The sequence below is a fragment of the Suricata suricatta genome, chromosome 1 (genome assembly GCF_006229205.1).
Source record: "Suricata suricatta isolate VVHF042 chromosome 1, meerkat_22Aug2017_6uvM2_HiC, whole genome shotgun sequence".
In the NCBI taxonomy this organism is placed as follows: domain Eukaryota; kingdom Metazoa; phylum Chordata; class Mammalia; order Carnivora; family Herpestidae; genus Suricata; species Suricata suricatta.
The window spans coordinates 76,693,699-76,765,787 of NC_043700.1; the positions used below are offsets into that span (position 1 = coordinate 76,693,699).

The 72,089-nt window shown below is 39.6% G+C and overlaps 1 protein-coding gene and 3 long non-coding RNA genes across 11 annotated transcripts; 2 read left to right on the top strand and 2 right to left on the bottom strand.

Annotated features, from left to right (window-relative positions):
- Positions 1–5,822: 5,822 nt before the first annotated feature.
- On the bottom strand, positions 5,823–9,095 carry LOC115305594. Of its 3 annotated transcripts, none has more exons than XR_003914926.1 (4): positions 8,917–9,095; positions 7,603–7,787; positions 7,365–7,408; positions 5,823–5,917 (listed from the first exon to the last, which is right to left on the bottom strand). It is a non-coding gene; the product is annotated as an uncharacterized LOC115305594 (long non-coding RNA). The 3 variants fall into 3 exon arrangements; XR_003914916.1 differs by lacking the exon at positions 8,917–9,095 and adding an exon at positions 7,931–8,220; XR_003914895.1 differs by lacking the exon at positions 8,917–9,095 and having other exon boundaries at positions 7,603–7,924.
- A 1,479-nt stretch (positions 9,096–10,574) lies between these two features.
- Positions 10,575–17,839, top strand: LOC115292504. Its single transcript, XR_003909023.1, has 5 exons — positions 10,575–10,650; positions 13,762–13,861; positions 15,674–15,727; positions 15,865–15,960; positions 17,035–17,839. It is a non-coding gene; the product is annotated as an uncharacterized LOC115292504 (long non-coding RNA).
- A 5,613-nt stretch (positions 17,840–23,452) lies between these two features.
- MMAA (metabolism of cobalamin associated A) lies at positions 23,453–42,666 on the bottom strand. Of its 5 annotated transcripts, none has more exons than XM_029940568.1 (7): positions 42,643–42,666; positions 31,437–31,946; positions 29,969–30,091; positions 28,263–28,433; positions 25,820–25,905; positions 24,843–24,992; positions 23,453–23,818 (listed from the first exon to the last, which is right to left on the bottom strand). In XM_029940568.1, exons 2-7 carry the CDS (start codon positions 31,885–31,887, stop codon positions 23,528–23,530), a joined length of 1,272 nt encoding a protein of 423 aa, XP_029796428.1. In that variant the 5' UTR covers positions 31,888–31,946; positions 42,643–42,666; the 3' UTR covers positions 23,453–23,527. The 5 variants fall into 5 exon arrangements, with proteins under 5 accessions (XP_029796428.1, XP_029796402.1, XP_029796420.1 ...); XM_029940542.1 differs by lacking the exon at positions 42,643–42,666 and adding an exon at positions 37,555–37,713; XM_029940560.1 differs by lacking the exon at positions 42,643–42,666 and adding an exon at positions 36,904–36,999.
- On the top strand, positions 25,496–27,995 carry LOC115292512. 2 transcript variants are annotated; one of them, XR_003909024.1, is made up of 3 exons: positions 25,496–25,913; positions 26,512–26,589; positions 27,276–27,995. It is a non-coding gene; the product is annotated as an uncharacterized LOC115292512 (long non-coding RNA). The 2 variants fall into 2 exon arrangements; XR_003909025.1 differs by lacking the exon at positions 25,496–25,913 and adding an exon at positions 26,245–26,416.
- Positions 42,667–72,089: the final 29,423 nt, after the last annotated feature.

The following is a 72,089-nucleotide window of genomic DNA, read 5'->3' on the forward strand; positions in this document are numbered from 1 at the left end:
TTTTTCTGCCTTTAGTGGTGTATTGTGTTACCAGAACTCAAAAGTATTGAGTGGTTTGAGTATAATACTCAAAACAACCCAAACGTCCATTAACAAACAATGGATGAACAAAAGGTGGTGTATACATACAATGGAATATTATTCAGTCTTAAAATGGAAATGAAATTCTGATACCTGCCGTAACTTGGATGAACCTTGAAAACCTTATGCTAAGTGAAAGAAACCAGACACAAAGAAACCAGAAAGAAATCAGACTAAGTGTATGATTCTACTTATCTGAGGGACATAGAATAGGAAAATTCATAAAGACAGAGTAGAACAGAGGTTACTAAAGTCTAGGGGCAGGGGGAAAATGAGGAATTATTGTTTAATAGGCAGGCATAGAGTTTCTATCTAAGATGACAACAAAGTTCTGGAAATGGATAGAAGCACAGTGGTTGTACACCATTGCAATGTACTTAATACACACTGATCTGTACACTTAAAAATGGCTGCAATGGTGAATTTTATGTTATGTACATTTTATAATAATAGCAACAACAGCAGCAGCAATAATAATAACTTTGGAAGGTCAGGACTTCCAGAATGCAGAGGGAGGATATATGTCTATCTACTCCTCTATAAAACAGCAAAAATCCTGGAAGAACTGTCAAAATCAACTTTTCAAAACTCTGAAAGTTAGCCACAGGTGTGCAACAATCTGACGAGTGTGTTTTCAGGAACATCTGCGGAACTTTGGTAAGAACGTCAGGAACTGGAACCATCTGTTGATAGTTCTTGAGAGCATTGGTTCCTACACTTGTCCAATCATGAGAGTGATCCGTTTTGTTAAAAACAATCATTCTCAAGCCACTCGCCTTAAAAATTCTGATGGAGGCATGAGTGAATCTGTATGTTTAACATGTGCTGCACATGATTCTGATGATCAGAAAACAATGGGAAATGCCACTTTGTGAGAGGATGAAAAATCGGTTCTAGCAACATGGCCACCAGATGGGAAGCTTAATGTCGCCTCAGGGGCTTTTGAGCAGTTGATCTTTCAGGAGACACTGGATGTCGTGGGGGTTTAACCACTCTCCTTTACAGGCTAAGCAGTGCTCACTTCTCCAGGTCAACCTTGTTGCTCAGGAGGAGTACAAACCCAGAAAAGATGAAAGCTATGATAACTCTCACTGCGCCTTGCAGAACAGTCTCGAAGTATTTGAAAAGCAATGATTTTCCTTTCTGACTTGGTACTTATAGAGACAAATCCCTTTATGAAAAAGCAGCAGCACATTGGACCATGCTTCTGAAGTGAAAAGAAACTGTGCCAGGCCTTACTGAGCATTAGTTTGATACCGCAGCAATAGAAAAGTAATACAAGGAGACCAAAGAGCAGAAACGTTTTTATGATGAAGGAATGTATAAATGAATTTTTATAATAAAGGAAAGGACAGCATATACAAAGTTTTCATGAATGTTGAAATTTTAAAGAGGAAATCTAAAAGAAAATTAGTCCTTACCAGTATGCTAAAATATGTCAAAGAGCTAGGAATAAATGTAATCAAAGGTGTGCAAGATCTCCACACAGAAAACTATAAAGCATTAGTGAGAAAAAACAAAGATGACCTAAGTAAATGGAGAGATAAACCATGTTCTTGGATTGGAAGATTAAACATTGTAAAAATATCAGTTCTTTGCATATTGATTTATACATTCAGTGAAATTCCAGTAGGTGTTTTTATGGAATTTGACAAGATGATTCAAGGTGAGGAAATAGCCAGGACACTCTCAGAAGAGAACAAGGTTAGAGGGATTGCTGTACAGATAACAAAACGAACTATAAAGCCTCAATTATGAAGATGCTATTATGGCATACGGATAGACAAATAGACCAGTGGAACAGAATAAAGAGCCCAGAAACAGACTTGTGTATATATGGACACTCATATATGAAAAAGGTGGCAGAGCGGTGGATAAAGACCATTCTAGGTAGCTTCATTCCAGATGAATTAAAGATCTAAGTCTGAAAGGCAAAACAATAAAACCATTAGATTACAGAATAGGTTGATGATCTTGTGGTTGGCAAAGATTTCTTAAACAGAATACATAAAGCCCTAAGCACAAAGAAGAAGTTATATAAATTGAACTACCTTTTTGAACTAAAATTAAGAAGTTCTGGTAACACAATATACCACTAAAGTTAGGAAAATGTGAGCCGCAGAGAGGATGAAGATACTTTCAACTCAGTGACAGGCAAAGGGCTCATAACTATAATATAGTATAAAGAGTGTTTATAAGCTAGTAGGAAAAAGACAACCACTAGAAACATGGGAAAGAGACTTTTAAAAATGAAATTCATAAACCAAGGTATGCAGTGATGAATAAACTTATCAAAAGGTACTTAATTGCATCAATAATCCAGAAATACAATTTAAAACCACCCAATACAATACCACCAATACCCAATACTTTTGAGTATTGCTTTCATGGTTTTTATATATCATATTTTATCACTTCATTCAAAATATGTTCTAATTTTCATTGTGATTTTATTTTAACCCATGGGCTATAAGAAATATACTGTTATAATTTCTAAATATTTAGACATTTTTTTGGTTTTCTTTTTGTCATCAATTTCTAGTTTGATAACATTTGTTAGAGTACATACTCCATATGATTAGATTCCTTTGAAATTTGGTGCATTTTAATGGCCCAACATATGACCAGTTTTTGAAAATATCCCACATGCTCTTGAAAATAATGTATATTCTTGAGTTGGTGGGTCCACTACTCTAGATATGTTACTCAAGACAAGTGTCTTAATCATGTTGTTCAAATTGGTGTGTTCTTAATGGTTATTTGCTTGTTCTACCAGTTACAGAGAGAAGTATGTTAAAATGTTCAATTGTGATAGTGTATTTGCTCATTTCTCTTGTAGCATCTCCAGTGCTTTTTAAAATTTAACTTTTAAACAATTTTAGATTAACAGAATTATTGTTAAAATAGTGCAGAGAATTCTCATATACTCTACACCCAGTTATATCTATTATTAGTCATTGTGTCTTCTTAGGTTCCTCCTAGCAGTGACAGTTTCTCAGACTTTCTTGTTTTGATGACCTTGACAATGTTGAGGATTACGAGTCAAACATTTTGTAGAATTCCCTCATTGGGAGTTACCTGATGGTTTGCTTATGATTATATGAGGGTAATGTATTTTGAGGAAGAAAACCACAGAGTTAAAGTACCATTCTCATACCAAGGGTAAAGACTATTAGTATGGCTTATTATTATTGGTATTTACCTTGTTCAGCCAGCTTGAAGTAGTATTTGTCAGGTTTCCTCACTATAAAGTTACTCTCTTTTTCCCTTCCTATAGTCAGTGGAAGAAAGTCACTCTGCACAGCTCACACTTAACTACCCTGAGTTATGCTCCCCCTCCTTGAGTACAACATAACTACATAAATGATGAAAATATCCTGCATAAGAGATGTGTCCTTTTTCCCTCACAAATGAATTAATTTAGTTATTCGTTTATCACAGTATGGACTTGTGCTAATTTTATACTTTGGGCTATAGTCCAATGCTGCTTAATTTTGTTGCTCAACTGTTCCCAGCTTTGGTCATTGGGAGTGCTTTCTGTTGGCTCCATCATTTTTGTTTTGTTTTGTTTTGTTTGACACTTTCTTATTATCTGGCACTCTAAACTCATCTTGTCTATTTCCTGCTCCAGTCTGAAAATCACCATTTGTCCAAGGAACTCTGGTTCCTTTACTGGAGAATAGTGTTAAAAACTAAAATCTGGGTATTTGGTGTGTTCACTGTTACAAGGTCTTGCACATGGGGACCAAGGAAGTACATGTGTGCACACTAGTCTGGGTATATACATATACCAACAAACGTTTCATTACATAACCATCTAGATTTATATTAAGCTAAACACATACTGTTTAGATGAACTTTAAATGTTCATACTGATGTACTCAATTCTAATCCATTACCTCTTCATTTCTCATGAAGTTCCCACTCCAACAGTCACTGTCCATCTACTTAATTGTTCAGCTCCAGTGTACATATAGTGGCTTCACAATTGTTGCCTGTCCCCCTCTGGGAAACAACTCTATCAACTAGAGCACAGTGGCTATTGTATTGTGCATTTAACCTATTAGTGTCGCAATCTCCATTCACTTCTAAAGTTACTTAGATCCGGGGCCTCTGGGTGGCTCAGTCAGTTAAGCATCCCACTCTTGATTTGGGCTCAGGTCATGATCCGAGGTCCTAGGCTTGAGCCCCACGTGGAGCTCTCTGCTGACAACACAGAGCCTGGGGATTCTCTCTCTCTCTCTCCCCCTCTCTCGCTGCCCCTCCCCCCCTTCAATATAAATAAATATACTTAAAAAATATTTCCACATGGCCTTCAGTGAGCCTGTTTTATACATTCATAATATACATTTATATTACTTTGTCACATTTTGTATGCCATCTTGGGAAGCCTTCTACTTCCTAAATAATTTCCTTAAATATATATATATATTAAATATTACTCTTTGTAAAGTACTGTGGGTTTTCACAAAAACTTAATGTCTTATATTCACCATCACTGTATCATATAGACTAGGTTCACTGACCTTAAAAGTCCTTGCTCTTCACCTACTCAGCCCTTTCCAATCCCCTGTCAATCATTGATCTATTTACTGTCTTAGTTTTGCTTTTCCAAAATATCATATAGTTGAATATGCAGTGTTGCCTGTCAGACCAGCTGCTCGCAGTTCGGGCTGTGGAGCTGAGTCCTCTGTGTCTTCTGTGGCTTTAATAAACACATTTCTTTTTGTTGCTGAATTATCACCCACCGTATGGATGTGACAGCTTCCTTCTTGATCGCCTATTGGAGGACACTTTGTTTCCTTCCACTCTGCGGCAGTTATGAATAAAGCTGCTATAAACATTCACCTGCAGATTTTTGTGTAGATTAAGTTTGAAAATCAGGTAAATATCTAGGAACACAGTTGCTAGATTATACAGTAAGACCGTGTTTAGTTTTGTAAGAACCTGCCGAGTCCCCTGTTTATTTCCTTCAAACACAAATAGCTGTTTCCCTGGTGATTGTTTCGCTCACCAGACTCTAAGCTCCGTGAAGACAAGAGCCACATATATGTTTTGAGCACTGCTGTGGCCCCAGCATCTCTCCTAGAAGACGTTACCTGTGGTAGTATCTTAATAAATATAATCATTTAATGAATGAATAAAAGAAATAATTTAATAAATTTAATTTAATAAATAAAACATCAAGACTTAAAATTGTTTATACTGAGCCATATCCTTGTCTTAGGAATTCCAAAGGGCCACTATTTTTTTTTAATTGAATTGTAGTTGACATGCAATGTTACATCAGCTTCAGATGTCAAAATGCAACTCCTATTTTAACTTCGGCAGACAAGTGGGATTGATAGCCTACTGTCTACACCACACGAATCTCCCTTCTCCCAGTGCAGGATTTTTCTTTTTGCATGTTTATGAATTTTACATATTTACTGTTAAAACTGATTCAGAACCAAATGATTGAGACTTCTACCAAGTCTCCTGTCTTGCTTTATATGGTTATTCAATGTATGTAATGAATAAGTAAGTGAAAAAAGGTCTTTTGTATACCTTAATAGTTCCCTGACTTAACACATTTTAAATAATCAGTCATTTTATATTTTATCCGAAAATCCCCCTTGGACCATTTTGATTGTACAGCAGTGTAAAAATGTCTGCTTAGAGCCTTACAAAATTTTAATCAAACAGCTTTTGCTCAGAACTTAAGACATTTGCCTTGGGGCTAAAATTAACCAAGAAAAAGATTAAAAACAAAAGCAAATTTAGAATTTAATCAGTGCTTTCAAAATGAGCTGAATCTGCCCTTCATCTTCATTTATCACACTCACTGCTTCTTGACCTGTAATAGAATAAGCTGTAGTTTATGCCATGGATATATTTACATTTCTGGGTCCCACAAAACAGATACACCTCACAAGGTTGGGGTCCGTCATGGTCTGCAGTGTCACAGGGGTGTTGGTTGGAATGATGCATGAGATGATCATCTCTGAAGAGGACACAGATTCGAAGGTCTGGAGATTTTCACCAGATGTCATATTTATGTACTTTTTGAGTTACTAAATATTTTTTCTGCTCTGGGGAGTGGATCTGTTTGGATACCAGATTTCAAACACTATTTTCAGAGAGGATGACCCCAGCCGTGCATAAAGATCCCTCTATCTGGCCAAAAGGTATTTCAAAATTCACAGAATTAGCAAAGGGATTTCCAAAATTAAATGAAGTGTCAACATACTGGAGAGCAATTAAAAATACAGAGACTAGAGGACACCTGGGTGGCTCAGTTGGTTAAGCGTCCAACTTTGGCTCGTGTCATGATCTCATGGTTCTTGAGGTTGAGCCCCACATCGGGCTCTATTGTGACAGCTCAGATCCTGGAGCCTGCTTCAGATTCTGTGTCTCCCCCTCTCTCTGCCTCTCCCCCACCTGCACTCTGTTTCTCTCTGTCTCTCAAAAATGAATAAACGTTAAAAAATCTTTTTACATAAAAATACAGAGACTAGAGCTTTTTGGAATAAACTAGACAAGGCATGCAATAGAAGAGTAATTCTGAGACAGTAGCTTCCAGCACTGTTCTGGTGATTTGAAAAGACCTGGAAGGCAATACAGTTAATAATAAGTAGGGCATTATTTGAGTTATTGCATCCCAAGTTGGGACCAATAATCCAATTGATTTTCAAATAAATTTCCAAAATTTGGATAGGATATTAGACAATTAATATACAGAGGGACATATTTCATAACAAGTCCTCAGAGTTTTCCACATTTCCATTTATGCTTTCTGTTTCAAACTCAATGAGCTATTTGTGGTTCTCTGATCATGCTTAAATTAAACACTTTTTTACCTTTGTGCATATTCTCTTCTCTATGAAATATGCTTTTTCTTTCCCCACCTCCTAAAATAGCTCAGAGGAAACCTACTTCACTAAGATCTTTCCAGAAACACAGTACCCCTTCCCCTACCACAGACACTGATAATCACTTTGTGATTACTTATTTCTATAGTTTCAGTAACCATATTAAGCAAATTCTCTTTTTCTGTGGGCCTCATGTAAAACTGAGCTTAAACACTCAGAAAGTGTCTTTCAGGCCCTCAACACCTGCATTTATTGACAGACAATACAAGATGGGGGAAAAGAGGAGGATTGAGTCAACTTTCTTCTTGCTCTGAGGGAATTTTTCAACTTCTAAAAGTGGAAAAACTAGACAAGAAACAAACTGAAATTCTCAGGAGCACCTCTTTGCTGAGCAGAGAATACAAAATACCTACAATTTAATCAAATACTCACATTTTTATCTCTTCACGAGGAGGTAGTTATACATAATGTTAGGACTAAAAGAGAACATAATCATAATTTCAGCTGGTTACTGACATTTAGCTCTTCTTCCTGCTGACATTTACACAGGAAAATACACAGAGTTAAAGTCTATGAAGGCTTGCAGGGTCTACAATACCTTCTTTCTCCTACTAGCATTCTTGTCTATTTATAGTGACAGATCCAGGTGCAAATTACAAAGAAATCTTACTGGTTACACTCAGGTCAACGCTGTCCTGCTTTAAGAGAAAATCCACGGCATTTGGACTCAGCCAGTTGTTTGCTCCGGTAACTGCCTGCACATGTCGTCACAGAAGAATCTGACCCCTTGCTTCATTCTGCCAAGATGAGCCCGCCTAGCATCTGATCAGATGGAACTCTTGGGAGGTGAGAGGGCTGAAGGGCAGAATAATTTGTGGAGTTAAGTAGAAGTGTGACATAGCCATGGATGGCCTGCTCTGAATGACAACTTGTCAAGCCCTCTGCATAATGGAGAACTAATTTCCTTTCAGTCTCAAGCAATAATTGACCGGGCTCACCAAACTTTGTAACTCTTGACGGTCACAGAATGTGGAGGCTTAACTCCCTTAAAGTTGCCAAGCAACAGATTGCAAAATTCCACACATTCTACCCCCAAACCCCCAATTTTAACTGGCAAATGTGTAAGGTATAGAACGTTCTGGCCTTTGCTCTGAGCAATATACAGCCGCAAATTATGTCAAGAAAGCAGGTGGCAACTGCTTTCCTAAATAAAACAGTGAATCCTAATCATGGTGGCGTAAGAGGTGGAAACAAGAGATTAAAGAGCAGCGCCAAGCTTTCGTTTTTTCTAAAGACTGGGCTCCAAGGATCTGGAAGCAAAATGAACTGTTTGTGATGTCAACAATAGCAGGTGACTCAGACAGCTTCTCCTACGTCATAGAGCAATGGTGCTTAAGCGGGCTGCACACTAAAGTCACACCAGGAGCTGTTAAAATAAGCAGCAACTCAGACCTCACCCACACCCCCGTCCCACCCCCATAGAGCCTGATTTAACTGGTCTGGAGTAGGGCCCAGGCACTGGTATATTTTAAAAGCTGACTCCTGGAGAATTCTAGAGAGCCAGGGTTAAGAATGAAGGTCATTGAAATATCACTGTGAGCCTTTTTTAGGTTGAGAGGTGATAGTATTCAATCTTCCACTCATGTAATTTCCTCCATCCCTCACTAATAAATACTCTAAACCTGCTTCATATATTTGCCTATGGCACATTAACAAACAATTCATTGGCCAATTAAAATAGATTTTTCAGTTTTCGTCCTTTTATCAACTCTTGGAGGGACGCCTGGGGTGGCTCAGTGGGTTAAGCTTCTGACTCTTAATTTCAGCTCAGCTCATGATCTCATGATTGGTGGGATCAAGCCAGGGGCGGGCTCTGCGTGGACAGCTTGGAGCCTGCTTGGGGATTCTCTGTCTCCCTCTCTGCCCCTCCCCCACTCATTCTCACTCCTTCTCTCTCAAAAAACCCAACCAAAGCAACACCTACCAGCTCTTGGAGCAGTTCTCCACCTCCAGTGCTCACTCCCATAACCTGCAGAGTTGTTTCTCGACACAGATGTCATGCCTCATCTGGAGGCAACCAGACAGGGGCAGCTCTGCCTGTTGACCCATCATCAGCATTAAGCAGCTAGGATCTCCATAGGTGTTTCGATGAGCAACCACGGGCCTGTTAAACATGCCGAGGCCTCAGCCCTGCCTTTGGGGACTACACAGGTCTGGAGAAGCCCAGGAATCAGCATACTCATTATTGTTACCTGATTCTGATGCAACTGGTCTTTGAATACTGGGATTGCTACTCCAGGAGCTGAATTCAAACAGCCCTTTATAGTGAAGCTGGGGTGCCTGGGTGGCTCAGTCTGTTAAGCATCTGACTTCGGCTCAGGTCATGATCTCATGGTTGTTGAGTTCAAGACCTACGTCAGGCTCTGTGCTGACAGCTCAGAGCCTGGAGCCTGCTTCAGAGTCTGTGCGTCCCTCTCTCTCTACCCCTTCTTTGCTTGCACTCTGTCTCTCTCTTTCTCTCTCTCAAAAATAAAATAAAACATTAAAAACATTTTTTATAGCGAGGCTAACATACTACAGGCCATGTTTCTTTGAGAATAAAATTATTGGCAAATAATGCCTAGTATTTAAAATTAAGAGTTTCTTTCCTTAAAACTGTAGTTGGGAATATAAACACCCTCAGAACACCTAGAAGATTAGGCAAAGGTTTCAGACCCAGCTGCTTTTTTCCCATGGAACTGGGGCTCCTTAGAGAAACCCAGATCGGATAGGGAGATGGAGACGCAGAGGGAGGGAAGGGGCCCGAAACCCGGCTGCCCAGCTCTTCAATCCACCTCGGGTCAAGTAATAACCTGAATGCATGTGCTTCAGCCATTCCAGCAAAAACGGTGGTTTTCAAGAAATCTCTGCTGGCAATATATATTATTTGGGGAGAGGAAAATATATAGAACAGATTGTGAAAGATTATTCGTAGAAAACATTTAAAAGTCTTCTTCTTTGGTTGTGTGGCAGTCTATAAACAAATCTGTGACAAAATAGCTCTTTAAAAAAATAGTGGCATACGTATCCATTATCATCACATTCCCATCCTTTATATTATTTTCATTTCTTCTTTCCAAATAAATTATGATATCACTTTAGCAACTATAGCCTCCAGAACCAAGAGTAGTGAAACTCTGCGAGTTAAGTGAAAACGACTCATATTGGGCTTAGGTGGAATTAGAGCTTAGTTCATGAGTCTGTTAGACGTTGAACAAGTCTGTTAAAAATAAGTTGAACGGGGCGCCAGGGTGGCTCAGTCGGTTAAGCATCCGGCTTTGGCTCAGGTCATGATCTCACAATTCGTGGGTTCAAGTCCCGCACTGTGCTGAGAGCTAGCTCAGAGCCTGGAGCCTGTTTCAGATTCTGTGCCTCCCGCTCTCTCTGACCCTCCCCTGCTCGTGCTGTCACTGTCTCTCAAAAATAAAAACTAAAAAACATAAAAAATTTTAAAAAAATACGTCAAACTTCAAATTAGAGAATAAATAAAACAGACTGACTGAATGTATTATCATAAATAATCTATAAAACCCTAGAACTCTAAAGGACTTTGCACTCATTCTTTGCTCTCATTTTATCAGATGGCTTCATTTCTCTTGGATACATCCAGTGCTGGTTTGTGGGGTCTGACTTCCAAGCTGAGAATCTGTATAAAAATCTCCTTTGCGACTGAATGACGGTAAGCTACCGTTCAGTCCCTGGTTTGTTAAATGTGAAGAAAACGCTGGTCAATGTCCCAGAGCCCTGGGGTGTGAGTGAGCTTTAGTGAAAACAAGCTCCCCGAGCCAGTGACCTCCTACCCGATAAAACCAGCAGGTGGCGTACTGGCAGGTGGCTAGGCCTTGACTAGGCTTCCAAACATAAGCTGATTATTCTAATGCGGTGTTAACAGGTATTAACTGAAAGCTTCTGGTTGAATAAGTTTGGGACAAGTTGGTATAAGTGTTTCTTTGCTGTAGGACTTAGAGCCTTTAATATTTCAATGTGCCTAATGAATCATTCAAAGGGGCCTGGATAGTGAAGCATTTTCTAAAGTTACTTGACCACAAAACTCGGTTAGTGGGGTGGAGAGCATCTCTGGAATTGCTATTTTATGGAATAGTCCAAGAGCTGAAAAGGCTAGTAGTCCCTATAGCTAAGATAATGGCTGGTCTGCAGTCTCTGGAATTTACTATTTAAAAAAATTTTTTTTTATGTTTATTTATTTTTGAGAGACAGAGGCCGAGTGTGAGTGGGGGAGGGACAGCGAGAGAGGAGGAAATGGAATCCAAAGGAGGATCCAGACTCTGAGCTGTTAGCACAGAGCCTGACGTGGGGCTCAAACTCATGAACCGTGAGACCCGAAGTCCGATGCTTCACCGACTGAGCCACCCAGGAGCCCCCACTAACTCCAGTCTAAACCTTGGACAGCCTCACAAGAGGCTGGATCAGACAGTACTTTTTAAAAATTGAGATATAATATCAAGAAGTAAAGGACACAGATATACTTTACAAATGTGTACATTCATGTAACTTCTTCCCAGATGCGTAAATCTTGCTCCTTTCCAGTCAAAACAGTATGTGCGCATGTGCGCATGCACACACACCACTATGTCTATCACCACAGACTAGATGTATCAAGGCTGCATTCTGTGGAGGCAGAAACTTACTGATGCCATTCCAAGAGAAACCGGGAGGAAAACAAGTAAAAGAAAGGCCAGAAAAAGCCGAAATTCCTTGAGAAAAAAGAACCCAGATGAAGCTGAAACTTCAATCTCAGCAAAAATCTGTCTCCTCCCCACAAGATGCCAAACTCTGATATTTGGGTAAATGTAGTCAGCAGCCAAATGAGCATGCATGTGTTATAGTTAATAACTGTTTGAATCTGTCAGTTATACTAATATCAATTCTCAGTCCTTGATCTTAGAATGCTTCCTTCATGTTTACCAATTCTGTCATTTGGAAATTTTGATTAACTTACTGATCAAAAATGTGGTCTGGAAGACACAGGAAACCAGTTGTGACAGGACTAGATGGAAATAAAAGAAGGGTAAAGTGCAAAGGAGCAGGAAAATAAAATTTAGTGAGGATAAAATTAGTGAGGAGAAACTTAAAAAGCTCTTTTGTCTTTCCTGAAATGTACTTTTGGTTATGTTTGCTATTTGAAAATCGATACTGATTACAAGCACTGTATACACTCTGATCCCAATTTTGTTTAATAAAAGGTATGTTTGCGTGTGGATGTGTTTGTAAGGAAAGACTTAAGGGGCTATGTATGAAAATGTTAATACTTATTATAGCTGAGTGGGAGGATTACATGTGGTTTTGTATTTTACATGGATTTCTTTATTGTCTAAACTTTTTACAATGAATGAGCTCAGGGCCAGGGTCTGATAGAAATTATGGAATACCAACAAGAGCAAGGAATTTACATGAGAGAAAGAAACACAGGGCATCACTGGTGTTCCTTTGGTTTTATGGGTTGTCAAGGGATCAAGGGAGGGTGGAATTGGAAGGTCAAAGAGTATATTCTTATTTGGGTGGAGAGGAGTGTAATAAAATGTTTGTAGGAGTTCCCTTTCTCTAGTTAGGCTCAGACAATTATATTAGTTTCCTAGGGCTTCCCTAACAAAGTACCACAAACTGGGTGGCTTAAAACAACAGAAATTTACTGTCTCATAGTTCTGGAGGCCAGAAATCTGAGACCAAGGGGTCTCACCTGAAACACGCGGCTGAGTCCTCCCTCACCTCTTCCTCGCCGCACGTGGTTTTCTGGCCATCTCTGGCGCCCGCTGGCTCACAGCTGCATCTCACTGGTCTCTGCCTCCATCACCACACGGTGTTCCCCCTGGGTGTCTTTGTCTTCACATGACTGTCTTCTTATAAGGACACCAGTCATATTGCACTGGGGCGCATCCAACTCTCACATGACTTCGTTCTAGTTGATCACAGCTGCGGCAGCCTTATTTCCAAGTAAGATCACATTCTGCGATCTTGGGGATTCGCACTTCAACATACCTTTTTAGGTGGCAAATTCAAACTAGAATAGTTATATTATATAAACAAAATAAACAAAATGTTCTGAGATTCACTGAGTAAAGCGGTCCTTATATCCTTTATTATTCCAAGAGCCCCAAATGACTAAAACTAGTGGAAAGAAAGTTTCTGGAACTAGCAACACCACTGGTTTGGGTTTTGTTGTTGTTGCTGTTGTTGTTGTTTGCATATTTGTTTTTTGTTTTCTGGTGGTTATTTATTTTGAGGGAGAGAGGGTGTGAGCAGGGGAGGGGAAGAGAGAGAGGGAAAGAGAGAATCCCAAGAGAATCCCATGACCCATGAGCTGAAATCAAGAGTAGGATGCTTAATCAACTGAGCCACCCAGGCGCCCCACAACATTACTGTTTTTTAAAAATGTGGTATGATTTCTAAAATTCTTATCCTAAGTAAAGATATAGTATATGTAGCAGACCTGATTGTAAACAATGACATTCCTAGAATTAAATAAACTGATTACTAGGGAAGAGAAGGAATAATTTAAAAGATTATTGTCAACAGGCGATATATTTTTCAAAACAACTTGTTTCTAATCCAGGTAAATAGATCGCCGAGTAAAGAGAAGTAGATTTGAGTTTGAGTCATACTAGCTGCTTAAGCAAATCGCTTCACCCTTCTGCAACTCATTTTCTACCCAATTTATCTACATAATTTGTTCTGTGGTAGAAGTGTACATCACTGCCCAGCCCCAAGAAACAGTGCCTTGATGAACAAAAAGGAACCACGTTCATACTTTATCCCACCTCCTGAAACACAGGTTGAAGTGGGCAACTGATTCCGGAAAACCCACCCAGAGATTTCCTTCCGTGAGCTCTACCGCCTTCAGAAGATGAACAGACTGATCACATTTCTATCAGGTATTTGAAATTGGGAACCAAGAAACTATGAAGTGTTAATGTGGGAACTAGAGCTATAAAATAATGAGATAAAACTGGAAACTTGAAAGGGCCTTGATGGTCTGTGTGAGAAAACCCGTTATGAAGATATAAAGTCTAGCATGGTACAGAAAAAAGAGAGAAGCAGAAGTGTCATGCCCTAAACCTTGTAGTTCATGTGTGAGAGTTGCCTCCATTGTGTCTTCGGTTTTCTGCTCTTTGGATACGATGCAGCTACATGTGGGTTTTTCTATTGGGGTATTTATCCTGTTCAGTGTTCTCTGAGTTTCCTGAATCTGTGTTTGGTGTCTGCCATTAATTTTGATTTTTTTAATGTTTATTTTATTTTTGAGAGAGAGATAGTGAGAGCGAGCGAGCACACAGGCAGGGGAGGGGCACAGAGAGAAGGGCACACAGGATCTGAAAATGGGCTCGTTGCTGACAGCAGAGAAGCCCGATGTGGGGCTCAAACTTGCAAACCACAAGATCATGACCTGAGCCACCATTAATTTTGGATAGTTCTTAGGTATTATTACTTGATATATTTCTTCTGTCTCTTCTCCTTCCAGCATTCCAATGGCTTGTATGTTTTATCTTTTGAAATGGTTCTTGAATGTTCTGGATTTTTCATCCTTTTTATCTTGCATTTCAATTTGGAAAGTTGTTAATGGCCTATTTTCAAGCTTAATGATCTTTTTTCTTGGCCATGTTGAGTCTACTGATGAACCCATTGAAGGCATTCTAAATTTCTTTTATTTTTTTTGCTAGCATATCCATTTGATACTTTCATAGTGTTTCCATTTCTCTGCTTACATTTACCCCTCTGTTCCTTTATGTTGTCTATTTTTCCCTTAGAGCTTTTAATATATTAATCAAAGTTATTTTTTTAAGTTTATTTATTTTAAGAGACAGAGAGAACATGTGCATGGGAGAAGGAGATAGAGAATCCCAAGCAAGCTCTTGCACTGGCAGTGCAGAGCCAGATGTGGGGCTCAAACTCACAAACCGTGAGCTCATGCCCTGAGCTGAAATCAAGAGTTGAATGCTTAACTGACTAAGCCACATAGACACCCCAGTTGTTTTAAATTCTCTGATAATTCCAATATCTGTGCATATCTGAGTCTGATTCTAATGACTGATTTGTCTCTTCAAACTATGTTTTTTTCTTGCCTTTGGCATGTCTTGCAATTGTTGAAATCCAGACATAATATATTGAATAACAGAAACTGAGGTAAATAGCCCTTTAGTGTGAGGATGTATGTTGATCTGGCTAAGTGTAGAGGACAGAAGCTACAAAATCCTCTAGTGTCCTTGTTTTTGCCCCCACTCTTGACTTTGGGATTCCTTACATCCTCCTCCTCAGAGTGTCTATATTTTGCAACTCCTTCAATGCTAATTGACTGGAATTATACTGAAGCCCTGTTGAGATGATGATAATGTGAGGAAAGGAGTGTTCTAGAAACTTATGATTAAACATCAGTCTTTTGAATTGTCACAGAGCTGTGATCTTTGCAAGAATTTCTCCTGTGGTATAGCTTCCCCTACTCCCACTCCCTACTCCATTCACTGGCCACAGAGTTTCCAGTCTATTCCTTGAAGCCATGACCCGTGTTGACCATGTTCCCCTTCCTACATTAGGTTAGGGAACAACAACAACAAAACCCACTAGGGGTTGGGAGGAAGGCCCTTATTCTAGCTGGGATAAGACCCCATCAAAGTCTTTCCTCCTGAAGATTAGGCCTTATGGAGAAGATCCTGGCTGACCCATGATTCCTCTTACCTTCCTCCTGCCAGAGCCATGAAGGTGATTTTTCCTGCATCTTCACTGTGACAGCACAGTTCCTACAGGTAAAGTCCATGGAAGTGTATGGGCCCTAGAAGACTGCAGCTCAGGAGTTTCTGACTCTCTCACTGGGTCCCACTCAGACTTCAGCAATTCTTCAGAGTGACCACAAAGCATTCCCACTAATTTATGGCTCCCACAGTCTCTGTTCCAGAGAAGCAGACCCTGGCTGTGACTCTCTGGAACTACCTGTATCTCCAGATTTCGAGGTGGTGGTTTCTCTATACGTCCAAGAAAGGTAACTAATTTTCAGTTTGAGCAGCCATTTCTTTTCTTTTTAATTTTTTAATGTTTTATTTATTTTTGATACATAAAGAGACAGAGCATGAGAAGGGGAGGGGCAGAGAGAGGGAGACACAGAATCAGAAGCAGGTTCCAGGCTCTAAGCTTATCAGCACAGAGCCCGATGTGGGGCTCAAACTCATGAATGTGAGATCGTGACCTGAACCAAAGTCAGAGGCTTAACCGACTGAACCACCCAGGCACCCCTGAGCAGCCATTTCTAAGTTAAGTTTCAAAGTCTTATCTAAGGATGAGAGTGAAGACTTCCAAATCCTTTACATGTATGAGTTTAAAATAGAGTCCTCATCATTGCCTCCTTTCCTGAAGGCTGAACTTTGATTCCTATCTTTGGATTTTCATGAGATCTCCATATTTAAAATAAGTCTGTTGTCTCCTGAGTTGTCTTGTGTAGGTCAACCATGCAATCAAAAGACACTTGGTTTATTGCCTGTCATGAGTCGCAGCTTCTCCAACTGTGTAAAGGAGGTAGTTAGGCTAAAATAACTCGAAACTCTTCAGTTGGACATAAAAGGGAAACAATACCTAAACTATACCACATTTTTTATACCATATTTTTTAAACCATTCCTCCTTAAGGTACTGACCCTTTCCTGTTTGGATGTATCTTCACTCTAAGGAAGGGTAAATAACCTCGTGTTGGGGGTGTGGAGATACTCTACTTGTAAAACTGGATTAGGGAAAGACACTTTCAATAAATAAGAGTGGTATATGGGCATCTGGGCGGCTCAGTCATTTGGGTGTCTGACTCCTGAGCTCAGGTTTTAATCTCAGAGTCACAAGTTCAAGCCCTGTCTTGGGCTCCGTGCTGGGTGTAAAGCCTACTTAAAACAAACAAACAAATAAATAAATGAGTGGTATAGCCACGTGAGTTTAAAAATAAGCAGCAGCTGACTACATGAAGGTCACTTGTGTGTTGTGGTGATATATTGCCAATAACTGGGTTAATAATCCTTTTCACAAAAATCAGACCTTTTAACATATCAATGACATTTATTTCTATCTCACCTTAGTCCAAATCCCAGAACAGACTAAATCACCTGTAGCAGACAGACGTCCTGTCTTCCTGGCGTCTTACCTGATTCTGTAGCTAGCACCCTGCTTATTCTGGAGTCCGTGTGTTCCAGCCAGTCCCAGTGCTTATACCACTGGCCCCGGAGATGAACCTCTGATCTTCCAGGCAGGCCAGTATGAGTGCTTCCCCAAGATTTTCCGAATTGGAGCTATGGAGAGAAGAGAAGTTCTCCCATGGACCCAAGTGCTGGGTCCCACATCTCCAGCTACGCAGAGGAAGCGGGAGAACGGAGTCATTACACAGAGGGAAAGAAATGAGGCATGGAGAATCCTTGTGTAGTTTATGTTCCTGAAAAGCTTCCTGAGCCCCTACTCTTCCTCACATATGAATGAATAAGCCAGTACATAGGCTTTTTGCCCAAACTAGTAGGTTTCTACTATTTCTGGCCGAGAATCCTGGCTAATATAAAAGCTGATATGAAGTTTCATTTTGGTTCAGTTTTTAATGTCTAAAATATTATCTTCAAACAAAAGCAGAAAAGTCTACTGGAAAAAAAATACCTCGAGGCACTAGTTTCCCAAAGAACAAAATCTAAGATAGTAAGTTACAGAAGAAAGGCCTTTAAGATCAAATACTGAGCAAGATCTTACCATCTGGATTTATGTACAAATCTACCCTATACCACGGAAGCATCTATAAGTTATGAAGATATTCTGTCATGAAACGATCTTATAGGAAGTATGAAAAAAAAGTTCATAATGTGCTTTGAGCAACTTGGAAAACAGTATTTTCAAAATCTAATGTATGCCACATTTAGGAACAATAAATTTAGATAAATTTCTTAATATCCCAGTTGTTCAATTTCTTTTCCTGTAAAATGGGGTCATAACACCTCTCTTGAGGGGTTGTTGACAGAATTAGCAATCATCGATATGTGAAGCTGGGAGATCATGACTCAACATAAAGTAGATATGCCAGAAAGGAAGGGACCGCCAACGCTCCAACCCAGGCACCTTTTGCAGGAGTCGATAGACATTTTGAAGAGGGGATTTGTGAGGGGGATATTTGCTGCAGAGACTGTATGCCCAGGACCTGGGGGAGGAGACAGGAGGGCTCAAGTCCAGTGAAAACAGAAGTTCTGTGAGAAATGCTCTGGTAACTGGTCCTTACCCAGCCCGCGGGAGGGGCGCCTAGTGAGGAGAGAGGCGAGGATCCTGTTCTCAGGGAGCAGCACTATTTGGGGAACGTAAGAGCTTCACAGTTCGGAACATGGAAGCAAGACACGAGTCTCCTACAGGAACGGCAGCCGCTGAGAGAGCGGAGGCCCTCCAGAAGCCTGGGAGCAGCGAGCTGCCCCGAGAGTGTGAGGAGCCCCTGGGACTTCCAAAATTACGTGACAAGCGGACTTTCCAGGGGACTGAGATCCTGCATGATAGGACGGAATCCCAAGTCAGCCAAATTCGAGTGTAAAACCTAACCCAATTTTATTCATAAGAAGAGTGTTGATCTTCGAAGTAGTTGGGTTCTATAAGTAACAAGTCTTGGTATTTAAGTCTGAGCCTGATAAATATTACCTACATATGGAATTCTAAGCACACCCTACCATCGGCCAGGCAGATGTTACAGAGCACGGAGGACGAGCTCACACGACTTCCTCCGTGTTCGTTGAAAGCAAACATTAATAGAGATTAAGCATGTAGTCTTGCTGTGAGGAGAAAAGTTCACTGACTTTCATGTGCACTCACCTCCCGCCCATCGGGAAGCTGAGGTAGCTAGGCAAAGTAACCGTTATGCATCAAATTTATAGGTAAACATCAATGTTCTTTGACTCACATTAGCACATCTACATTTCCTAAGACAAAGTTAAATTTCTTCAGAAAAAATCAGTATTTTATATCTGCTTTTATGCCACTCTAATATTTTGTAATCGAACAGCACTAATGATCAAAAAGGTGAACTTATCTGAACCTCCTGGAGCAGGAATTGTCAGCAAGTGTTTATGTCAAGGGGGTTAAAAAAAGTTCATAAATTATTAACCAACTAACTCAAATGTGATAGTGGAAGGAAAGAAAAATAAACAGGCTAAAGTTGCTTTTTGATTGTTCTTTCTCAAGGCAAATTTTGACTTGTTCGTCATTTTCTCCGTTTCCCCTGAGTACCAGCGCTAACTTAGCCAGCACTGGCCCGGCCATCACTCTACCGCCTTACCGGAGTTACAGTGGTTCCCCAGATACACCCCTCACAGGATGAGACCTCCAGCCTCTGAGGTGTGACAGAAAGTGGCTCTTTTCCTAGAGCTTTCGTGTTCACGAGGCCCCATCTGGGTTTCTCAGGCTTCAGGAGCAGCTGAGCGCCACCGCCTGTGAACGCTACAGTAGCCAAAGCTACTGCTGCTCTTCTCAAAGTCCTTGTACTCTCCTAATTTTTAGCCGAAGTGTCATGACTTCTATGACAGCAATCTACTGGGTAGGTGTAATGTTACAACTGCTTTCATTGATTTTTCCTGTTGTTTCCTTTTTTCTGTATTAGAGGTTGAACTGCATCAACGGTGAGTAGTATATGCATGCTGTTCATTAACTTTTGTCTTCAGTGTATTCCAGAGCTACAAAAGCTACATGCGCTCTGGGAAATAAGTAAATAGCCATATAATAGAGTGATAATAAAGACAGAATTCCTTGAGGTGCCTGGGTGGCTCAGTTGGTTAAGCATCTGATTTCGGCTCAGGTCATGATCTCACACTCCATGAGTTTGAGCCCCGTACCAGGCTCTGTGCTGACAGCCTGGACCCTGGAGCCTGCTTCGAGTTCTGTGTCTCCCTCTATCTCTGCTCACATTATGTCTCTTTCAAAAATAAATAAAACATTATGAAAATTAAAAAAAGAATCCCTTGCTAAGTTGTACTGTGATGGGTAATTAAAAAAATTTTTTTTAACATTTATTTTTGAGAAACAGAGAGAGCATGTGTGGGGTAAGAGCAGAGAGAGGGAGACACAGAATCTGCAGCAGACAGATTCTCTGAGCTGTCAGCACAGAGCCCGACGCGGGGCTCAGACTCACAAACCACAAGATCATGATTTGAGCCAAAGTCAGACGCTTAACCGACTGAGCCACCCAGGCGCCCTGTGTGATGGGTAATGTTAACTGCAGCTACACCTGTACAAGTAATTGTAGTCATCTTAATGAAGTTTGGTACTGTTTTAGCAAAATATCTTTCAATTTTGGAGCTCAGTTTAGAACAGAGCACCTTTCTAGTCACCTACAGAAATTAATGGTAATCATACTTTTGACAGAAGCAAAGTCAACCAATGAGGTGTTTTTCATAAAAGAATTATTCTTTTAAGATAGGAGGAGAATAACTCATTTAATCCTTAAAACAATCCTAAGATGTTAAATATTTTTACTCTTTAAATATTTATTTAGCATTTACTATGTCCAGATACTCTATGTATATTAACTAAAATAGTCCTCACAACAACTCTGGGTGGACCCCACTGTCAACCCAATTTAATAATGAGGAAACCGGGACATAGGAGGATTAAGTACTTTGGCCAAACTCAAATTAAATGATGCCAGTCTGCTTTACAGAACTACAAGCTGTGAATGTATAATCTTCCCAACAACACCTACTCATTATTGTGTTGGCATTTTCCACACAATCTCTCCTTTAATTATTCCAACAATCTTGCAAAGTAGCTATTCTTACCCTAATTTTCAATACAAGGAAACTGGTGCATACAAAAGAGAAAAAAAACCTGCCTCAAATCATATGGCTAGTTAGTGATGGCTGAAATCTGACAACGTGCATCTAAGTCAAAACCCAGGTTTCTGACCGGGTCAAAGGTTCCGCGTGCCAGAATCACAGGTGGCTCGGAAGGATGGCATTTTCTAGCTTAAGAAAAGGGAGCGTGGATTTTTTTTTAAGGCTACAAACATTTTACAATATTATACAGCTTCCAGTATAGCAAAAAACAAATGTAAACAACATCTTAGAAATTGGTCTCCATATTCTAGCCAGCGGTACACAAACAACAGGAAGAGGACAAGGGGGTAGGGGTCCTAGTGCTTTTTATGACTGTATTTATAACATTTAGAAGGAATTCAAACTGAGAAGAAATGCACAGCTCCGTTCAGGGCTCTCAGAAGCCAGTCCTTGGCCACCTTCTTCATAATGCAGCGTGCGTGAGCTCCCACTGCTACTCGTGCCGAACCACAAATGACAGGCTTGTCCTTGCCTGTAATAGTTTACTAAGGGAAATTATGAATGTCTTTCTCTGGAAGATTCTAAAAACAGTTTTCATCTGGTTTAATGGTTGTCCTTTCTGAAATTAGGTGAACTGACTGGATAATCTTTCAGTTTTTCCTAACACCTCGTATGAGAGGTAGGTATGCCAGTAACACAGATCATTAAAAAAAAGCTATGGAATGTTTGCTAAAATAATACTCAAGTAATTAAAAAAATCATTTTTTATTATTTACTTTTGAGAGAGGGGTGCCTGGATGGCTCAGTTGGTTGAGCATCCAACTTCGGCAGGTCATGATCTCACAGTTCGTGGGTTCAAGCCCTGCATCAGGCTCTGTGCTGATAGCTCAGAGCCTGGAGCCTGGTTCAGATTCTGTGTCTCTTTCTTTCTCTGCTCCTCCCCTGTTCACATTCTGTCTCTCAAAAATAAGTAAATGTAAAAAATAAATTTAAAAAAAACTTTATTTTTGAGAGAGAAAGAGAGAGAGGGAGAGAGCAAATGAGAAGGGGAGGAGCAGAGAGAGGAAGACACAGAATCTGAAGCATACTATCGGCTCTGAGCTGGCAGCACAGAGCTGGGCACATGCTTGACCTTGTGAACCATGAGACGATGACCTGAGCTGAAGTCAGACACTCAACCGACTGGGCCACCCAGGCACCTCAATACTCAAGTAATTTAATTCCAAAAAGCTGATATACTGTGTAAAATATTCTAAAGGATTCAGAATAGTTTAAGTTTGAAATTTCTAGGAAGATATTTTGTGCAATGGAGAAATTTTATGGTTAGAAATAATTTTATTCAAATGTACACACTTATAAATACCATCAAACATATAAAATATATTCAAAGAATTAACTACAGCAGGTCCTTTAAAGACAATCATAAAGGATCACAAGAACATGATGGTAGTAGTATGACCATGAAAGAAAATTCAATTTATATATAAGATTTGTACAGTTTCAGATATTTATAACTAAGATAATAATGTTAGTAAGCAGCCTCTGGGTATTTAGGAAAATGATTCTCCTGAATTATCTCCTTTATCCTCACCAACCGTATGAAGTTAATGTGTCAATTCCCTTTTATCAGGAAAGAAACTGAAACTTGAGAGAGGTAGATTATTTTTCCTTAAGCAACTAATAAGTGACTGATCTAGGTTTAAAGTTTATACCCACATGGTCTGACACCAGAACCCAATGTCTAAATCACTGTGCCACATGTCCTCTGGAGGAAAACCTGTCTTATCAGGAATAAGACAGGTTTTTAAGAAGCTGCTATGAGGGCGCCTGGGTGGCTCAGTCAGTTAAGCGTCTGACTTCGGCTCAGGTCATGATCTCACGGTTTGTGGGTTCGAGCCCTACACGGGTCTCTGTGCTGACAGCTACCTTGGAGCCTGCGTCAGATTCTGTACCTCCCTTTTTCTCTGACCCTCCCCTGCTTGCACTGTCTGTGTCTCTCAAAAATAAAAAACATAAATATTTTTTTTAAAAAAGAAGCTGCTACAAAATCTAATGACCAAGGAAGAAGAGAAGCAAAAGCCTTTGGTAATATTCAAACTGAATAACCTTTGAGTCACCGTGACCTCACTCTGGTCTTTTGAGGGTTTACTCCAACTCTTGGGGATTAATGGGCCACATTATTTGCGGCTGATTTCCCCCAGTTCCCTTTGGGCTCTCCTACCTATCACGGGGGATTTGCAGGTCTAGACAAGTAGACTTTAAAACTGTGTTCACACCACTACACAGTCCAACTGTTTTGTTAGTGGTGTACACAGCCATTTCAGAAATTGATAGAATACTCCAGGACACTAAGTATCAGTCATGATTTTCAGCTCTTGGAAATCCGCTGTGCATGATTCTGGCCTGCAGTAAGAATTCAAAAACGTGGTCACTCTTGCTAAACTCAAAGAATGTGGAATCGAAGAAAACATTTTAAGGTACATGACCTTCTTTTGTTCTCCTCAGCTTTCTCTGCTTAGGACTGATGAGAAAAAACTATCCTACCAGCTACCATGCCGGGGTATGAGAGGAGGAAGAAATGGAATTCAGTAACATACAACGGGTACCTTCCAAATACTGCCAAATGCCTGACCTTTGCCAGCCAATCTAACATTCTTTGACTTTTCAAGCATGGTTCACAAATAGGGCCAAAGGCACCACAAAAGACTTCTGAAAATATAAGCATCCAAGTGGCTTTTAATATTAAAATACTTCATGAGATGATATATAAAATCATTATACAGGATACGTTTCACGAGTCTCTGCCTTTAAAAGTTTTCAACAACACGTCTGCAGCCAGTCCTGGGGACAGGGCTCCGCTGAGAACCTTTTTCTCCAGGAGAGGAATCTGTTCCCGGACTGCGGGATGACTCCTGAAATGGTCCAACACACTTTCCTGAATGAGGTTCCACATCCACACCTTCTGCTGCCTCTGTCGTTTGGCGGCCAGCTCCCCACTGGCGAGCATGAGGTCCCGGAATTCTTTCATTTTATCCCACATCTCAGTGATCCCCTCGCCACTTCTGGCAGAAATACGAATTACCTATTGAAAAGGGAAGAGCCCAAAAGCGTTTTACTTAAAATGAGAGAAAACGTTTTCATGAGGACTCTGATTTCTGCCAATCAGGTCTTAACGGTGTATGAAAATAGGCAAGTGAAACAGACATTTTATCACTGCGTTGAAGGGAATATACTGAGAAGCGGACTGAGGTCACTTGCTAGGATTACTAAATATATGCAGAAACAACACTCTCATTCAAGGTCAAAACCCTTAGCCCAAGGATTATTCTGACTCAGGACTGCTCAGAGGGTCTTCAGAGGCACCAGGGACGAGCTGCAAGAGGGTCACGAGGTTGAGGAGGGCAGGGCCGGGGGGATTTCCCTGAGGCCTCGGTGCTGGAACACGAAACTCAGTTGACAAAATAGCGGCACACCCATCCTCGGTCAGAGTTCCCGCACTCGGCAGGTACCAAGAGCTGAGCACCCAGCACCTGCGTACAGGACCCGCGCCCAACGCCATGTGACCACGGGAGACGGGGAGCTGGTGGGAAGACAGGTCATGGTTGCTCTCACTGCAGTGACTGTAGCTTATTCTTCAATAACCGTAGTGTCCTCCTCAGATAAAGCTGCCCACAGCATATTACTGTACTATTACAGAATTTTTTTTCTAATTGAAAATAGCACCCAACAAGCATAATGGGAAGGGACGCTATCACATCAAAAGCCTCTTCTCTCCTGCTCAAGTTCTAATATAGATAATCAAATCACTAATTGCTCCATAATCTTAAGAAGGGTTTCTTCCAGAATGGATTTGCTAGCACTTCCAAATGGCCCACGTCATCAAGCATTAAGCAATCTAATCTATCCCCTCACATCTAGTTTTTGACATCTAGTGGTTGAAGGATTATATTTAAAATCATGACTACACACTCTGGCTCTGTCATTTTTAAAATTGTAATCTCACATCCAAGCAAAGATTGATTATCTGTCTAGCTTGGGACTTCCATCCTCTCTTCTAATGGGCACAGTCCGCTCGGTGGAAAACGCAGAACGGAAGGCATGCTAACCTTTGGTCTCCAGACTTCGGAACGCCTGCGGAGTAATTTCAGCGCGCTCACGTACTCTGCCTGTATCCTTCGAGCTGGAACGATCAAGTCTCCATCAGATTTCGTGATAGCTACCAGATCTGCCATCTCAATTATGCCTCTTTTGATACCCTAAAGTGAAAAAGACAGCGACGAATCAGAAACACTTCCTTCAATTACAGCAAACAATGGGACAGTAGTCAATGCTAAGACTTTGAGAGGCACACACTTGATTAACTAACTCTTCCTCTACGTCTTCCCAAACCCTGGGTACCAGCAATCACAATACTCAACAGAAATTCCTCAAAACCACCAACTGTTGGGATTATAGAAGTCATCTATAATATCTCTTCCAAGTTTAGAGACTAACATGCTAAAATACATTCACAATTAGAGTAAATACATCACTGAGACGCCACATGAATGAGTGGCAGGAGACAATTCACACTGACTCACGATGGGTTCCATTTCTCATGAGCTAACACTGCAGGATGCAAAATCGTCCCATCATTAAGTGCTTAAAAAGAGACGGCACCAATCGCTAACATCTGCATTTCCATAAACAGAGTCTTTGAAGTTTTCCTTAATGTTTATAATTTTTTCTCCAATTTACATTTGAAGAAAAATAACCGGATAGTGAGCAACGCCTCAGCCTCCGTACCACAAACCCCCACACCACAGTAGTCTCTTCTGGCTGGAGCTGTCCACGTGTTGCATTCACTCCCATGTTGCGGGTAGAAAAATCTAAGCTGCACAGTTAGCTCGAGGTCATAAATTCTATTACTATAAGTGGAGATAAAACATAGAGACTCTGCCTTTGACTCGGGTACTTTAGCCAATATGAATGATGTTTCTTTCCCTAGATTAACAGCAACTTAATTTACAGAAACACAACACTGGAAGTTTGTACTTTCAGAGATGTATATTTTGTTTTGGGAGAAAAAAGTCAATATAATTACCTGCAGTTCATCTCCTCCTGCTGGTGGCAGCAGTAAAACAAACATGTCAACCATATCAGCAACAGCAAACTCCGACTGACCCACACCTGCAATGGTAAATCACAACTGTATGCTAAAATATTCATAGTACTTTGGCTTTCTCCACTACCTTGCCCATCATTTCCATTCCACTTCATTCACTTGTACTCATGATCCCACGTTACTCACCTGATCCCACGTTAAACTCCCCACCTTGGAAGAGTTTGTTAAACGCACTGCCTTCCCTATGAGCAAACTGTGACCCTTCCTGGCTCGCCCATTCGCTTATTCCCATCAATCTTTGTCTTGGCTGAATGGAGAACCTCCTTTCTCTCCTCCCCCTTGCAACTCTTTCCTGGCTTCTCTCTCATCAGAAAGCAGCTTGAGCAGTGTGGTTCTAACCCTACATCATGTCTTTCTTGCCTTCTCATCTTCCTGTGAGCCCTGCAACCACCCACCCACGGATCAGTCCAACGATCCGTGTTCTCCCCCCGTACGTGTGCTGGAGAAACGGCTTGAGAACAGGCGCCAGGGCAGGACCGTGGTGTCTAACATCTGCTACCTCCTGCTTACTGCCTGGTAAAAGCAATGCCCCTAAACGCCCTCAGTCAGCTGCCTTCCCGTTTCTCACCGTGGCTATCACAAACATTTACTGTGCCACAATCTCCCTGCAGGATGACGGCCATGACACCTACTTGGCGGTGAAATAAAGGCAAGAGCCACCTCAGCGTCTCCCTCTCCACCCTCCGCAGGTAAGTGGACCCGGACACCAGCTATGCTCACGGCCTCCTGTCCAGTCGCAGCGTGACGTACTGGCTGATGGTCAGCCTCTCTTTCCTTCCCACTTCCTCTGTGCCCTTGCCCTGCTTTTTCTATAACCTCCTTAGTCTACAGACTCTTATCCCTCAGCATCTCATAGCAATGGTGCTCATGTCTTTCTCACCTGAAAACTAAACAAAACAGGAAAAAAAATAGGACAAAAACTCACAACCTCTGCCAATTACCACCATATTTCTCATTTCTCTTTAGAGCTAAGTGTCTAGAAAAAAAAAATCAACCTATGCTCACTGGTCTTCATTTCATTACTTCACATTGATTTCAATCCACTTAAATCTGGCTTCCACATTGCCTGCTCCACTGAAACCTCTTGAGATTCTGTCTGTTGGGGTGACAGAGACTTCTGGCTGTCCATTCCATATGTATTCTTCCCTGTTTCCTTATCCCAATGTTGTTAGGAGCATCGACGTACCAGGTGAAAACCCATAGTCACCAGAACCCATTTCAGCTAGAGATGATTAATTAGTGAAAGCCAAAGTCACTAGATGGGGCTTCCAGGGAAGTTCTTGAAAGGGAGCTGACCCAGCTAGGAGGGGCCCACCCTTCCCCCACCTCCTATCTGGAACGTGGATGTGACAGAGCTTCATCTGTTGCCTTTTAGCCACGATGGGAACTAAGTGCTAAGAATGGAGAGCAGAGATGGAAGCCCAGGACACTGAGGGCACAGTACAACGACCAGGCCTGCTTGGGACTGCCTGCCTCCAGGCTTCTTCTGTTTACAAAACAATAAGCCACTTTCTGTTTGAGTCCCAGTTGTTTCAAGTCTCTGGGACAAGCAGCCAAATGCAACTTCCAGCTCCTGTACTTGGTTTTCCTGGTCCTCTACCTTGATTCTCCTACTACCACATGGGCAACTCTTCCTCCGTCCACCCTTAGGTGGGGTTTCTAGTCTCCAGCCCCATCTCTCTTCACCCCCAGCCTCCGCACTCTATGTGCTAAGTATCCTGAGCAAACTGCAGTTCTCTAAATGGGCTGTGTCCTCTCATTCTATTTCATTTTATTTAACTCCAATTTCTCTTTCAACACGGAGTTTAACTGTCACCTCCTCCTGGAAGTCTTCCACGATCCCTCAAACCCAAGTCAGACTGCGTCACAAACATTTATCACTAAGTAATAGTGATAATAGTCTCTCCACAAGAATGTGAATTTTTTGGGGTTTCTATTTTAGTATTTTCGTTGTGTATAACACACTGGGATATAAAGGGATATAAAGCAGTAAAACATGGCTCTGTATTAAAAAAGTACCCAGCTACATGAATTTTCTGGGCGAATATTGAAGACAAGGGAATTGTGCTTTAAATAAAATAGGTGTTTTGTTAAAGTATTGTTTCCAATGTTTACAGTTGTCATCTGGCACAACATACCGCCCTTGTATAACAGTTCTCCTGGTGCATGCCTTTTCCTTAAAGTAAGGATTATGGCCCATATTTTCATATCTCCTATGGAATCTGAGACACAGTCCCTCGTGTTAATTACACCTTTAGTAAATATATACTGAATGAACAAAATGGTATTCGCTGCCACTCATCTTTACATAACATTTGTTAGAATAGTATTTCATTGTCATGAAATGGAAAATCACACTCACCTACGGTTTCAATAAGAATGATGTCATATCCCCCTCCTTCACACAACAGAATAGCTTCATTTGTGGTCCTTGTCACACCTCCTAAAGTCCCTCTAGTAGGAGACGGCCTGATGTACGCATTCATATCCCTGGATAACTCAGTCATTCGGGTTTTATCACCTAAGAGTGATCCTAAAACACATTTACATTTTATAATCAAGGAACACCCATAAGGGCCAAGCATCAGTCAGCCAATGCCAGGGGAACTGCCTCATGACATGTCTCCCAAAATCTCAAAATTAATTTATATAATTGAGCTTTAGTGCAACATAGCATGTATGATGCCAAATTAATCTTTTTAACACTTCAAGCCCCTCAAAATTTATAACAGCTTTCCACTGACTAAAGGTTCAAGTCTAGATTCTTCAGCCTAACGCTAAAAGCCCTCAGAATGCAGCCCTACCGTCCCTATCCAATTCCAGCTTCCACTGGTCCCCAAATGAATCTACTTTTCCAGCCAAGATGGCTTCTTTACTGTCCTCTTAATATTGCTGTCTTTATGGTTTTCAACTGGGGACGATTATGACCCCAGAGGAAATCTGGCAATGTCTGGAGGTGTTTTTACTCATCACAACCGGGGGTAGGATGCTAGCGGCCCCTGGTGCGTAGCGGCCAAGGACATTGCTAAGCATCCTTCAAACTGTGTGCATACTCTCAGCTAAAGTTCTCAATGGGTGGGACCAAGAATTGCTGTCCACCTCTCTACTGCCCTAAAGCCCCTAAAGCCATCTCTATATTTTAGCATTAAACTCACAGTATGCAAACCAAACACTTCCACAAAGCGCCCTGTATTGACACTATAATGGCGTGTGTACGTGTCTGTTTCCCACATAAGATACAGAGCTCCGCAGGCCAAGAGGAATGTGTGTCATTCACCATCGTACAACACAGTACCTTCCTTGTCCAATGCCTCGCCTATAACAGACATGCAAATACCTGTTAAATGAATAGCTGCAATGTGAGAAGCCGGAATCATGAAGAGGGGTCGGGGGGAAAAACTCTCCTGAGTGTTCATATGGCATGCTTTATGTTTTTCTTAAATGATCCTTTGGGGAAATTACGTTTATTCATTGTATCTCTGGTGGGCTGTGAGTTAAACTCTGACTGTGTGACCCCGGATCAGTAACTGCTGAGCACTGTACGTGACATGCCACACTAAGTGCTGTCGGAGCAACAGCAGTCTATCACATGGTCACTCCAAGAGCTCTCTATTGAACCGAACATATAATCTTAACAGGTGACAAATTATAAAGAGCAATAAGATCTTCTTTTAAGCTTAAGAGATGTTACAATCATACAAGAAAAAAGGTAATGGACAGAAGGACCCATTTTCTGAACGGTGTAGGGGCTGAGGCTGCCGGGAGGAAACCACAGGAGGGAAGCGGGGCCCTGGCCTCAGGTGTGATAGGGAGCTCCAATTTGCTTTTGATGATCCTCAACTTCTGGCACCTGTTTTCCTAGTGCTCTAGCCAGGCCACTCCCGGAATACCCACAAGCTAAGGAGCCTAATGCCCCAAACTACCTCCCGCAGTCTATCCCCCTGCCCCCTAGAACTCCCTTCGTTCAGCGAGACCAATCTCCGCTAGAGGTTAGAAGTCACTGGACTGTGTGTATTCCCACTACATTGTAGCAGGGAGCCCTATGAGAAAAGAATCGGCAATACTCACCGCCACTAGTACAAGAAGAAGGGTCCACAGCTAGCACGGATAATTTGTGCCCTCTCTCGGTAAGCATTTTTCCAAAATATTCTATAAAGGTTGATTTTCCAGCACCAGGGGGCCCAGACAGTCCTACAATAGAGAGAATCCTTCTAATTTAAGAAATGAAATCAACTAAGTTCTATTCTAAGAGCAGATTACCTTCTATTTCTCCTAATTTATTAAAACCTTCATTAATGTATTTCATTGTAACAAAACCCCATTTATTTATCTAGTTCCTGACTCATAGGAATATAGGAAGAAAACAATCCTGAGCTCCGTATGTTCACCAAATTCACTTTATAAAATTACAAAATATGATTTGCTTTTTTACCATAACGTAGATCTTTTTGGACAAACTTAATTGCCCCTGTGGTTAATGTGCTGCATTTCCACAACATCTGCCCGCCTCTCACCATGAGCAGTAATGATTCCACCTGCCCCATGCTGCACTTTTATCTTCCCGTTGGGAAAACAACTCACTGCTCTAGAAATTCCCAGTGACTGAGAAAATAATTTTCTATTCATGAGAGATAATTTGTTTGATCTCACCCATCACTCAAAATATACCAGATAAACTGGATCCTGAAAAAATTAATTTGTCTTAAGACAGGCAGAAACCCCCCCTGCTTGGAGAGTTCATAGAGCATGGCAGGCAAGACCACACACTCCGGAGCCGGGTGGCCAGGTCCGGTTCTAGCTCTGCCTCTTATGAGCCGTGTCATCTTGGTGAAGCTACTTAACCATTCTTTATCACCTACTCTGCCGTCATGAAAAGCTCTCATTCCACCCAAACACATCTACATTGTTTTAAAATGCACAATTATATATATACCAAGCTTATTTACAACTATGTTCAAGAAATCGAGTGAATACCTAATATTTTAGACAGCAAATGAATCTGATCTCTCTTTAAAATACATTTTGGTATTGAGTTGGTTGTGCTTAGAGCCAAGCAACTCCCAGAAACTTTAACAAAAAATACCTGAGTGAGACTTGCCCATAGAAACTAATGAGATAGCTGAGAAGTAGAATTTTGCAATGTGATAATAATTATAGTTGATAGAAACACAAACGCAAGGCATTCACTTTAGACTATCAAGTAGAAGGAATACCAAGAGGGAGGAGTAACCCAGTATAAACTCCTTCGTGTGCATACTCTGTCCTGGGAGCCACAGCATGATTCTCGCCTAAAGAGAAATCTTACGTGATTCTCTTAAAATACCATGGTTCAAATGACCATGACAGTCCCCCCCCCCCAACATAATAGGACTAATGTTTGCAAAGAAAAGGCATTTAAAATCCAGCCCCAAATTCTGAAATGAAAAAAAAAGAATTCCCATTAGATTGCAAACTATTTAGACCTATTTCAAAAGACAAAATGTAGAAAAATATTTACTAAACAGAACTAAAGGCAAAAAAAAAAAAAAAGACTGACCCACTCGAAACGCCAGTGGTTTTCCTTTATTTATTTGTTCTTGTTCTCTGTGGTAGACCAGTACTTTCTGAAGAAGCACCTGGGCTAACTCTTTTTTCCTCTTGTGGGTTGATTCTATAAGAGTTATGGCCTCTGCTAAGCAGGCCCTGTGCCCCTGGATTAAACCGGTATAAAGTTTATCCACAAATCTTTGTTCTTTATCAGAAAGTTCTTCTGTGTGTTCCTTTAAAGTTGTTTGGACACATAATTGTCTCTTTAAACCATCTGACAGCAGCGTCCATTTTGCACAGTGGAGGCCGAGAGGAGGAACAGGCTGAGCACAAGGGGTTCCTGCTCCGAGAAGAGTCCTTGAGTGAAAGACGAGGTGGGAACGGCAACGTCGAAGAGGTGCTCTTAAAAAGCCTTTTAGCAAACGCCAGGGAGGATGTAGTAGTAGCCTGGGAATATTCATTTTGTTTGTAACGGCAGAAAACACTGGATGTTTTTTGGCTCAATGTGATTTGTGATTCCCTAGAAGAAAAAAACGTATTTTTGCCAGTTCAATATACAATTAAGATACTGAAGTTAGTACAACTGCAAGCTTAGTGGTTTCTCTATATTCTAAAACACACAGAAGCAGGCTTCTTGGCAGTACAAATGGGTGAAAGTTTCTCACCAAACATGAGAGAAGATCCCCCCAACCCTTGCCTACAGTTAACAACCAGAGTAGCCCCAAATTATGGAATTACTGTTCTACTGTGAAATACAATGTACACTACAATTTTCTTCTAAACAAAAAATAAATATACGAAAAACCCCTGTAGGGTAGAAATTCTATGCCATGTTTATTTTCTTCTGTCTACAGACTGTACAGCTTCCTCAGATCAAATATATCCTATTTTGAAACTCATTCATAAGGTTAAAAAAAATCCCTCTGATGCTGGCCTTTTACTCTTTCTCAACACACGCAAAGAAAGTGATTAGCAGTGCAGGCACCTGAGGTCTAAGTTTAGATATATGTATGTATTCAATAGGCTCACCCTGGAATACAGATATATTCAGAGAACTGCCTAACAGAAGCACACCATCAGCACCACCATGGGGGGCCTTCATGTGAAATGAACTGTGAGGCTTGTATGGTAACGAGATCAGTGATTCTCAAACCGAGGCCAGAACCGCCTGGCACTGACTAAAACTCGTACTCCCAGCCCCACGAATCAGAATCTCCGTAGAGAAATAATCTCACTGAAGTCTGAACCATTATGGAATTAGATGAGGACGCCTTACCTAGATTTACTGATACTCTCCACTCCAAACCGTATTCAGCAACGAAGGCTGACACAGTCCGTGGAGGGTCAAGAAAGTATGGAGGTTGGGAGCGTGGCCACTGAGTCCCTGCCACGTAAGCTCTAGTGATCCTGACCACTCTGTGCCTGAGCATCCCCTTGAGTTAGGAGAACAAGTAGGAGAACATGATGGCTTTGAGAATGAATTCAGTTAATTCATGTAAAAACTTGGAACAGTGCCTAGCATCGAGTAAGAGCTCACTAGCATTCGCTCTTATTATTATACCAATTTATAAAACTTTAGTAGAAGTTAGGTCACAGACCTAGCTTCCAGTGGCTAACTACAGTTTACATACAAATGATACATATGGCCTACCAGACTTGGGTTTATGATTATTTGAAAATTTTGGTTCTCAATTACCTCATAGCAGAATGAAATAAATTACTTTATTGCTCCGAAGTACCTCTCTAAATTGTATTTCAAGGCCAATCAGCAGGAAATCAATTTTACTAAATAACATTCTAACAGGAAAAAGAAGACATTTTAAGTTTTGGTTTTTTTATTGTTAGAACTGTAACTGCTTATCATTTTTCTATTTTGGGGGAAACAGGGAGACACTATGACTTCTGTTTGTACAAAATTGGTCTTATTCTAAAAGGACAGTTTATGGAAAACTGTGTAAAAAATGGTTCTAAAAAACAATTTAAAACATCCACTACCACCCTTCACACAAACATACAAAAAAGACATTTAAAACAAAAAAGTTCTGAGGAGGCTCTATTTTGGAAGCTCCCTGTAAGCACACTTCCCAACAATACCTCTGCTGTCACAACAGGCTGGGAGTTCATAGGGAAGAACTATTTTTATTCCACCACTGTTTCTAAGCATATGCCACTCTGCAGGTCCCATGCCAGGGTTAGGAATGATAGCGATGATAATGGCACTGTTGGTGATGACAATGAGATTTTACTGTGTTCCAGTCATTTTACTCTGACCTGCTATATTCGTTTCCTAGGGCTGCTGTAACAAATTACCACAAACTGGGTGGCTTAAAACAGCAGAAATGTATTTTCTCACTGTTCCAGAGGCGGAAGTCGGAGGTCCAAGTGCGAGCAGGCCTGCACTCCCTCTAGGGGAAGGCTGATCCCCGCCCCTCCCAGCTCTTGGGGCTCCGGGTGTTCCTTGGCTCACGGATGCACCACTGAGATCTCTGCCTCTGGCTTCACATGGCCTTCCTGTCTCTCCTCTGTGTGAAGATTTATCTCTGAATTGGGCCCACTCAGATAATCCAAGAGATCTCATCTCAAGATCCTTAATGTCATCTGCAAAACCCCTTTTTCCAAATAAAAGTCACAAGTTCACAACTTCCAGGGATTAGGACCTGGATATATCTTTTTGAAGGCCCCATTCAATCCATTACACCTTCTCAGGTAGACTGTCAGCTGCATTACCTTACCCTCAATGACATACTCTCAGCACTCCAAAGGCCCACAGAATAAATAACACCATGTCAAAAACAAAACAAACAAACAAACAAACAAACAAAAAACCCCCAAAACCCACGAAGTGCTGTGGGAACAGAGAAAATTATAGAAACTAACCGTCCTTGGGGAGTAGAAGGTTCGAGTCATGGAGAGTCAATGTCAGGGCTAAGTCTGAAATTTTAAAAAAGAACAAAACACTGGAGGAGGCAGGCTTTCCAGGCTGAGGACTTACTGTACAGAGTCACAGATGGAACTTGGTCCCTTCCCTGCCACCTCAGAGAAGACAGAGCGAGTCAGCGAGGTAGAAGCCTGGTGTCCATATGGAACTAGGAAGAGGAGACGAAGCTGGACCAGGATGCAAACCGAGGCCAAGGAACTAGATTGCGCCTTGTTGGCAGTGGAGAAACAACAGGATCTCTACAAAGGTTAGGGACATAATCCGCTCTGGTGTTTAGGAGATAACACCGGAACGGTGGTAAGAAGAGTAATTAGACCCTGGTAACATAAAGCCCCATTTAGGAAACCCTAGCAAGGACCCAAAAGGGATGATGAGGGCCTGGACTTAGGCAAGGCAGTAGGGGAAGGACAAGTCAGATTCTAGACCTTGCTTTCCACACTGGAATCCTCAAAGCTCACTGCAGAGGCTGGCATGCTGCAGCTGTTGAAAAGCAAACAATAAAGGCTGCTGACCTGAATTCATTTCCCACCTGCCTGTCACTCAAGAGTTTATAATCCATTTTCAAATACTTCATTCCATTTTCCCAGACAATCCTATGATGATATTTATTATTATTATTGTTTATTCTCACTTAACAAGGGAAGGAAAACAAGAATGAGTTAAGTAACTAAATTAGTCATAGCCAATGCGAGGGTCAGGATTCAAACTCAGATCTTTTGACTCTCTATGGCATTTTATCTTAATAAATTATTTTGGGATAAAGTAGAAGTCCTTTGACTAAAGGTATTAGTAACCCTGCCCTTCCCAAAGCAAGTTAAAAGCATTTTTTTTAAAGTATGCAGTGATAGTGGTGGTATTCGGAAGAACCAAAGCACAGCGAAAGAGGAAGTGCTGACCAGGATACATTCTTACTACCAGTCCTAGACCTATCTATCCTCCCATAGGAGAGACCTGTCTATGCAGTCTAAGAAAAAATTAAAAGTATTTAAAATATGCCCTTTAATGAACGAATCTTACCATGACTACTTCTTGTTACTCTATCAAGCTATGCTCAAAAAAGAGCAAAGTAATATGTTGAGAGCAGGAAGATTATAAAGCACTCATTCAAGAAACACTGAGCATTTACCATGTGTCATGCAATAGTCTAGCACTGGGGATACAACAATGATCAAAACAGAACAAAGTTCTTGCCCTCATAAAGCTAACACCCTAGTTAGAGAAGACAGATAACAGACATATAAATATGGAGGCCAGTATGGCTAGACGTTAATAAGGGGAAATATAGGAGAGAAGGCCAAAGAGGAACGAACATACAGCCACAGATAGGACTGGAAGAACTCTGAGAAGGGAAGTGACAGAACAAAGGAGAACCTGATGTGACTTCTGTTTTAAAAGGATCTGATGGGGATGCAAGAACAGAAATGGGAAGACCAGCTAAGAGATCAATGCAGTAATGCAGATGAGAAATGATGAGGACAGAGATCAGGTGAGGATGGTGTTAAATCAGATTCTGGATGAATTCTAAAGTACCTGCTAATGAATGACATGTAGGATGGGAGAGAAAGAGGACAGTCAAGGATGAGGCACAGGTCTTACCCTGAGCCACAGCAAAGATGGAGCTGCCCTTTAATGAACTGGAGAAGACTGCAGAAGGTCAGGCTTGCATTTAGTTTCCAATACGTTAAGGTTAAGATGCCTACTAAATATCCGAGTGGGATCCTGAGTAGGCAATGGTATTACTAGTCTCAGGAAGAGGTCAGAGCTGAAGTGTAAATTTGAGAATCATTAAGTGATTAGGTGTGATTCAAATCCATGAGACCAAAGAGGATTACCAAAAGAGTGACTGGAGATAAAGAGGTGTTGCACCATTTTTCATAGAATTTTACATACCAACACACACAGAGAAATACATATGTCAAAACATTAACTTCGTCTATACATAAGTGGTATTATAGTGCTAATATATTGTTTTTGGCTAGTCATATTTTTATGATTTTTTAAAAGAAGCATATGTTACTGTTGTAGGCAGAATAATGCTCGCCCCTCCCCCACAAGAGATGTTCCTGTCTTAACCCCTGGAACCTGTGAATATGTAATCTTACATCGCAAAAGGAATTAAAGTTGCAGATGAAATTAAGATTGCTCATCAGCTGACATTAAAATAAAATGATTATTCTGGATTGTCCAGGTGGACCCAATATAATTGCCAGTCCTTTAAAATAAAAGAGAGAGGAGGAAGAGCAAAATGGTGTCACTTGAGGAGGACTCAGCTCACCCTTGCTGAACCTCTAAGATGGAACAAAGATGCCTTGATTCTAGCCCCATAAAACCCATGTCAGACTTCTGACCCACAGAACCTAAGATGATCAATTTGTGTTGTTTTAAGCTACTAAGTGAGTAGTTATTTGTTATAGAAGCAAAAGAAAACTAATACAGTCGCTATGATTAAAAAAATCTTTTTTAAAGATGAAACAGAATTTGTATACTTTTAATAAGTATAATATAAATGTCTAATAACTATTCAGGATTTAATTTTTACCTTTGTCTGTATCTGTAACTTGTAACTTGCTTCCTTCTGCATTGAGATTTCTTCACAATGTGAGAATCAAACTTGATAAGTCCTTTATTTTTTAAAAATTTTTAATGTTTATTCATTATTTAGAGAGAGGGAGACAGAGCATGAGCTGGAGAGGAGCAGAGAGAGAGAGAGGGAGACAGAACTCAAAGCAGGGTCCAGGCTCCCAGCTGTCAGCACAGAGCCTGACGCAGGGCTTGAACTCACGAACCATGAGATCATGACCTGAGCTGAAGTTGGATGCTTAAGTGACTGAGCCACCCAGGCACCCCAGTAAGTTCTTAATTTAAAGTTACTACAACCAACAGCATTACATTCAATGTATACTTATATGTCAATTTCTAAATTAAGCATAAAATTAACATATATACTCAAAACCTCGTAAGAATTATGTACAAGGTGAAAAAAGTGATAATCATGTTTACCTATGCATCTGTGCAAAAGATTCTATCAGAATTCTCATATTAAGATATGAAGTTCAACATAATATTAAGATATGAAGTTCGACTCTGAAATAATGTGATATATGCGGGCAAGTAACCATTTTTGAGGATGGTGGCTTTAAAAAAAACAATCTATATGCTATAATAAAAATTAGATGTCTGGAATGCTTACCTTCCACTTTTTTGCTTGACAAAACTCCTACTCAGTTCAAATATCACCTCTTCTAGGACACATCTTCCTCCACCCTTCCCAGGCAGTCACCTGTTCTAGCTGCAGAGCCCCACAGCCTTTTATTCATCTTGTTTTCTAATTTATCTATTTACAGATCTCTCCCCACCAATTCTCATCCCTCAGCCCAGCCGATGATCCTCCCAGAGAAAAGACCATGTCTTATTCTTTGTTTCCTCAGAATTCAGCACAGTGCTAGGCATATGGTAATCTGTTATTTTTTTTAAGGTTTTAAAGGTCATAAGGATTCTCTACTTATGTTGATCTAATATGCTAGAAAGGAAAGTCTGAGTACCCCCTTAACCTGTGTGATCTGAGAATCTTTACTAAAAACATTCTACCTTCTAAGTTCCTTGTTTTGAATCAAGGTACCTATGACATCTAACTAAACTTCCCAAACAGAAAAACAGAAAGATAAATTTGTAAGGAATCAAAAACCAGTAATAAGAGCTTTACTATATGAAAATATGCTCACTTCTAATGATGCAAGCAAACAATATTCCCTAACTAAAGGAGATGAAGCTAAAAGTTGTCTAATAAATAGCAATATAGGTTGCTCTGACATTTAGAATAGTTCATTCTTACAATAATTTAATCGAAGTCTTTCTTAGAAAATCTAGGCCAACTATCTGACAAGCTTAAGGTTTATACTGCAGAGTTTGTCACAGTGTGGGATTGTGAAGTTCTCTGTCCTTTGCCAATACAAATCTTAACTGGCCTTTAAGTAAAAAGAAAGAATTAGGAAAAAGATGATATCGTTTTCCTCCATTCTTCTTCAAAAACCAAAAAGCTGTCTAGATGTATATAATTCAAGGTTTTTACATCTTCAAATCTCTCGCTGGGGGCTGATTTTCTTGGTGCCCCCAAACCTTCTGGACCATGTGAATGACAGAGCGGCAGCTGTTCCCTTTCACTGAACGTTTGTCATGTGAGACATTTCTGTACACATTTCCTCAGCTAAGCCTCACGACAGCGAACAAGGTTCTATTTTACAGGTGATGCTCAGTAAGGTCACACTGATTGACCAAGGCCTCACAATGAGCGGTAGAACTTGGGAAAAACTATGGATTTAAAAATCCAGATCTATGGGGCGCCTGGGTCACTTGGTGGGCTGTGTCCCACTCCTAATCTTGAATCAGAGGTCATGAACTCACAGTTCATGGGTCTGCGCCCTGTGTCAGGCTCTGTGCTAATGGCGATGGCATGGAGCCTGCTTGGGATTCTGTTTCTCCTTCTCTCTGCCCCTCTCCCACTTGTGCTTGCTTGCGTGCTCTCTGTCTCTCAAGATGAATAAATTTAAAAAATAATAATAATAAAAAATCCAGATTCATATGAAGAGAAGTGGTGTCATGTCACATCAAGGGAACACCAAATAGCCCTTTACACTTAAATACGGAATGATTATGGCAGACTGTTTATCTTCATTTTCTTTTTTTGCTTAGGCCAAGATGAAAAATTAGTTTACATTTTCTGTGCAAACCTTACCAGCAGGAGATCCCAGTAGTATATTAGGTGATGGAATAAACCAAATTTGCACCATTTTTAAATGTTTTTCATTCCACAAAGAATTCACACCTGATAACGAAGTATATAGCATACTTACACCCATTAGTTTAACCAGTCAACCAGATTTTAAAGAAGTCCATAATTTCTTTTAGAGCCAATGTAACTCAGTCTTGTCTGAACAACCCTCCAACCCTGTAGCCTCTAGGGTAACAAAATTATGGGTAGGAAGAAAGACTTCTTTTCCGCTCACGTAACTGAGTATTCTTCTCCTGCTGTCTTAAGGAAAGAAATTTTAAAACTTGGCCAATAATCATATCAAACTGTTTCAATGAATTTTCATGATTGCTGAGAATCACTGGAGGTCTCATCCTACAATTTTAAGCTGAGTACTACCAAAATACAAGGGAAATTTTGCAACATTTACAACATTCAATAAGATCTCTCAAAGCACTGCCATTCATAATAAACCAGAATGTTAATTTGTTAATATATAATGAAAAACATCAAGTGGGCAAAAATACTAAAATGAGTTGGTAAGTGAACTCCCTCCCAAGCAAAAGGTTCACATGGACAGCAGCATATTAAGAATCACACTTGTTTTCCTCCAATATCTCTTTAATATCTACTCCTGCCCCCTCCAACTCCCACATTACTAGAATAGCTTTCAAGATTTGATCACAGTCCATAGGAAGAAACACACTTACCTCAGTCAACACATAGGGATACAGCTGTCATGAAAGTTTCACAAAACATTTTTTACTGCTAGTACATGAGATGCACTCTACTGTTATCTTTTCTATTGTTTTTTTTTTTTTTTTAACGCAGATTGCAACCTACCACAGGCACAACCTTAAGTCTGAAAAACCCTGATTTACTACAGCTCCCTTTAGGATCTTATTATCCCTTATCATCATAAAATGCAAATCCATTTTACTCCTCTGCTTAAAATACTTAAAAAGTTCCCTCTGCCTTATCCGTAAAAAAATAAATAAATAAACTAAACAAAAAGTTTTTCTGTGATTCAGCCATTCATTTATTCAGCAACTATTTGCTGAGAACCTATGTATGCCGGCACTGTGCATATATGTATGGCATATACCCACTGGTGTGTGGGTCCAACAGAGCTACTGACATCAAGGTTTACAGTCCAGCTAAGACAGTTCTTACGTAAAGATTTCATACTCTAGGAGTGCTCTTATCTGCCTCTCCAACTTAACTCATTCCCCTCCTCCACTTTTACCACATGGCTACAACTAACTAATCTGCACACAGGTCCGAGAATAAACACTCTTCTACATCTTGGCCATTGTCCATGATGTTCCTTCTCATCGGAATCCCTTTCCTTTAATTATCTCACAAATTCCTCTTCAGGAATCAACCCAAGTGCCTCCTCTATACACAGTTCTCTGCCCCTTTCTACGCCCCTTCAGTTGTCACTCCTGTCTCTCGTCATCATATGCAGGTTACAGCCCTCGATTATAATGCTGATCACATTGTTTTAAGTTGTTAGTCTTGCCTAGACTATGAGTTATCGTTGTACCCACAGCATCTTTTATTGCTCACAGAATAAATGAACATGTAGTATAATATTCTTTGGGTCAATAACTCCATTATGTTGATTACTCAATTGATCAGTGTTTGAAAACACATTTTTCTAGATTTTACAGTAAATATATATTTATTTAAGGACTTTCTTTTTAAAGTCTTATTTCAATATATGGATGTTTTCCTTCATTAAAAATCTGCTCTGCAGCAGCCAGTCTGACTTGGGATATTTGTTTTGAAACTGATCCAATGAATATTCTCAATTTCAATGACTACTCTGGCTGGAAAAAGCATATAGGATATCCAAGATCAATACATTAGGTCAATATCTGCAGCACAACACAGTTCACACAGGCTGTGCAGCGTTACACCATGTATGTCCATTTCTCAATGCGAATCATTTTTGATTAGAAGATCAACAGTCAGGTGCCATTAATCAGTTTACCATCGCCCACCATCCCCCACAGAAGACTTTACATTCTCCTTTTCAAATAATCTCAGGAGGTTTTGGTAGAGCAGAATGGCTTTTTAGACAAGCACCTTTTAAATAGGTCATTGTTAGAGAAGAATAATACTGAACACGGATACGGGACTCCCAGTGAAGACTCAGATTTCCCAATTTCCACTTTTAGGTTTCAATCTGTTTGGGAAATCTCTACTTCTCTAAATTTCATCACCACTAAACGTTTTCCTTCATTGCTACTACCCACGTTCAAATCCAAACTGGTCTTAGGGAGCCCTACATATGATCTATGTATGAAGGACCCACATGTCCTCATACACGACTATATGAGGCAACAGTCAGCTAAGGGACAAATGTTTCAAGCATTCGCCAGTCCTTCCCATGCCAAATACAGGTTTTCTTTAGTCTTCAAATATCTCAAGATGATATTTACATTTCTTATGATTATATAACTTTTCATATTTGTTTTGCCTCAAACGGAATACAGCCCTAAAAATAACCGAATTGTTCCCTTTTTGGAATTCTTATTACCTTGAACACAAAACAATATCGTTTACTAATAAAAGAATATTTGTGAGGAACCTGAGTGGCTCAGTCAGTTAAGCATCCAACTCCTGATTCAGCTCAGATCATGATATCATGGTTCCTGAGGTCAAGCCCCAGTTAGGCTCTGCAATGACCATGAAGAGCCTGCATGGGGGATTCTCTCTCTCTCCCTCTCTCTCTGTGCCTCCCCCACGCTCTAATAAACTTTAAAAACATAAATAAATAGAAAATACTGTTGGACATTGCAGATGATGCAAAAAGGATTTAGAATCTTCACAGGCCTCCAGGAAAGTTGATTTTCTACCAACTTGGAAAAGCTGTAATGATCTATTTGTTTTCCTATGTATATGTACTAGGGCACAACTCTTAAGAAAGATAAAAAATTTTATGCCATTTTTGCTTGGGTGGTCTTTCATTTGCTAATGAGAAATGTAAATTATTTGAATAAATATGTCTCTTGGAAGGGACTTAGCCCTGACTTTCCAGAGTACTTGACAAAGTCTACTCTGTGACTTTCAGTATGAACCCTACCCTTTACATCCTGGATTATATTCCGTAAGAGTTTTAATTTCACTCTTTGATAGTAGCTACACTAGACTATCGTGCCTTTCTCCAATCCATCCTCTGGTGGACCACTCCCCAGGTTTGGCATCGGCAAGGGACCAGCAACCTCACCAAAACCTCCTTCCAGTGCCACAACAGTAAGCTCTCAAACCTGCCTAAAATGATGTAAAATTTAAAACACTGCTTACAGACCGACCCTTCCCTTTGAATCCATCTTGCCGAAGCCTGCCTGTCAGCACATATCCCGCATTCCCGGTATCACCCAATTCAATAATCCCTTTTTCCTTCCCCCACCCCAAATCCTCCAGGGGGCGCCCCTGACGCTGGGGTGTGCCTCCCCCAGCAGCCGGAGGACGAAGCCCAGCCCGGACTTCAGACGCCGCGCGCAACTCCTACCCCACACTCACCCTCCTGAAGCCACGGAAGTGCAGCCCTGCCCCGCCCCTTCCGCCGGGCAGGGTCGCCCCGCCCCGCGCTGGCCGCTGCGCGCAGGCGCAACCCCATTGCCCGACGCGCGGAACCCAGAGGACGGCCCGGCCGGACTGCGGCGCGGGGCGGGGCTAGAGTCCCGGCGGACGTGGCCGCGGAATTCCGGCGTGTATTTGGGAACGTGTGCGTTAAGGCCTTCAGGCCTGCGTCTGGGTGGGGAGGTCGGCTGGGCGCCGGGAAACTGCCGGTGAAGAGGGATGGCGTGGTTTAGGGCTCTCGGGTAGCTCTTCTTCAGGTCCTTATCGGATCGTTCGCTTCCAAAGCTGGACAGTAACATTCATACGCTCCCGCCCTTGGCGCTTTGAGTAGTCGGGAGACGGAGCCAGTCCAGCCCCGGGCGCCCGCGGCGTGCAACGGCCCGCGAGCGCAGACCGCTTCCTCAAGAAACTTCAAATGTGGGATACAGGGCGAGTCGGGGGCATCAAGAAGACTCCAAACTCCGCAAAGCAATTTTCAGCCTATTGGAATAAACGTTCAACCGAAATATTTAAGTATCTAAGCCATGGCGTAGTTTTTTCTCTTAAAAGTTACCAATTCGTATTGATTAACATTTTAACTTGTCCTAAAAGTAAGGACCCGCGCTCACTGCCCTCGGAAAGTCACCTCAGGGAAAGGCTCCCGGCTGAAACGGAGATGGAAAGGAACATGCTTAATACTTGGTACCTCACTGCGGGGTCGGAATGGTAACTAATTTTTTTAAAACCTGTTGGATTCTGTAATAACTAGTAAGTCCCGAGTTTTACCTGCGTTCTAGAATTTTTAGGGAAAACAAGTCTCCCAAATGTATGCTGTGATGTAGAGTATCGATAGGCAATCAATAGCAAGGTTCAAATTACGGTAAATAGAGACGGTCATAACTGAGGACCATGTTATAATTAGTATCTGGAGCCAACACCCCAGTCTCCCCGTATGATATGCATAATTGAATGCATTTGTGAGAGGTTAGGCCTTTCTCAACTTCTTGATATGCGTTCATTCTTGTTCAACATAGAACAATAAAAAAAAAATGGATTGGTTTTCCTTAGTTTCTTCATTATTCTTCAGACTAAAAGACCACCACTTTTACCCCAGAGAAATTGTAATTGATCTAAGTATAGTCCATTACAGAAAAAGAAACCTAAGTCTGAATGAAGTAGAGGGTCTGGTGGCAAACATGGAAGTCAGATCAGGTTTCACGTCTCAGCTCCTGAACACACTGAATACAATGTGAATACAACCTGGCAGAGGTGACTTGGGGTTATCCATCTGTACAATTTTTTTTTTTTGATAAGTTAAATTTAATGGGAATTCTGTTTGCATTACCTAAGGAAATGAAGACTTTGTTAATTTAAAAATGATTTTTAATCCCTACCTGGTTGTTATTCGACAAACTTAAACACTTTAGTTCATTTCTTTTTGTTTTTCTTTCTTCCTCTCTCCCCCACCCCCATTCCAGGTGTTTCCTAAACTGTTCTATGAACACTAGTCCTTTACAAAATGTTAATAGATGCTTCATGGAAAAAATTTCTAGCATCATTACTGCGGAAAACACAAACCTGTTGCTGTGAGGTTATTTAAATCTCCGTAGCATTCTTGAGAAAAAATGTTTAGCCTGAATCTGTGAGTAACATTCAGATAAATTCAGTGTGATTTATTTGGACTTTTCAGTAAGGTCAAAGCACAGAAGAAAAAAAAAAAAAAGGACTGATCTGCATTTAGGGCAACTGAACTGGATAGGATTATGGATTTTCTTTTTTAAGTTTTAGAATTTTGTGGACAATTGAGAAAAGTTGAATCTGGAAGCAAAATAGATCTATTGTTGACTTAAATTTCTTAGGTATGATAAATTGTGTTTGTTGTTATAAGAATGGTTTTGTTCTTCGGAGATACATGCTCAAGTATTTAGGGGAGAGATCATATCTGGGAACTTTCAGAGAGTCCAGGCCAAAAAAAATAAAAGGTGTATATGTAAAGAGAAAACATGGCACTGTGTTAATTGTGGTTCTAGCTGAATAGTATACAAGTGTTCTTTAAACTTTTCTACAGGTTTAAAAATTTTTTTAATTAAAAACTGGGGGGCGGGGGCTCTAGCGTGTTTCAGTCGGTTGAGCGTCCAACTTCAACTTTGGCTCAGGCCATGATCTCACGGTTTGGTTCATTAGTTCAGGTTGCCCATGGGTCTAACTGCTGTCCGTGCAGACCCCGCTTAGGATCCTCTGTCCCTCTCTCTCTCTCTCTGCCCCAACCCCGCTTGCTTTCTCTCCTCTCTCTCTCAAAATAAATAAAAAAACATTAAAAATATTAAAAGTTAGGGAAGAAATTGTAGCTAGCAGTTACTAGCTTTTACTTTTTTTACAAGCAGTTTTTTTTAAAATAAAATGTGCTGGTAATGCTTATTTATAGGAAAATACAGAATTCATTTATATACTAGTTTTTGTACAATTTGACCTTAAGAAATGGTGTGCATGTCTAAGAACCATAGGAAATCACTTGAGAAATGACCCCATTCTCAAAGGCGTGATATTGAATCCACTGAGACCTGTTTACCAGAGTAACGTTCGTGTATATCATCCTAAGATTCCTGCTCTATGCTGTGTATATTGCATTAGAATTTTAACAATACTGATGAATTCTTACAATCTGTGGATAGTTTTTCAAATGTTTGCTCATTCCTACAAATATTTCTGTACTGTTATGTGCCCATGCAGTGCACCAGGTTCTAGAGATAAAGCTATCGTCAGTAATGTACAGATAAAGCTCCTGCCCACGCACAGCTCACTTTTGGGGAGCAAGAAAGATCGCAGAGAGAATGAACCTTGGGGTTCAGGTTAGTGTTGAGGAGAAGAACTACTTCCAGTAGTTCCGGTGACTTCCGGTGCTTTGACAAAACCTCAGATGGGAGGCCTTCTGTCCAAGTGTCTGCAGTTTCATATTGTTGAAGCATTTGCTGTACTTCCTGGGGGTTGCGACTCTAGAAGTTTGATCTGGCCAAACCAAGAAAGAAGGCACAGGCAGATTTCTACAAAAATTATGATTACATGAAAGGTTTTGAGGAGATGAGGAGGACGGGTGTCTTTCAGAGGGCAAAGTGATTTTGGAATGTAAAGAATTCCTTTGGGTTGAGTTCCATGGAAGTTTGCCACTGCCCTGTGTTCCTGAACTATGAAACATGAATATTGGATTATGGATGGAATAGTTTATCTAATAAATAACAAATACTATGGACGGTAAAAAAAAAAAAAAAGAAAACAGTAAACAAGCAAATATGTATCAAATGATAAGGGCTATGTAGAATAATAAAGTAGGGCCAGAGATTTGGGGATACCAGGTAAGGGTGGGGCAAATACTACTTTCTATAGGGCGAACCAAGAAGACCTCACTGAGAAGATGACCTTGGAGTAGAGAGGTGAAGGAAGTGAAGGAGTGGGCTGTGGAGAGCTAAGGAAAGTGGGGATTGAGAAAGGGCGGCAGGCTTAGCATATTTCAAGAATAGTAAGGTGATCAGAGTGAATTAATGATAAAAAACAAGAGGGGGAGTTGTAGGAGATGAGGTCGGAGAGGTAGCCAAGGCCAGATTATGTAATCTGCTTTCAGAGGTGTTTTAGCTTCCTTTTTAGAGTTACCCCGGAAGCACTTGTTGTAGTACTAGAACATAGTAACCACTAGCTGTTATTGTATTCATTTTCTATTGCTGTGATAAGAAATTACCACAAACTTAGTGGTTTAAAAAAAGTCAGATTTATTATCCTACAGTTCTGTAAATCTGAAGTCCAACACAGGTGCCACTGGGGTAAAAATCAAGATATCACCTGACTGCATTCCCTTCTGGACAGAATCCTCTCTAAGGAAAGATCTGTTGCTTTGCCTTTTCCTGATTCCAGAGGCCACTTATACTCCTTGCCTTGTGGACTATTTTAGTCTTCAAAGTCATTGACATTGGTCAAAGACTCTCCACTCTTAAGGATTCTTGTGATTAAGTTGGACCCACCCAGGTAATTCAGGATAATCTCTCCATCTCAAGGTTCTTAACCCTAATCACATCTGCAAAAGCCTTTTATCCTTCTAATATTCACAGATTCTGGTAATCTCAGTGTGAACATCTATGGGAGAGGCATTCTTCCTACCACAGTCCATCTTCTGATCCCCATAGATTCAGGTCTGTTCACATGCAAAATCTGTTCACCCCCTCCCTAAGTTCCCCCACATTCTTAACACATCACAGCATTTAATCTAAATTTCAAAAATCCCAAACCACATCTAAATTATGTATAGGTGAGGCTCTGAGTATAATCCCATCCTGGGCAAAATCCCTTTCCATCTATAGACCTGAGAAACTAGAAAACAAGATGTCTGTTCCCAAAACACAATGGAAGAGGAGGCACAGGAGAGCAGTTGCAGCCACTCCCATTCAGAAAGGGAGAAAATGGAAGGGAAAAAGTAGTCACTAGTACCAAATAATTTCAAAGACCAATCAGGCAGTTCCATTAAGTTTCTTTTTTTTTATTTATAATTTATTATCAAGTTGGTTTCCACATAACACCCAGTGCTCTTCCCCACAAGTGCCCCTCTCCATGACCATCACCCCCCTTCCCATTACCCCCTCCCTCTTCCACCCTCAGTTTGTTTTCAGCATTCAAGTTTCAAGCCAATGACTAATCTGTGGTTCTTGCTTGGTTTGGCTCTCTGGGCTCACAGCTCCACTCTCTGAGCACTGGGAATTAGTCTGGACATCTTTGATGGACTATTGTTTTGCCCCTCAATAAGCGTCTTTATCTTTAGATTTAGTATTGTTCTTTTACTAATCTTCATTTAGTAGTGGTTCTTTAGCTCTTAAGTTTCTCCATTAGCCCCAGTCAAGAGGTTAATTACCATTCCCCAAATACACAATCAGTCCTTGAGGAACTCACCATTTTAAGGAACTGTATTGTACATCATTTCATGGTAAATGCAAATATACCATCTAATTTCTCTCAGATGGAAAAGAGTGCACTCCCGTTTTTATATACAGATCACATTTTCTTTATAGGTAGTTAATTTATTTTAAAACTACTGATTGCTAAAAAAGGCTAAACTAAAAATAAAATTATTAACTTCTTTCAGGCCTAAGAGTTCCTATATTATGCCTTATTTTATGGGATAGGCAATGTTTTACAACTTCTAAGGTCATCATTCTTGCCCTTTAAGGACACTGGAAACTCCTTTCTGCCTCCCAGCAGGTGGCAGCAAATCAATATTCCATAAGGTGTGGTAAAATTCTTATAATCTTCTTGTCCTAGTAAATGTTCTGGATGGTGCAGACTGTGGCTTCTCCTGGCTAGAAGAGTAAAAAGACTATTGTCACCCAATGGTAGGAATTTAGATCAATTTATAAACTACTTGGGAGAGTGTATTTAATTTATGTGACTAAATTTTATTATATTGTTATATTAATATTGTTCTTCATTGCTTGTCTCTCACAGAACCAAAAGTCCATTTGTAAGCAATTTTTGCTCAAATAACAATAATGCTCATATGTTATCTCCATAGATAAATAAATAACTCTCCATAGCCATTATGTGGCTAATATCCATCAACACAACACAGCATTTCAAAAGGTATGGGATAAAGTATTCTTAGGAAAAATGTATGCTTTTTTAATTGCTTTATTAAAAAAGAATAGTTAATCAATGATCTAAGTCAAGGTCAGTGAAATGGTCCTTGGGCCAAATTTGGGGCAGAGCCTGCTTTTGTACACCCTGCAAAGCTCTAAAAACCTAATTTAAAAATAGAGGCAAATTACCAGTATCTGAAATGAAAGGTCACTAAAGAGCCTACAGACTTTAAAACACTGGAAGTGTTTTGTCCCCTAGAGGCAGTTGTGGTCATCACGCGTGGTGACATCACTCGAGGGGAGGCTGCGACCCGCACGCAGCGGTGTAGAAGTCACGGGGCTGCCGTGCACAGAGGAGGTCCCCACGGCAATGCTCTGGCCCCAAATAGCATTAGTAATGAGGCTGGAAAAGTCCAATTGAAACCATAAAAGAAGAATGTAACAAATGTAGGTTAATAAAATTCGATAACTTAGAAGAAATTAATAAATTCTTAGAAAAACAAAACTTAACCAAAACTGACTAAAGAAGTAGGAAACTCTTAGTAGTTGCACATCTATTACAGAACTTGAATTCATAGTTAAAGAGCACTTTGCAAAGAAAATTCCAGGCCCAGATGATTTCACTGGTGAATTCTATCAACATTTAAAGAATATAAACTGTCAATCTTATATTAAGTCTTTGAGAAAACAGAGGAGGAGAGAATACTATCCCCCTAATTTTATAATGACAGCACAACCGTGATAGAAATGTGTGACAAAGACATTAAAAGAAAAAGATCACAGACCAATGTCACTCATAAATATAAATGCAAAAATCCTACATAAAATACTAACAGATCGAACACAGCAACAAAGGATGAAATACAATAGCCAACTGGGGTTTTCCTAGACTGCAAGGCTTGCTCGACATTTAATAAATCAAACAATGTAGCTTACTGTATTAATAAAAAATCATATAATCATCTCAATAGATACAGGAAAAGCATTTGACACAATTTACTGCCAATTTACGCTAAAAACATTCATAAAACTAGAAAGAGAACTGACTTAATTTTATAAAGGGTGTCTTTGAAAGACCTGTTGCTACTATGATGCTCAGTTGTGAAACATTCAATCCTAGGGTTGGGGAAAAGGGGAGAATGTCTGCTCTCACCACTTCTATTCAACTTTGTGTCAGAGCTCTTAGATACTGCAATAGACAAAAATAAATTAAAATTATAAAACATGGAAAGATTAGAAAGGAAGAATAAAACTGTCTATTCTACAGAGGTCTGCATAGAAAATTATTTTTTCTAAAGTATATTTATTTTTGAGAGAGAGACAGAGAGAGAGAGAGAGAGAGAGAGAGAGAGAGAAAACAAACAAGTGGGGGAGGGGCTGAGAGAGAGAGGAGACACAGAATCCAAAGCAGGCTCCAGGCTCTGAGCTGTCAGCACAGAGCCTGAGGCAGGGCTTGAACTAACGAACCAGAAAATCTTGACCTGAGTCGAAGTCAGACACTTAACTGACTGCCACCCAGGTGCCCCAAAAATTATTTTTAAAAACTATTAATTACTTGTCTTTAGATTAATAACTGTCCATGTAGAAAATCTTGGAAATCTACTGGAACGAATAACTGAAATTAGTGAGCACAGGATGACAGATCAGTATATAAAAATCAGTATCTCTACATATTAGCAAGCAGCAATTAGAAAATGAATTTTTAAATACAACATTCAGAGGTGCCTGGGCGGCTCAATCAGTTAAGTGTCCGATTCTTGATTCTGGCTTAGGTCATGATCTCACGGTTTGTGAGTTGGAGCCCTGCATCGGGATCTGTGCTGGCAGTGCAGACCCTGCTTGAGAGTCTCTTTCCCTCTCTCTCTGCCTCTCCCTGTGTGCTCTCTCTCTGTCTCTCGCTCTCTCTCTCTCTCTCTCTCAAAATAAATAAACTTTAAAATTATTTTAAAAATTTAGGGGTGCCTGGGTGGCTCAGTCATTTAAGTGACTGACTTCAGCTCAGGTCATGATCTCGTGATTTGTGGGTTCAAGCCCCATGTCGGGCTCTGTGCTGACAGCTCAGAGCCTGGAGCCTGTTTTGGATACTGTGTCTCTTCTCTCTGTCCCTTCCCCAACTCACGTTCTGTCTGTCTCTCAAACATAAATAAACATTAAAAAATTTTTTTAAATTTAAAAATAAATATAACATTTAAAATAGCATTATAAATACCTAGGAATAAATTTAATGAAAGATATGCAAAAACTGTGCTACTGTGAAACATGGCCTAAATGAGAGACCTGCATAAATGAATATGTATGTGTGCAGATACCTAGATAGACAATTAGATAGATAGATAAATAGATCTCCTATATATATCTCCTATTTGTGCACCCAGAACAAATACCAAGAAAGACCATATTCTTGGCTATAAAGCAGCCTCAATTAATTTGTAAGGATTGAAATTGAGCAAAGTACGTTCTCTGACCACAATAAAATTAAAATAGAAGTCAATAACAAATTTCTGGAAAATCCCCAAATCTCAGTAATCAAAGACATAGATTTTTCTAAACTGCTAGCCACAGAAGTTCAGGCTGACACTAAAGCCATCTTTCTTCTCTCTGTAGCCAACTGAATCATGTAGGAATTGATTGTGGACATATTAGTGCCACATTCTAACCAACTGGGCTAACCGGGCAGCGCCCTGGGATTGGGGAATGTTGTGAGCGACTGCAGGCGGCTGTTATATACTGACTGCGGTATTGCGCTGAGACAGAGCTACCGCGTATTTAAAATTCATGACATCTTTCCCATTTCTTGCTTTCTTTCCCTCAGAGTCTGAAAATACTGATGAGAAATCTGGAACAAGACCATGGGTGTAGTTGACAAAACAGAAAATCTGTTCCTGGACAGCTTTTGATGAATTTAATAAGTAGAAAGATAATGAACATAGACCACATTTGCATAATGGCATACCGAAAATTCTTTGAGCCACGCTAACTATCTGGGGAAACCACACTTTGTAAACTGAATGTAAGATTCTGGTCCTGGCAAGATTACCCATTCTATCTAATGGTGTGCCTGGTTTTAAAAGGGGGAGGGGGAGGGGAGTGGGGCGTGGCAAATACCCCACATGCTTTATTCTCGCCGATCTTAAATATCTTTTCATCCAATTTTTCTAATGAAATAATTAGAATTCATTTTCAAATAGAAAAATTTCCAGCATCCAGATTCATCCTAAGTGTATCTCTTTCAGGGATTTATAAGAGTATACATTTTTTTTAATGTTTTATTTCTGAGACAGAGAGACAGCATATGAGCGGGGAGGGGCAGAGAGAGAGAGAGGGAGACACAGAACCAGAAGCAGGCTCCAGGCTCCGAGCCAGCCGTCAGCACAGAGCCTGACGTGGGGCTCGAACCCACGAACGTGAGATCATGACCTGAGCTGAAGCCGGAGGCTTAACCAACTGAGCCACCCAGGTGCCCCAAAAGTATACATTTCTGTATACTGAGCACCTGGGTGGCTCAGTCAGTTAGGCAACTCTTGATTTCAGCTCAGGTCATAATCTCGCCATTTGTGGGATCAACCTACATCAGCCTCCACGGGGAGCCCACTTAGGATTCATTCTCTCCTCTCTCTCTCTCTCTCTCTCTCTCTCTCTCTCTCTCTCTCTCTCTCTCTCTCTCTCTCTCTCTCTCTCTCTTTCTCTCTCTCTCTGTCCCTACCCAGCTCGTGCTTTCTCTTTCAAAATAAATAAACATTTTAAAAAATTAAAAAATAACTTTAAAAGGACATAGGACTATACATTATGTTTAATATTAAAAGGCTTTTTTCTACCCTTGAAAAGAATTTTAAGTTACCTTCCCCCATAATTACTTGCTCTGACTGACAATTATGGTTAATTTAACCAGATAATTTTCAAATTTCACTTTGTAGGAAAAATTTAGAAGACGTTTCTTACCAGAAGTTTCCTTCTTTTTGTCTGAAAAGGCATTTTTGTTTAAATGTTCTTTCAATATCTACCTTTTGCAGTTTTTAACTTGATGCTACTTCTGATCATTCTGAAAATAGTTCTACCATTTTAGCATAATTCTCTAAAACCTCAGAGGAAGTCTTCTCCTCTGGTGCTCTTTCTATTCTAGATTTGAACATAAAGAAAAAACAGCATGTGATAGTTTGTTAAAAGCCAATCATAACTGATATTATTGAGCTATTTGATGGCCATTGTGCTTTTGTCATATGAGTAATTGTTCTTCTAAACATTCCTGCGATATAGATGCTGCTCGCATCCCCATACTTACGAGGAAATGGAGACTCAAGGAGATTAACCATTATCGTATCATAATAAGTCAGGCTTTGAACTCTTGTGATCAACTGCAGTGTCCTTGTAATTAATCACTGGTGTTTACTAGCTCTCATTTTGTTGTGCATTAACTAAAGTAATAGGATTGTTTCTGACCCTCCAACTTATTACGACTCTCCAATTCCAGTGTCATCTCTATATAAAATGTGCTATAATGGCATCGTCTTATGCGGCACTGTCTTATGTGATACACAGATTCGCCACATGATGGTGCCAATGAAGTAAGAAGCCCTTGTGCCGCTAGTATTTGACATTAGGCTCAGACCTGAATACACAAGTCAACAGAAGATAATTAAAGGTGTTAAAAAAATAAGTTGTTTTTTAAAAAAGTGACCAGAAGAATCATAGTCTGGAATGTCTTTTTAAAACATAAGGAATGAAAAGACCGTAACTATAAAAAGGGTAAGGGTAACTGACTCATAAAAGTTAAAAATAAAAAGATAAAAGATGAGCCTTTGTATTCATAAAGAAGTATGTGGGACAGATGTCAGAGACTTCCCACAGGAAGGAAAACACCAAAGGAAATGAATTAAATGAGAGCAGGTGACTTACAAAAAAAAAAAAAAAAGAAAAGAAAAGAAAAAGAGACCAGCTGTATAGTGATGTAGCTCCAGGGTCAAATGGATAAGTGCTGCAGTAAGATTCCATGGTGAGCACAAATATGTTAGCAAAAGCCAGTGAGTAAAGAGTTTAGAGCCCTTTTAACAGACATCGGTATTTCTTTTTCTAACCAGGATAAGTGTTACTATTTTTTCCTCTGCAATATCAAAAATATAACTTACTGTGGAAGGAAGAAGCACTGTTTTTCAGAAGTTTATTGAGGCTAATCTGTATACATTCTGTTAATTACAGCTATTTCAGTGACTCAAAATGTGGTCCCTGGACAGTCAGCATCACCAAAAATTGTTACAAATGCAAATTCTTTGGCCCCACCCCGGACTTACTGAATCAGAAAACCTGGGCACAGGGCCCTTCAGGTGCTTTAATGCATCTGAAAGATGGAAGTCTAACAGTACTAGTTAAGAAAAACAGAAAAAAAGAAGAGCAATCCATCTAAACATTATTAATACAAAGATATTGAAAATAATAACATTAAAGGAATATTAAGTAAATAATGGAATGTTATCAAGGCATTTAAACAATTCTGATGCATACTTTTTAATAATGAAACATATACATGATACAATAGTTTAAAAAGTCAGAATATAAAATTGATCTCAATCATGTAAAAACAGGTCCGGAAAAAATAGAAGGAAACAAGTAACACTTTTTAACAGTGGTTGCCTTGGAGTGGTGGAATTATATGCACCTTCTTTTTCTGCGTCTTTATATTACAGATACTGTTTTTAAAATTTCTATGAGGAGTCATTTTGCAAAAAAAAAAAAATTCTTATAATGATTAAAAAAGAAGGAAAAAGAGAACAAAAGACTTCCCAAAGTCAAAATACTACATATGAATTATATTCTTGCCCATTTCCCCCTATATATATGGTTCATTAGGAAAAAAATTGGCACAGTAACAGTCCAAAACAGTAAGAAGCAGCATGGTGGTGATGCTACGTACTGGAAAGACAAAGCACAGAAAGACCATACAGTTGATGTATTCAGTGTTGAAAGCGGTACAGGAAATTATATTTGAGAGTGTGAGAAAATAATCGGTTTACATACACTAACCACATGTTTTACTCTTTCAAGTATCATTAGTTAGTGAAAATATTAAGCATTCTAAAGTAATGTAAAGGAAAATGTCTTCAAATTTAAAAGAGAGTAGGCTTAAACATGTTATCCCTAAGAAAGATTCCTATTTTATATCTACGTCATTTGAATGAATGGCCGGATAAATCAAGTAGGAAGAAAATGTCTCTCATATCACTATAATTTTAAAGATTAATATCTATCTATGTTTATGGATATCTTGAATGTTAGACCCTACATTTGAGTCTCTTTTTTTTTGACTAGCAGCTGCAAAATCTATAAAATTGAGGGGCGCATGGGTGGCTCAGTCGGTTAAGTGTCCAACTCTGGCTCAGGTCATGATCTTGCAGTTTGTGGGTTTGAGCTCTGCGTCGGGCTCTGTTCTGACAGCTCAGAGCCTGAAGCCTGTTTCAGATTCTGTGTCTCCCTCTGTCTTGGCCCCTCCCCCACTCACGCTCTGTCTCTGTCTCAAAAATAAACAAACATTAATACTTTTTAAAAATATATAAAATGTATATATATTAGGCCACAAAATCTTATTAATATTTTTAAATCTCAGCACATTTTTTAAATCTCAGTAAATTTAAAAAAAAATCTGAAATTAAACAGGTCACACTCTCTAAAAAGAATAAAATACAATCAAAATCAATAATCAATGATGAAACAAAAGGGAAAAAGAAAATCAAAACTACTGTCCTTCAGAAAAAGAGCATGTGAAATGACAGAACTAGTGGGATACATCCAAAGTTGAACTCAAAAACGAATTTGTAATTTAAATCTTTTCATTATTTGAAAAAGAAAACCTAAAAATAAATGAAGTATTCAACTCAATAAGTCAGAAAGAATGTTTTAAAAATCATAAGAAAGTAAATAAAGATAAAAACGGAAATCAAACAACTATGAAATAAAAACTATGAGAGGTATACATGGACCAAGAGTTACGTAATTGGAAGAAAAGTACTACAAAAATGCCCCAAGGTGTCTAATGAAACACACACACACACACACACACACACACACACACACACACACACATTAAATATGAGGAAGGGGATAGAAACACAGGTTGAATATAATTTTTTAAATTATAAAATAAGAACTACCTTTTCAATCATATGGCATGCTACATTCAGGCCAACCCTCTCAGCTGGAGGGAAGAACAACTTAAAATAACGAATAGCACAAAACGCAAGTTTTTAAAAGCAACACAGATCTGATGAGACAGTAAGGAATTCCCAGGCCAAAATCTAAATAGAGAGGGAATCCTAGAGATGTTAGCGGAGCACTTCAGTTGCTTCTGCACTAAGAGCATTTGCAAAACTAGGCAAACTTTCACTTAAGTGGACTTCCAGAGTGTGGACAACAGAAATCAAAGCCCAGCGTTTATCCAAGGTGAAGATTTAAAAGGAAACTTTTTCTGCATAAAGCCAAATACTCAAGGGATAGCCCCTCAGTCTAAGGATGAGCCAAAAGTTAACCTACCCCATTTCTGCAAAGAAGGTTTCCTTAGCTCTAAGCAGAGCTGGGATGGGAAATAAAAGCCATCCTTGAGAAAGTTTTAACCAAATGAATGCTTCAGGAGCTTGCATACCATAGTTACATTACCAAGGTGGTTCCAAACCCCTAAATCCATGAGTTTAAGCTGTTTCTGAACTGCTAGTGTTCCTATGTACCAGGCAGAGGCAAAGATATCTTTATTTTAGGTCTATAGGAATCCTCAAAAATAATTTTCCAAGGGAAAACAAAAAGCAGCTTACAGTCAAAAGGAACAGAAAGCCCTAGGGAAATCATCAAGAACAAAAATCAGCAGAAGCAACAAACTGCAGAAACAGCAAAGTACATTGAACTTAGCTATTAAACTTTTTCGGGGACAGATAATATAATCACGGTGCTTACTATGTTTGAAAAAATGAAAAACAAGTTTAAAATATCTCCAAAGGATAGGAAACTATAAAATATAGGCTAGCATATTTGCAAGAAAGCTAAACAGAACTTCAAGGAAAAAAAACTCAGTTGGAGATTTAACAACATATTAAGAAATATTTGGAAAAAGAATTAGTGCATTTGAAGATAGCGAAGGAGAGATTATCCTGAATACAGAGATACAAGGAGGTGCGAAGTACAGGAGTTTATGTAACATAGGGGTTAGAGTAAAAATGTCCACCACACATCTAATAATGGTTCCAGGTAAAGAGGAGAGAAAAAGAGATGTGGCAGATAATGGATGATGATTTTCCAACATTCAAAATAAACCTCCATCTGGAAAATAGTATAATAGCCGAAAGCGAAAACTTAAGATTTTAAAAGAAGCAAAAAAAAAAAAAAAGACATTATATTCAAAAGATCCCCAATTAGATTGACAGCAAATAATGAAAGCCAGTAGATAATGAAATATCTTCAATATGTTGAAAGAAAACCACTGCTAATCTAAAATTCTATATCCAGTAAAAACGTCTTTCCAAAAATTGAGGATAAAATGAAGACATTTTTAAATTTAAAAAAATGGAAAGAGTTTACCACCACTGCAAAATCCCAAAAGAGAAAGTATGAAAAATAAAATCTGGACTGAAGGAAAGTGATTTGAAAGGAAGAGTCTGATAGGCAAACAGAATAAAGGGCAGAGGAAGGGCTAAATGGTATGAGTGAATATGAACAAATATTGCACGTTTCAAACAAAATGATAATGTTAGTGGAATGAAAGACAACTTAGACTTAAAATCTATGAAAATAATTAAATGTTATTTGGGCACAAGAAGTAAATGGACTTCAAAGTGTGGTAGGTCCCTGTAGATAAATATGCTGATTAACTTTAGGCTTCAGTAAGTTAAGTATTCATATTTTAACTTCTATGTCAAACACTGAAAGAAATGGGGGAAACTGGACTGATCAGAGCAACTCAATTGACCTAAAAGAAGACCCAAACATAGAGAGGAAAAAAAAAAACCAAGAAATGATGCAAAGCACAAAATAAAATAAAATGGTAGGTTAAAATGACTTACACAGATAAGCCCTTATCTATTAGAAATTACATTTAATGTAAATGGATTAACTACTCAAGCTAAAAAATCGTGAGACTGGATTTTGAAAAATCAAATGATATGCTGGTAAGAGACCCATCTAAAACACAAAGATACAGAAATGTTGGAAGTAGGAAAACTGGGAGAATTCAAATAAGGTGTGTGGTTAGTTTATGGTCTTCTATAAATATTAATATCATGGTTTTGATCATTGTACTATGATTATGTAAAATGTTATAATTAGAGAACTCAGTGAATGGCATATAGGAACTCTATTTTTGCAACTTTTTTTTTGCAACTTTTCTAACAGTTTAAAATTATGTCAAAATAAAGTTGTACGTATGCAAATGACACAGTAATGCCACTCTCAGGTGTATACCACCGAAGGACGTTTACCCTCATGTGCCTGGGGAAATGTATAAGAATGTTCATAGAGGCATTATGCCCTAAAATAGAGAGAAACAAATGTCCCTTAACAGTGGAATAAATAAATTGTGATATTTTCAAATAATGGAATATATGGAACAATGAAAATAAACTACTGTGACATGGAGCAACACTAATGAGTCACAACAACAAAATATTCAGTGAAAAAAATCTACATAAAATCCTTATGCTACATGATTCCATTTAAAGTTCAAAAATAAGCAAATTATGATGTTGATGGGTACATATTTGGGTGGGGAAAATAAGGGAAAAAATAGAACAGTGACTATTTTATTTTTTTTAAATTATATTTTTTGAGAGAGAGAGAGAGCACATGCTTCTGAGTGGGGGGAGGAGCAGAAAGGGGGGGAAAGAGAGAGAGAACCCCAAGCAGCTTGAACCCAAGCTGGGGTTCTCATGGGGCTTGAACCCACAAACTATAAGATCTTGGTCTGAGCTGAAACCAAGAATCAGATGCTCAACCGACTAAACCACCCATGCACCCCGCAAAGTGACTATTTTAGAAGTCTCCATTCTGGTTACCTTTATGAGTTGGAAAGGGTTGTGTTTGGGGAGAGGAATAAGGGAGTTAAGAGAAGAAATGGAAGCTCGGTGTCCCTCACCCATACTCTGCTCTACGCATCTCCTCTGCTCTGCTGATCATATCCTTTATCAAATCTTCTAAGACACAGGCAGCTGTTTCTCTGAGTTCTGTGAGCCACTCTAGCAAATTAAAAGGGCCTAAGGAGGAGGTTGTCAGAACCTCAGATCTGTAGCTGGTAGGCCACAAGCCCGCACAACAGCTTGGGGCCTGCTTGTCGTTGATATCTCGGCGGGGGGGAGTGTGGCACAGTCTTGTCGAGTGGAACCCTTGACCTGTGGCATCTGATGCTGTTTCCACATCAGTGTGGAACTGAGTGTTTTGTGTGGGGTTCCCCCCAACCCATGTTGGAATAGGGTCTGGAGAACCCAAAAATAATTGGTGTTGTTGGAGGCAAGACACAACGGAAGGAAAACTCTGACAGTATAGAGAGGAGATGAATTGATTTAAGAGCCCAGGACAGGAGGGCATCTGACATGTTTACCCAGATTTGTTGTTATTGTTGTTCGTCCCAGAGGAGTCTGTGTCTAAAGAACTCCAATGGCAGATAAACAACTTTGTTCCAAAGAAGTTTTAAGCAAAGAAAAATTAGGGTTACCAGATTTGGCAAATAAAAATGTAGGGTCTTATGTAATATTCAGGACATATTTATGTTCCAAATAATAAAAATGTATTTATCGTTTATCTGAAATTCAAATTTAACGAAGTATCCTCTATTTTATCTGGCAACCTAACCTAAACTTAAGTGCATTTGGACTTCAAGAAGTCTGATGGTTACTTACCACAATCATTATCTTAGGACAGTGGTTCTTAACTTTGATGACAGATTATAACCAGCTAGGGAGCAAGGATCACAGGAGTGGGAACCGGGCATCGGTATTTTTAATCGACCCTCCTTACCCTCCACCTCTTTCCCAACTGAGCGATCCTAATGTGCAAGGTGTGGAAAAATTGAATTAACATTTTCAACTGTTTAAATATCCTCCAGTTCACACAAAATTTCATAATGTGAAAAATCAAATTTCCAAAATAGTTGCCATAACCTAATCTAATGTCTTTAAATAGATTGTCTTTACCTGACAATAATGTATGCAATATGTTTGACGTGAGCACATCACTTTACAGAGAGCCTGTTTTTTTGTTTTTTGTTTTGTTCTGTTTTGTTGTTGTTTTTACTACATTTCTCTGGAAACCTTCAAGCTTCCTTTCCTCTCATTCAGGAGAAAAATTGCTAAAAATTGCTATGGTATAAAAGTGTGCTAAAGGCTCTTCCCTAAACTGAGATGAAAAGCAATTCAATGTATTTTTTTTTTTTTTGTACTTGGTAATGGACTATTATTTCAAAGGAGAAGGAAAGAAAATTTTAAAAAACAGATTATATTAAAGTATGAGAATTGCCTTAAAGCATAACTCAATATTTATCAAATTGTGTATTTCTGCTGAACTTGGAAGAGTAGCTCTGGTCTCAGAACACTAATATTAAACTGTTCATGATAAATATCCTTAGTCCCCTTTATACCAAATTCAAAAGTACTCCTTTGGTTCCTTTTCAATCTCCCAAAAAAAAGGGAGACAAGCCTGAAATGCTGAATGGTTTTTTTAAAAATCTCTTACACTATTTCAGCTTGTTAGAATAAATAAGAAATGTCTGCTTATTTAATTAAAAGAACTCCATTGTCTGTGTTAGTCTGTATTCCTACTGATAGAAAAAGAAACTATACTTATAAAAGGAAAGGATCTAAAGTTGGGGGGTTAATTTCTCTTACATTTTCTAGTCTATTTTGACAGTTGCTAGGAGTATCAGCCAATGTTTTGAAAACAGTTTATCCTGAGCCTTGAAATAACCATTTCCAACCTCACATTTTAAATCATTATTTCCGGGGTGCCTTGGGTGGCTCAGTCAGCTAAGCATCCCACTTTAGCTCAGCTCATGATCTGGCGGTGAGTTTGAGCCCCACGGGGGCTCTGGGCTGGCAGCTCAGAGCCTGGAGCCTACTTCTGATCCTGTGTCTCCTTTTCTTTCTTTGTGCCCCTCCCCCCACTTGTGCTCTGTCTCTCTCTCTCAAAAATGAATAAATGTTAAAAAAATTTTTTTTTTAAATCATTATTTCTTCCCTAAAGATAGTTGATGGAGTGCCTCCAAAATATCTCATGATTATTGATTAATGCAAATTGCTTACTGGAAAGAGAACTTACCCTAAAGCCAGTAGTCTCATAGGGAAAGCCTGCTGGTCACTCCGACAAAGGTATGGGGTATACTTGGTACTCCGCACAAGGGTACGGTATGCCCTATACCCTTGTGGTCGACCGTGGTCGACTGCTGCACCTATCCACGGCCAGCCTTCAGCCTGGCAGGCTCACACTTGATTTATGATCTCTCAGGTAGAGATTCATTTTAAACACACTCATGGACACTAATGTGTGTGACCAGAATGCCAATGTATTGATTGGTTATGAAAATACAGCAGATACTTGTCAATAATTCTGTCTACAGGCTAATTTCCATTTGAGGCCAAATTTCAGTCAGAAGAGGAGTAAGATGATTTTAATGGTTAGTGTCATTGATCTATAATACCTGATACACCAGCCCCATTTTGGGGTTTTATCTCCTACATCGCTGATCACCAGTTTTGATCCATATATGCTTTCTTTTTTTTTTTACATATATCTAAACATTCAGTCAGATTACAGATTAGTGTTGTTGGGCAAGAGTACATTACTTTATCTTATGTTATTAATGAAATGATCCTTCATAAGGTTTTTTAATGGTTTAGCCATATTGTTCTCTTCTCATATTCTGAGAGGCATCTCAACACTGAACAAAAGCTGTATGTGAACCAAGGTCTTGTCTGTCTCATTCACAACTGTACCTCCAGAGCTTAGAACAGTGCCCGTAATGTAGGTAAGCACCAATAATAATAGCAAGAGAATGAAAGAACAGATGCTGTCTTTAGTTATTTCTACACTTCACAAATGTTCTTAGGAAAAAGACATATCCTGAGTGCTTATGGGTGATTCCTCTTTGAGGATCTCAAAGGAAATAGCTCACACAGCACTTGCCTTTGACCCGTGAACTTAAATGAGACCTTTCAGCCTCCACTTTATCATTCTCTCTCATCTTTTTTTCTCCTTCAGCACTTACCACAGCCAGGAGCTTGGAATTTATTTTTGTGTATTTCTATAAGCTCCAGAAGGTAAAGACTGTCTGTTTTATATATTGTCTATATCTACGGCCTAACTGTGTGCTACAGGCTTCACGATATTTAACATCAGCCAGACCTATCTTGAAGCCATAGGAGGAATAACACATGACCCAGGCATTTTGAATACCAGGCTAGTTGGACGATGAGCTATTTTGGCACATGGCCGTCCCAACACCCCAAAGTAGCACGTCGTGGGGAAGCACTGCTCACGGACAAACTGGGGGTCACTGGTGTGCTCCCGGCTATCTACAGAAGGAAAGAGCAAGGAAACAATTTAATGTTCATTTGGTAAATTTGAAAGTTAAGATCAATTTATAAATTCTAGAAATCTAGTTGCATACCTAATAATAATCACTGTGTTCCTGAAAGTCATTCATCCAGCTAATACTTGTTCATGGCGCACTGTGCTTCGACTGTTGAATTTTCTACATTTAAATGCTATTTACATCTGTAACTTTTACATTTTTCACTGCATGCAATGGTAGCTGATTCACAGAAATAAATCAAATGCTTACAGGTAGTGACGTGTAAAAGTAATAATGCAATGGTAGTGTAAATGTGACACCGTCAATGTAAACAGTGAACAAGGGTCCGATGCAAAGATTGAATGTGAAACTGTATATGCGAGAACAATTGAATCTTGATGAATACGTGAAAATTGGATTTTATCAGACCAGCAATCAATTTGCCTCTAGTCTCTATTGCATTGTCTGTTACAAAACTTTGTTAAAGAATGGCAAGAAGCCACAGAAGCTTTTGCATTGCTTTCAAAGTACCATGACCTTTCTGATAAACCAATTGAGTTTTTCCTGAACAAGCACAAAATAATGCTTTCTAATATGAAATGGATAAATTTTGTCATTTAAAGGTGAAGGGATCCAAACTAAAGAAACATTATTCGAAATAACACACCCCAAACCACCACCACCACCACCACCAACAACAGAAATAGATAAAGAAGTCACACTACTGCAAAAAATTTATACACCCAGCTCTAAGGGTAATGATAATTACCAGGCCCAGGAAGAAACATAAATTAGCCACTGGGAATTTCATAATCAAAGAGGGCCACTGTATATCATGTAATATTCATGGCATATAGCGCAGAAGGGGAATGTCCACTATGAGTGTATGCTAGCAGACATTTGGCTTACATTTGGAAAGAATCACAGATGTGCAAAGTATCAATCAACACTGGGCAGAAATGTGCGGAAATGTAGGAAAGGGAGGTGCTCAGAGACTTATTGGTCAGTTTGTTTCTCCACCCTTGTGCTAGAGGAGACTTTTCATGTGTATTTGGCAATTATTTTGTGAGCCGCGATGCACGCTGGAAACACACCGACAGCACCAGTAATTTTTGCAATAAGGAAATGTTTGCCTATTTGAATAAACTGTCCCCTTACCTATTGCTTCATCTCAGAACATAGTTGGTAAACATAGTTAACGTGTTCAGACTGTGGTCCCTGAGTGTTTACCCTTTAAGCATGCTTTGTGAAGAAGCTGGCAGTAAGTAAAAGCTGCCTTTTCCAACAGAAGTAAACTATTTATCAAGGTGAAAGTGTTTAGGCAAGCTTTTGAAGTCAGGGATGAGATAAAAGCATTTCTTCATGACACTAGTAATGCCATTAAAAAAAAAAGTAGGTCTTTCAAGTGGCACATTTCAATGATATATTCCATTTTTTAATAGCCTCAGGCTATCGTGTCAGAGTATAAATTTTATCATTTTAAATATTATCACTATCAGGGTTTCTTAAGAAGACCAAACTATGGTATAAATATTTTAATCAACAAGTTTGATTTTAACACTTGACTTTTCTCATTCATTGGAGAACTCCAAGTTGATATGGTACTTATCTGTCATGTTCTCCAAAAATGAGATAAATAAAGAGAAAGTGATCCAAATGCTTTTCCCAAATCTAGAAACAGTTTTTAGAGCCAAATGAAATCAAAAGTGGAATGCAGCTCCATTTACCATCATCTCTGAGGTTGAAAAAAAACCATTCCAAGTATTAAGTATGGTGTGGTTTTATCCTAGTGCCTGACTTGTCGCTGAGAGACAAATCAGAGCATGCTTTCTGGGTCTGTGTTTGAGCCATGTATTTAGAATAATTATACAGAGGTCCTGAATAATTTTGCCAATGCTGATAACCAATAATTATGTTTATAACTTCTATTTCAGTAAAAATAAAGTAAGAAAAGACACTGACTGGATGTGAGCTCTAACCTATGCCTCAAGCCTTCCATCTTTTAGAGAGTTACAAAAACTTTGGTGAAAGATGACAAACAGTATCATCTTTTTCACTGATACAAGGTAATTATTATTAATTGAACACCATTTTGATTTGGATGAACCTTGGAAATATTATACCAAGTGAAATAAAGCCAGATGCAAAAGGACAAATCTTCCATGGTTTCACTAATCTGAAGCACCTAGAACAATCAACTTCATAGAGACAGAAAGTAAAATACAAGCTAGTAGGGATTCGGGGGGCAGGACAATGGGGAGTTGGTGTTCAATGAGTACACAGTTTCTGTTGGGGGTGATCACAATGTTCTAGAAATGGATGGTGGTGATGGTTGCAAAACAATGCAAATGTACTTAATGCTACTGAATTATACTAAAGTGATCAAAATGGTAAATATTATGTATATTTTACCAAAGTAAGAAACTCCTTTTTTGCTATTTTAAAATTATAATGAAAACATATTTAAATATTCTCCAAATTGTTAGTCTTCTGTGTGCCAACATCCAGCAGTGGTCTGTGCCAGCTCTGGAAATTTGTCTCATTAAGGACATTTGAAGCAGCATTTCTACAGAATGGAGGAAGTGAGAAGAACCCACTGGAAAAGGCCAAGAGGAGGCTTGAAGAGGTAAGGCCAGGAGGTGAAAGATGGAGCTCCTTGTAGTTTGCGGTAGGAGAACCCACTCCTCTTATCTGAGGAGATAGAGTCCAAAGAGAAATTCAACATTTTGGTTTCTTCCCACAGAAGACAACTCGGTCCACTGTCAGGCAACAGAAGCACATTGGTGGCTATTTATTTGATAGTTCTGTATTTATTTTACATTTTAACTCATTAGGCATATTAAACTGAAAGCCTTTGGTTGTGGAGTTTCTTCTCTAGGCAAAGTAATCAAAATAAGAGGCCTTTGGAACTCAAATCAAAAAAGGGCTTCTTGGACTTTACTGGAAGTATGGTATTTCCTAAAGTGGGTCTTGGACTGTTTCTAAGTGTTCCATGAAAATAGGTATCTGGTAAGTAAGCAATTGCTGCCACAGGTTTCTCCACTGCAGAACTTTCCAGAGCGCATTTTGAATCAACAAAAGAGTCCTTTTTAAAATGTTGCTAATATTGCCATAGGTATTAAAATCGACCTCATTTTTATTTTTCACACAGTACTTTGTGGAGCCTGTGTTCTGGGAAGCGCACTTGGGAAAGGCTGGTCCTGAAGAACTGTGATATTGTGAATTATAATAAGAAATACATATTTAGTCTTCGTCTCTATTTCTGGCACAGAGATCCTAAAACCTTCAGAATGACTAAGTGATAAGGGCAATAAAAGTGTGCTGACATGCATAACAACCCCCTTTCCACCTCCCCTAAGTTTACGTTGATGGGGTGACATTTGGAAAGTACCTCAGGCTGGGTGCTGGGTACCAGTTGATTAGTGTGTTGAAACTTCCTGTTCCATCCCACTGACCTTCAGAGAAGGGAGAGGAGCTGGAGGTTGAATTCATTGCCAATGGCCCAAAACTTAAATCAATCATATCTGTATAATGAAACCCCTGTGAGCCCCCCCCCAAAGACGGGGTTTGGTTTCCGGATTGCTGAACACACGCAGGTGGTAGAGAGAGGTGTGTTCACAGAGCATAGAATTTCCACCCTTTCCCCACACCTTGCCCTACGCATCATTCTATCTGACTGTTCCTGAGTTATACCCTTTTATAATAAACCAGTGATCTAGTAAGTAAAATGTTTCTTTGAGTGCTGTGAGCTGCTCTAGCAAATTAACTGAACCCAAGGAGGGGAACCTTCGATCTCTAGCTGGTGGATCAGAAGCACAGGTGACAACCTGGAATTGGATTTGGCATCTGAGGTGTATGGGTGGGGGTGGGAGGAAGGAACTTTATAGGACTGAACCCTAAAACCTTGGGATCTGATATGATCTCCACACAGTGTCAGAATTGAATGGAATGGAATGGAATGGAATGGAATTGAACTGAATTGTAGAATCCAGCTGATGTTGGAGAATTGCTTGGTGGTAGGGAGAAAACTCATGCATTGGATTTGGTGTCAGAATTAAAGGAATCATTTTTATTGCCATTTCTTTGCTTCTTGCCTATTTTCATGTGATTGCTATGGGATATCAGTGGCTCAGTTGCTGGCAAATGATCTTAACACTTTTTGTTATACAGGGTTTAAATAATATTTATTGTTGTTTCTTATTAGGAAAGCAATGTGATCTTATTGACAAAACACTGGAAAACACAGACCAGTAAAAAGAGTAAAATAAAACACCCATGATCCCACCATCTGGTCATAATCACTGTTAATTTCTAGATATTAATTCAGCCCTCTTCTTATTACAAATATACATTTATTTACTACAAGAAGACCATTCAGTACACACTTTTTAAAACCTGATTTATAAATTTAACAGTCTACCACAAGCTTCTTCCCATGCCAATAAGTATTTGTCCACAGTATAATTTTTAGAGGCTAAAAAATTCCATCTTTTAAATGCATAAATATAATATTAAAATGGATATCTGAACTACTGGCACAGACTTCATAAGTTCCGGAAATACATAAATGCCTTCACTCGTTTTATCTCTTCTGTGTTACATTTTAGTGCAATTTTTAAGGAAGGATTTGGTCAGCTTTTCATAATCCCTCCACAGCTGCATTTTGACTATTTAGATATAGTCACAGCTGATCAAGGTTATGTGTGTCACTAACATATTTGCCTATAATATAGTTCTTAGATGAATCCTAAAAAATAACTATAATTTCTAGAGACACCTGTTAGCAATTCACGGATATTTATTTATGCAATGATTGTCATCTCATTGAACAGTCAGGACTACCAATGGTGGTTCGCAACAGAAAAGCAAAGTTTAAGATAGGGAACGGGAAACATGCAAACTTTCTTCTAGGAAAGGAATGTGGCTTTTGAATTGAAATGTATAGAGAAATCACCATCTTTTCCAAAGATGATGCTACCTAAGTATTTCCATGTGCCACCCAAAACCTCGTGTAATTATGTTCATATTTCAAAGGCCCTCGGAGATCAAAAGGAATTGGGGATTGCATTTTGCTGGCGGAACCACTGTTTTCAGGAAGGAAAGGATGACGGTGAAAGGGATAGCCTTCTTCAACGACTCCAGTGAGGCCCCTCCCCCTATGTCCGGGTCTCGGTCCTTTCTGACTGCCTGGATACCACCCAAAGAAGTCATCAGGGACTGCTTCTCTGGTGAAATAAGAAACTCTCTTAAATTTGTGGACCAAGTGGGTCACTGGCTTGAAGATCCTGAAGCCTAGAGGTTTACTCCAAAGTAAGAATTAAAATCATGAACACAATCAGGAATACTTTGAAATTAAATTCAAAGATGGAAGTGTAGATCTTTATTTTTAAAATATATGGCAATTAGGGATATTATTGTGTCTAAACCATAAAAACAATTTTAATATTTATTTTTCACTTTTGAGAGAAAAAGAGAGAGCACAAGTCAGGGAGAAGAGAGAATGGAGACAGAGGATCCAAAGTGGGCTCTGCACTGACAGCACAGAGCCCAATGTAGGGCTCCAACTCACGTGCCGTGAGATCACAACCTGAGCCTTAGTCAGACACTCAACTGACTGAGCCACCCAAGTGCCCCTAAACCATAAACATGTTTAATCAAGTATAAGAATAAGCACAAACTAGTAAGAGGATTAAAGATCACACCCTTCAAGAAACGGAGGAAGCCTAATTCTAAAATCTATTTTGGTTTATTGATCACATACAAGTATTCTTTTTCAATTTGCCAAATTGCTCAGGCCATTTCTAAGGATATTTCTATGGACTTAGAAAATAGATCTTGAGTTTCTGCCAAGGAGGGCTTTTATAGCCAATAAATAAACAACATACACGTGCACACATGCAAATAGACACAAGCTTCCATCTAGGTCATGAATAATATTTCAAGAGCAGTAAACACTATTGTACATTAGTGTTTATATGTTATATAACATATATAAAATACTATTGTGTATTAATATTTTAGAAACTTTTTCCATTTAAAATGAAGCCAGGAGCAAAGTCTCAAAGAATCCTTAATTAATGCTCAAAAAATAATTATTGATTGAATCCCTGTTCAGTCAACATGTCTCCAAGAAAGAAAATATATATTTGCTGACAAGGAAATTAATTTCTTTTTTCACTTGAAATGACTCATCTTACTCACCTGTGCTTAGTTTTTCTCTTCTCTCTTTTCTCTACACACACACACACACACACACACACACACACACATTAGATAAAAAGTACTCAAAAAATATTTCTTGAACAAATGATCCTAAGAACAGAAAAGTATATATACGTGACCTAAGCATAATTATTTCTTAAGTCAAGACACTCAAGGGAGACAAAACTCTTAATGGAATGTATGTATTTTGAGAGACTTTTAAATCTGAAAATGACCTAACAGACCTTTTCATCCAACCCCTTTACTTTACTGATAAAGGGACCCCATCCTGGGAAGTGAGGTCCAGCCACCCAAGGCCAGAGAGCCATCTGTTGGCAAAGCTGATACTCAAAGACTCCAGGACTCCCAGGTCTCCCAACACTTAGGCCAAATCCTTTTCACTCCTACTCTACCATTTCTCACCTGGTATGTATTTGATGAAATCTACACACGCAATAATAATACACATAATGTTTAAAAAATATACACTGGAATTTATTGAAGGTTATGCTACTTATAAGACAGTTCCTCGCAGAAACCTCACCCATAACCTCAGACTTGTCGAAGTCCGCCTTCACTCTCACAGACTAATGCCCCACTCATTCAAAGCACTAACTCCAGGCATAATCTTACATTTACTTGTGTGATCACAAGACTGTTAGCTCTGTGAAGGCAGGAAATACATCTCTTTTTCCTCACTATTATTTCCCAAGCATCTAGCACAGCATTTGGCACTAAACAGATGCTTAATTAAGGGGTGCCTGGGTGGTTCAGTCAGTTAAGCATTCAACTTTGGCTAAGGCCATGATCTCACTGTTTGTGGGTTTGAGCCCTGTATCGGGCTCTGTCCTGACAGCTCAGAGCCTGGAGCCTGCTTCAGATTCTATAGCTCTCTCTGTCTCTGCCCCTCCCCTGCTTGTACTCTGTCTCTCAAAAATAAATAAATGTTAAAAAAAAGAAACAGGTGCTTAATTATTTATTGAATGAGTGGTGATCACTGGTGCTAACGATGGAAAAAAATGCTGAGTTAGTGTGCATATGTGTGTGTATGCACAACTGTATATCTATTTATATGTATACAATTTATTATAGGAATTGGGTGACATATTGTGGTGGTCAAGAAGAGAGATGCAAGATAAAGAATTAGGGAAGCCAAGGGTATGATTTGGTCCAAAGCCAAAAATCTGAGAACCAGGAGCACCAGTGTCAGGCAGGAGAAGATGGAGGTCCTAGCTCAGGCAAAAACAAACAAATTCACCCTTATGTTTTTTGTTGTGTTTAGGTCCTCAACACATGGGATGGTGTCCACCCACACTGGTGAGGATGATCTTCTTTACTTAGTCTACTGATTTGAATGATGATCTCTTCTGGAAACATCCTCACAGACACACCCTGAAATAACGTTTTACCAGCTCTCTGGGCATCCTTTAGCCCAGTCCAGAAAACACATAAAACAAACATGATCATGATGCATGTCAGCACTGGGAGTGATTCTAACTCCCTTGTCATTCATGGTCCACTTAAAACTATCCTTTTCTTTTAAGTTTATCTACTTATTTTGAGAGAAAGAGAGAGAGGAAGAGAGAAAGGGAGAGAGAGAGAGAATTCCAAGCAGTCAGCTCAGAGCCCAATGTGAGCTTGACCTCATCAACCATGAGATCATGGCTTAAGCCAAAATCAAGAGCCAGATGCTCAACTAACTGAGCCACCCAGGTGCCCCAAAACTAGTCTTAAAACTATATGTGTGTGTGTGTGTGTGTGTGTGTGTATTATATGTTATATATACATGTTACATATATATGAACCTGGTGTTATTTTGTCCAGTTATATTTCCTCTTCTTCAAGGCATAGTCAAGTCCATTTGCCTCAAGTTGTGCTTTTGGGGATTTTCCATTGACCACATTCTGGCCCACTTTCTGATGTGTGAGAAGTCCACAGGAGACCTTATTCAAGATGGCAGACCAAAGCACACACGTGGAGCTCCACTCTCCTTTCAGACACATTAATATTGTACTGAAGTAACTTAGAATTAAAAATAAAATCTCAGCAATAAAAAAAACCAATGGCAAAGGAACCATCAAAAGATAAGAGAGCTCAACACATTTCTGGAATTTGTGAAGAGGATGAAGCATGTGGCCATGAGGCAGAGAGGAAGCAGCCGCTACTTACAACATAAAAGATGAGAGAGCTATAGTCATGGGAAGGGACTGGAAATAACAGACATCACAGCACATGGATGAGAAGTGAAGCAGGGAACAGGAGCACTGATATTGAGAAGTGTTCTGTCATGTCCCTCTCCAACTTTTGCTTGCAGAACTGCTTCAGCCTGGCCATTACTCTAAGGCAAAGAAATCGGAGGACTGCTCCCCCCAACAATTCTCTGGGAAGAACCGGGGTGGCCACTGTGGGTCTTGAACTCCAGAATAAAACCCTGCTCATTTTGGCATTTAGAATGCTGCTAACATATGGCTACGAAGGGACACCTGCTGGTCAGTAAGTCCCTTGCTAACACTCAGATGGTGTTAGGTTTCTAATTGGCCTTTTTATTTTCTTTTTCATCAGAATGAGTGGAGAATAAGAGTTTAGCAGACATTGGAGAACAGCACCATGATGCAGAGAGTCCAAGTTTAAAAATCAACAGCAACAACAATGAAACCCCGAAAAATCTATAGCAGAAAAAAATTAAATGGAAGACATTTAAAAAATTTTCAGAAAAGAATAATATATTTTGGAAAATAAAAGATATTACAGATTTACTTTGAGATATTCTATCTGAAAGAAGATACAAGTCCATAAAATATAAAGTATATCCATAAAATAAGAATAGGATCCTAGTGAAGAGAAACAATCAAGGAACAATAGGTCTTGAGGGGCACCTGGGTGGCTCAGTTGGTTAAGCATCTGACTTCAGTTCAGGTCATGATCTCGCAGCTTGTGGGTTGGAGCCCCGCGTCACGCCCTGTGCTGACAGCTCCGAACCTGGAGCCTGCTTCAGATTCTGTGTCTCTAACTCTCTCCCCCTCCCCTGCTCATGCTCTGTCTCTTTCTTTCTCTCAAAAATAAATAAAGATTTAAAAGTTAATAAAAAAAATACAATAGGTCTTGGAAATGAAATATGATATCTGAAATAAAGCATTCACTTGAAGGGCTGGGTCAATCTCACAAAAATCTGTATTGGTTTCATAAAATTGTTTTTAACAAATTACTGCAAACTCAGTGGTTTAAAACACTGCAAATTTATTGCCTTCTGGGTCTGGAGGTCAGAAGTTTAAAACAGATCTTTTTGGAGCAGCTGGGTGGCTCAGTGAGTTAAGTGTCCAACTCTTGATTTTGGCCCTGGTCATGATCTTATAGTTCATGGGATCCCACCCTGGACTCTGCACTGACGGAGCAGAACCTGCTTGGGATTCTCTCTCTCTTCCTCTCTATTCCTCCCCTGTGTGTTCTCTTTCTCTCAAAATAAATAAATAAATATAAAATAAAATTTAAAATAAAATAAAGGATCTTCTTGCCTTAACTCCAGGGGTGGGCAGGTCTATGCTTGTTTTGGAGGTTCTAAAGAAGGTTCAATTTCCTTATTGTTTTCAGTTTCTAGAGAGTGTCTGGATTCCTTAGCTTGTGGCCCCTCCTTCTGCTTTCAAAGCCAAAAGGATAGAGTCTCTCAATCCCTCTCTCTCACCTCTGCTTCCCAGTCTTACTCCTTCTTTGATTCTAACTTTCCAGCCTCCATCTTTCCCTTATAAGAACAACTGTGATTTCATTGGGACTATCTGCTAATCTCTCCATCTGAAGATCTTTAATTCACATCTATGATGTTCCTTTTGCCATGCAAGGTAACATTCACAGACTTTAGGGATAGGATGTCCCTAGAAAAACTGATAAAAGAATTTTAATTACACGTAGAACTATCACTGTGACTTTCCACATGACAAAGAAAGAAGAGATCCCATGAGCTTTCAGTGGAAAAAAGCTCATCTAAAAAAGACTGATAATAAGGCTAGCATCAGTTTCTCACCAACAATCCTAGATAGTAAGGAAAACCTCTATCAGTGCCTTCAGAATTTTTG

Bases quoted from the DNA above. Each gene is read 5' to 3' on its own strand.
- MMAA (XM_029940568.1), bottom strand. From the start codon at position 31,887: ATGAATATTCCCAGGCTACTACTACATCCTCCCTGGCGTTTGCTAAAA. The intron at 30,092-31,436 runs GTCAGTCTTTTT...TCTCTATTGTAG, and splicing joins ACCACTGGCGTTTCGAGTGG to GACTGTCTGGGCCCCCTGGT. The intron at 28,434-29,968 runs GTGAGTATTGCC...AATGTGTTTTAG, and splicing joins TTCTTCTTGTACTAGTGGCG to GATCACTCTTAGGTGATAAA.